Source organism: Saccopteryx leptura, chromosome 2 (genome assembly GCF_036850995.1).
Source record: "Saccopteryx leptura isolate mSacLep1 chromosome 2, mSacLep1_pri_phased_curated, whole genome shotgun sequence".
NCBI lineage: Eukaryota > Metazoa > Chordata > Mammalia > Chiroptera > Emballonuridae > Saccopteryx > Saccopteryx leptura.
In genome coordinates this window covers 289,919,484-289,991,572 of record NC_089504.1, presented here as the reverse complement: position 1 = coordinate 289,991,572, position 72,089 = coordinate 289,919,484, and the positions used below count along the sequence as shown (strand labels likewise).

General features: G+C 41.6%; 2 protein-coding genes and 1 pseudogene across 2 annotated transcripts in view; 1 reads left to right on the top strand and 2 right to left on the bottom strand.

Annotated features, from left to right (window-relative positions):
• The window catches only part of LOC136393495 (late cornified envelope protein 3C-like), a 1,176-nt gene extending 750 nt beyond the window's left edge, over positions 1–426 (bottom strand). The window contains exon 1 of the mRNA XM_066366123.1: positions 262–426. The gene's annotated coding sequence lies outside the window, so the exon portion shown is untranslated. The remainder of the gene's footprint in view (positions 1–261) is intronic.
• A 17,204-nt stretch (positions 427–17,630) lies between these two features.
• LOC136393494 (late cornified envelope protein 3C-like) lies at positions 17,631–18,663 on the top strand. The gene is made up of 2 exons (XM_066366121.1): positions 17,631–17,680; positions 18,100–18,663. The coding sequence occupies exon 2, from the start codon at positions 18,117–18,119 to the stop codon at positions 18,402–18,404; it is 288 nt and encodes a 95-aa protein (XP_066222218.1). The 5' UTR covers positions 17,631–17,680; positions 18,100–18,116; the 3' UTR covers positions 18,405–18,663.
• Positions 18,664–27,997: 9,334 nt separating this feature from the next.
• Positions 27,998–28,296, bottom strand: LOC136393493 (large ribosomal subunit protein eL36-like; annotated as a pseudogene).
• Positions 28,297–72,089: the final 43,793 nt, after the last annotated feature.

Here is a 72,089-nt window from a genome sequence, read left to right as displayed (position 1 = left end):
TTGCATAAAGCATCTTCGAGGATGCCAGATGGAGCCATGAGCATTCCTGACAGCTCACTCAGAACAAGATAGGAAGGAATCCTGAGGACCTGTGGCTTTTGGGAATCACAGCCCCCTGACAGGTGCCTGGTGGCTCCTTCCTCACCATCACCCTCCCCCCACTGCTGCCCACTGTGGGGCTCTTCCTGCTGCTTCCATTCAGATGTGAGCCCATCTTCCCAACACTCTCAGCCAAGGTCCCATCCCTTTCCAGACACTCACCAGGTGCAGAGGAAGCAGGAGAAGGCTGTTCCTGAGGAGACTGTGGATGGGGAGCCCAGGGCAGGGGCCCTTTTATCCTGGGCTGGATTTGTGACGTGTGGCCTGAGCATGCTGTGCTTTCACAAGCAGGGGGAGGGTACAGCCTGGCACACCCCCAGGATTAGGTTTCCAGCCTTTTTCCTGAGCACTTGCATAATGTCCAACTAATGAGGTTCAACGAGGAAGCATGATGACTGTCTACATAACTTCCCTGACTCTTCCCGGGAGCCTGACCCTCCCCTGCCTTCCTTCCTTCTCTCAGCTGCCATGCCTTGGTTCAGCTTGGCTCAAATACTTTCCTGGGAGCTGGATTTGTGACACATGGCCCGAGCATGCTGCTGCTTTCACAAGCAGGGGGAGGTGACAGAGCCACACACTTCTTAGTTGCGTGCCTCCGGTGTCCTCATGGGCAGGATCCTAAAGTTCTAATAAGATGGAATCAGGATGTCCTTGAGACTGCCAAGTACTTCCCACTTAAATCTGCTTTGAACCCACTTCTTCACTTTTATTCATTCATTCATGTCCATGTTTCAACATAGGCTCTTTTACTTCATGGAGTTAACGATATAGAGATACATATGATATGTTTCTTTTCTTGAGTACCTCACAGCCTAAATGGACCATCACTTAGACAAGGAAATGCATTGGATTTGTTGAAATAAGTGCTATCATAGACGTGTGCATAAGGACCTCAAGCCTAGGAGTCCAGTTTTTGGACGTCAGAGCCCTATTGCACTGCAGGTCCCAAAGGGAGTTGGAGCCTCCAGATATTCTATGGAAGTGACAGCTGGACAAGATCACTGTCCTGTGGGAGTGTGATGTGAGCTAAGGGACGAGGATTTGAAGTCAGTTCCTGTCGAAGGCAGAAAATTTCCTAGGAGAACCTCATGGTGCCCATGCGGCAGCATGAGGAGCAGCAGAGGAATTAGAGTGGAGAAAGGACTTCAACTCTAGCCATGAGAAGTTTACAATTAATACTAATAAGAAGCAGGAGAAAGGAGACTATAAGGAGGAAGAGGACGAAGATGGGGAGAAAATAATTGTCTTTTTCATTGTGGCTCCATGTGTCTGTTTCTTCCTGACTGTGGCATATGTCCTATTGATTCTAACACCATAGAAATTGATAAAAGTAAATGGTTCATGTGCTTGGAAGAGTCAAAAGAAACATTGTGCAAATAATGATAACAAACTCTTTTGCAAACATGGTTGATAATTGTGAAGATGACAGTGGAGGATATTTGTTAGCCTCATTTGACTTCATAATGGCTAAACTTTATGTGAATTAAATACTATTTTCTCCATCTTCTTTTATTGTGATATTATACATGTATTTCTCATCACATTTTATCTCAAATAATGGTAATAAAATATATTACACTATATTTACCAAAATAAGATCATCACGACTTTAACATCCATATATTTAAGTTCAATTAAATGATTTTAAATAAAACTTCATTACAGCTAACGTTTCTGATATGCTATAAGCCTAAAGGACTGGTTATCTGTTTTTAAATACTAAATTAATACTAATGGCCACAGTTTCCCTTTTCTTTCCAATCTACAATTTACTTATTTCAAATCAGTGATTCCAAAAGTTCTTTCAAGATATGTGTAGGGCCCTGGCCTGCTAGCTCGGCAGTAGAGCGTTGGCCCAGAGTTGTGGAACTCCCGGGTTCGATTCCTGGCCAGGGCACAAAGAAGAAGCACCCATTTGCTTCTCCACCCTTCCCCCTCTCCTTCCTCTCCATCTCTCTCTTCCCCTCTGGCAGCCAAGGCTCCACTGGAGGAAAGTTGGCCCGGGTGCTGAGGATGGCTCCATGGCCTCTTCCTCAGGCACCAGAATGGTTCAGGTTGCAGCAGAGCAATGCCCCAGATGGACCGAGCATCTTCCCCTGGTGGGCATGCCGAGTGGATCCCGGTAGGGCGCATGTGGGAATCTGTCTCTCTAATCTGTCTCTCTGCCTCCCTGCTTCTCACTTCAGAAAAAATACAAAAAAAGAAAAAGATATGCGTAGAAACACACATGGCAGTCCTGGACACAGAGAACAGAGTGCCTGACAGTTTCCATGTCCTCTCTGCTTAAAAATAAGACCCCAGTCCCCCTCTGGGTATATTTCAGTTTCAGCCTAAGTGCCACACTTAGAGCAGTGACTGGTGACTGTCCCAGAACATGCTGAGCTACTGCTGAAGCTAAAGAGGAACCAGAAGTGGAGGAAGCTGGTGCAATGGGTCAGCCCACATGAAATCTGGGAGCTTGGCCAGTTCTACCCAGACCCTCCTATAGAATCTTTGCTGGAGACATCACTCTATGGCACTCTATGGCTTTTTTTAAAATTTGAGCCTCTCTCTTTCCTTGCTGCCATCACCAGTCCTATTTCCAGGTATATTCTCACTTAAGTCATTCATTCCCACGAATCTTTATCTGAGAAGCACCCTGCTCAGCTTGGATGTCAGCGGTGAAGGAGAGGCACGCTCTCTGCCTTTGGGGATTGTACAACCTAGCAGAGAAGATAAACACTAAACAAATATTTACCTTTGGAATGACTGAGCCCTAAGGTAAAAATGTAGTTGTATCAGGAACTGATGTTGTCTCAGGGTTCAAGCCTAGCTATAGAAGGAAATATTATTCTTTCATGTTATGTGGTTTTCCAGAAATAAGTACAGAGGCCATTTTAATCCCAATGACATGGGGCTACACTTTGGGTGTAACGTAAACCCTGGTCAGTGTGGCTCAAACTATTTCAGAACCCACCGGCATAAATGCTCCCCAAACCCAGCCATGAGTCCCTTGGTTCCTGCCTCCCTTACTTGATGTTCTCATTCTCCTCCTCCTTAATCTCACACTCCTTCAAGGGGAACTCCCTTCCCTGGCCTTCTCAGACCAGAGCCCACAGTGAGCCTGAGATGACAGTAGAAGGTACTTGAACCCATTGCCCAGAGCATGAGGTGACTCCTAATGTGGGGCACTTTGAGAATGTTTTAGTAGTCCTGACATCCTGAGGAATCTGGAATAACACACTGGAGAAGTTCACCTGGCAGGCCTAAAATGAGGATTGTATGACCTACTACGTATGTTGGCTCTGGAACAGGAATGGTTTTATCTGAGGCCCAGCTTCAGGGTGAGCTTTCTGAGCAAGGCATATTAGTAATATATAAGCAAACAAATAAATGAGGACCTGCCCTTCTCCTTTGTGACTTATGACTGATGCCGTGTAAGGGGGAAAAGATGAGCAAGCTGAAAACAGTGTGCTAAAATTTTATTCCTAGAGTTTATCATTTAGTTGTCTTGTTATTGAATATTTGGGTTAACAAATCCTTGTTTTGTAATAATGCTTATCATTGGTCCATGCAAGGCCCTTTTAATTAATTTATCTATTTGTTTATCTACCCATCCATCCATCCATCCATCCAACCATCCATCCATCCAACCATTCATCTATTATTTAAATAACAAACACAGAAATCCAGCACACAAGTGAAAGTCAGAAAATTGATAGTAAGCTATGCATACCTTCTTATTTTTTCCTTTATTCATCCCCTCCCTGACCTTGCTGATGTAACCACCATTCTGAATCTTGTATTTATCATTCTTGGCTTCTTCTTTATATATATATTTTTACCACATATACTATATGTATTCCTAAAAAGTATTATTTTATTCTATTTTTAAGTAAGATTTCTTGAGGTGTATTTTTCAAGCAGAAAAAATCACCCATTTAAAATATACAATTCTGTGAGCTTTGAGTAACATACACCATTGTGTAAATACCACTATAATTAAGATAAAGAACAATCCCATCACTCCAATATATTTTCTCATGACCCTGCGTAGCCAGCCCTTCCCTATACCAGACCTTGGCAACCACAGATACATTTTCAGTCTTTATAATTTTGCTTTTTCCAGAATGTCATATAATTAGAATCATATACTACATCGCATTTAAAGTCTGGCTTTTTTTCACATAGAATGATACACTTGACATGTATTCTGTTGTTTCATATATTAGTAGTTCATTCCTTCTTTATTGCTAAGTAGCATTCCATTGTGTGCATCTATCACATTTTTTATCCATTCACCTGTTCAAGTCTATGCGCTGTTTCCAGTTCAGGGCAATTATGAGTAAAGCCACTGTAAATGCTGACTTACAGGCATTTCTGTGAATATAAATTTTATTTCTCTTGGTAATATACCTAAGAATAGAGTTCCTGGGGCAAATAGTGTGTTTCATTTTTTAAGAAACTAGCAAACTATTTTCCAAAGTGATTGTACAATTTTGCATTCCTGCCAGCAATGACTGTAGCTGCTCCACAATCTTGATTGCATGTGGTATTGTCAGTTATTACTATTGTTATTTACTTTAGCCATTATAACATGTGTAAAGTTTATCTTATTTTGTTCTCAATTTGCATTTCCCTAATCAGTAATGATGTTGAATGTCTTTTCATATGCTGGTTTGCCATCCATATGTCTTTGTTGAAATGTCTGTTCAACTAGTTTGTCCATATTTAACTAATTTTTTTTACTGACTTTTACTATTTTTATATATTATGGACATCAGTAACTCATCAGATAAGTGTTCTGAAATATTTTGTCTGTAAATTTTCTTTGCATTTTTAAGAGTGTCATTTGAAAAGCAGAGATTTTTACTTTTGATCAAGTCCAGTTTATCAAGGTCTTCTTTTTAAAATACTTCTCTTTTTTGTCATATCTAAAATATTTTATATAACTCAAAGTCACAAAAATTTTTCTTATGTTTTACTCTAGAAGTTTTATAGTTTTATATTTTGAACCATTATATATACTTAGTTAATTTTTTTTTTTTACAGAGACAGAGAGAGTCAGAGAGAGAGATAGACAGACAGGAAAGGAGAGATGAGAAGCATCAATCATTAGTTTTTTCTTGCACATTGCGACACCTTAGTTGTTCATTGATTGCTTTCTCATATGTGTCTTGACCACGGACCTTCAGCAGACTGAGTAACCTCCTTGCTCGAGCCAGCGACCTTGGGTCCCAGCTGGTGAGCTTTGCTCAAACCAGATGAGCTTGCACTCAAGCTGGCGACCTTGGGGTCTCGAACCTGGGTCCTCCACATTCCAGTCCGACGCTCTATCCACTGCGCCACCACCTGGTCAGGCAAGTTAATTTTTATATGTAGTATCAGGTGCAAATTATTTTTATACATATGGATGTCCAATTGTTTCAGCATCATTTCTTGAAATGACTGTTCTTTCTCCATTCAATTGCCTTAGAATTTTAGTTAAAATAAAGTCATGCATTCTTAGTCTATTTTGGACTCTATGTTATTTTCCATTGATCTATCCCTGCCTTGCTCAGAGCTTAGGAGGAAGCTAGTCAGTCATTCTATCAAGGTGATATTAACTGTCGAGTTTTTTTGTAAATGCCTGTTATCAGGTTGAGAATATCTCCTTTTCTCCCTTGTTTTCTGAGAGTTTTAATGGTGTATTGATATTGGATTTTTCAAATTTTTTTTCTGATTTTTGATGTCATCATGTTTTATTTTATTTTTTTTCCTTCAGTTAAATTCCGTTTAGTGAATGCAGTGTTGTGTCAACTATTTCTAGATTCTTAGAATTGTTGACTGGACTTATTTTTACATTTACTAAAAAGGTATCATTTCACAGATTAAAAGTATCTCGTGTAATGTGTAACCTAAATATAAGCTGATTTTTTTTCAGCCTGTGCATGCAAGATGAGGTCACAATAAATATATTTGCCTGAATCACAGTAACTAGAATGACCAACTACCTGAATAGTCATAGTCATAAACTGTCTCCACTTAATTTGTTGGAATTTCCAAAGGTAAGTATCACATGGTCTTGGAGGCCAGTCTGACATGCTTGTCACCATACTGTCCACCAGCTCTTCCTGCTTGATCCAGTTTATATCCTCAATGTCCTAGTTTGCAACTAGTGTCTCAGTGTAATTTCTCAGCATTGTCCTGGTGTGGATGTTAATAGAGAGGTAAGATATGGAAGTGGTCCTAACATCACACAGGGGGCCCCTCAGAAGGTCCTACCTGACCTTGGGGTGTGACTGGGAGGAGGGCATCACCCACTGCCATCTCCCTCAGAGTCCTGGTTCTCCTGTTGGCAGGTATTCCTCCTCAGCCATTAATTACCAAATTCCTACATTTAAGAAACTTTAAATGAGCATCAGCTGTGGGCCAGGCACTGTGTGCAGCACTGGGGATAGAGTTGTAAAGGAGAGAGAGCCTGTCCTTACCAGGTTGACAATCTAGCAGAGAAGAAATGCAAATGGTGAATCACAACCATGGAGTATGTTAGGGAGAACTTGGAGGTGCTGTGGAGCATGTACAGATCTAGTCCAGGGGTTCAGATGTCTGCAAAACTGAAACTTTTGGTTTCAGTGACTTGTAGTTCAACAGCAGCAACCACTGTACTTTTTGGTTGAAATCGGTACAAGACTGAGTTGTTAGGCAACAACAGTTGAAGAGTAGCTGTCGAGTAAGTTTCAAAGTTCTGAATAGCTTTCACTGGGGAGATTTTATTGCCTAAAATGCCAAGACTTCTGTCTGGCTTCCTCAGGCTTCATTCCAGGGTCCCTGCTTTAGTCTTGGAGTTGTTGCTGCTGATTTCCTATCAATCTCAGTGGTGAGCGCTCCTCACAACCCCTCGCATTTCTCCCAGAGCCATGTCACTCCTCCCGGACCAGAAGGGAAGCACCCTGAGGGTCACAGTGTTGTGAGCAGCCTGTTCTCAGGAGCCTGGCACACTGTAGTGTGAAGATATTGGAGGACACACAGTTCAGCTCTGATGCTTCTTCTTTAAAATGCACTCAGAGAAGCTATATCTCAACTCATCAATAATAAGAAATGGAGCAAACACAAATCTGTTCTCCTTTGTCTCAGGGAGGGAACTATGAAGGGACCAGACTATGTGAAGCCACCTTCCAGAACAGGAGGCTCAGCTTTGCTCAGGGAAAGTGGAGCGAGGGAGTGTGGCAATACCACTCAATCTCTAATTGAAGGATATTTGTTCCTGGCCTCTCATCCACGAAATGATTTCCCTCTTAGATGGTGTCTAGCATTTATGAAATGTAAATCACCTCCTTACAACCGCTGAAAACATTCCATATGGATTCAGGCTCTAATGTGGCATTGGTTTGTAATTTTTCTTGGTACTGGAATTTTAATTAAAGCCCAAACCTGAAACCATAAAACCTAATTATCCCCAACTTCTAAAGAGAGCCCTAGAGGAGTCCCAGAACTTCTCTATACATATTAGGAATTTGTAGCAGAAACCTCACTATTAATACCATCATATGAAAGTGGGAAGGTAGGAATTTTATACAAAATATCAGAACAAAGAATGATTTTCCTAGAAGGATAGTAGGGAAGGGAGACTCCTTAATTCTTCTGAGCAGGGTAATCGACCCATAGCTGATCCTCATATAAAGTTTATTAAATGTAGAAACCTGGGAATTAATAACTGAGTAAGAAGGAATTCAGGAGAAAAAGCTGGCAATAGGAGGACAAGGTGGGAGAGGACAGTGTGTGGTATGCCCTTCCTGGTCACAGCACAAGGACAGGCTGGACCTTCTGAGGGCCCCACATGTAATGGTAGCCCCACTTCCATTAGGTTGATCTCTTCTCTCTGTGTTACCATCCAAACCAGGACACTACTGGGTAATTGCATTGGGACACCAGTTATAAACTAGAACAGGAGGCAGAGTAGCCCTAATTTTGTAGCATTATCTAAGCTTAACCCATCCAGCAAAGCTGATGAAAATAGGAATGAGTTTCCCACTATTTCCCTCTTCATCCTCATCACATAAAAAATGGTTTCTCTTTTCATCACTCATATGTCCCTTTTCTAATTCAGTGTCTAGTTTGGGGTTCTCATGACACAAGGAAAATGACCACCACAACTGAAAAGAAGAAGAGACTGAAAGGGCAACTTTGGCGGATGAAGAGCCTCTCCCAGAGACAGGAGAATGTCAGTGTTGGTGTACAAGTGGTCTCTTGTCTGTCGCGGGGGATAGGTTTGAGAACTCCCTGCCATAGGCAAAAATCCACAAAGTAGTGACCTTATATATATTTTATTATTAATTTATATTTTAAGACTTTATTTTGATTTAATATTCTTTTAATTTTTTTTTTGTAGTTTTCTGAAGTTAGAAGCGGGGAGACAGTCAGACAGATTCCCACATGCACCTGACTGGGATCCACCGGCACGCCCACCAGGGGGTGATGCTCTGCTCATCTGGGGCGTTGCTCCACAGCGGCAGTAGCCATTTTAACACCTGAGGCGGAGACCATGGAACCATCCTTAGCGCCTGGGCCAACTTTGCTCCAATGGAGCCTTGGCTGCGTGGGTTGGGGGTGGGGGGGGATGGAGGGGAAGAGTGAGATAGAGAGGAAGGAGAAGGGGAAGAGTGAGAGAAGCAGATGGGTATTTCTCTTGTGTGCCCTGACCAGGAATCAAACCCTGCACTTTCACAACCCAGTTGATGCTCTACTGCTGAGCCAACTGGCCAGGGTTCTTTTAATACGTTTTAATTAATATTTTTATATTGTTTTCAATTTTTTAGGCTAGAAAATGCTTATTTTACCACAAAATAATTAAAATAATAAATATATAAAAATACCTATATACCACAAGATCCTGTGATATAGTGAAAAATCCACGGTACAAAATTAGATATATACAATTTAAAAATCCATGATACAGTGAGACCGGGAAAAGTGAACTGTGATAGGATGAGGAACAACTGCAATTCCTTTCCCTACACCACCTCTTTCCTGAGCAAACACTCCGAAGGCCCAATATGAGTCCTTCCCCTATAGGGTCTTGAAATAACTCAAAAGATTACTATGCTTCAGTGTGGTTGAGTTTTAGAGTAAAGTGAGAAAAATAAAACTATCTAAAGCAGCGGTTCTCAAAATGTATTATACAATACATTTTTAAATAAAATATGTATTTCCGATGGCTTTAGGCGACCTCTGTGTTTTGGTCGTTTGACCACCGCCGGGGTCATGACCCACAGGTTGAGAACTGCTGATCTAAAGGAAGCTGGTCCTCTAGGTTTTAATGGTCATAAAGAATAAAACGTATTTCTTATATAAAAGACTTCATTCAAAATCATTTAATTGACTGTGTGTGCTGCTTTTTTTTTTAGGTGCCTAGTGTTATTTATTTATTTATTTATTTATTTATTTATTTTTATGATTTTAATTTGTGTTTACATAGATTCAAGTGTCTCACCGAATATATCCCCCTACCCCCTTATTCCCCTCGGCCCCTCACATGCCTCCTCCCCCCAATGCCTTCCCCCTTCACTCCAAGATTTGCTGTCCTGTTCTTTATAATGCTGTGTTATGTATATATAATTTTATTAATCTCTTTCCCTTCTCTGATACCATTTTCTCTTCTACTTTCACTCTGACTGTTTTCCCTCCAGTTCCTTTGATCCTGCCTCTGCCTCTGTTCCGTTGCTCAGTTCACATTGTTCATTGGATTCCTCAAACGAGTGAGGTCATATGATATTTTTATTTTTCTTTCTCTGACTGGCTTATTTCACTTAGCATGACAGTTTCCAAGTCTATTCATGTTGTCGCAAAAGGTAAGATTTTCTTCTTCCTCATGGCCACGTAGTATTCCATTGTGTATATGTACCACAGCTTTTTAATCCATTCGTCCACTGATAGACACTTGGGCTGTTTCTAGATCTTGGCTATTGTAAACAATGCTGCCATAAACATGGGGGTGCATTTCTTCTTTTGAATCAGTGATTTGATATTCATAGAATATATTCCTAAAAGTGGGATAGTTTGCTCAAAGGGCAGTTCCATTTTTAATTTTTTGAGGAATCTTCATACTGTTTTCCACAGTGGCTGCACCAGTCTGCATTCCCAGCAGCAGTGCAGGAGGGTTCCCTTATTTCCAACCATCTTCAGCACTTACTCTGTGTTGGTTTGTTAATCACCATTCTTACAGGTGTGAGGTGGTATCTTATTGTGGTTTTAATTTGCGTTTCTCTAATGATTAATGATGTTGAACATTTTCTCATAGTTTTACAAGTTCTTTAGAAATTTTGGTTATTAATCCCTTATCAGATATATTGGCAAATATATTCTCCCATTGTATGGGTTGTCTTTTTATTTTGTTAATGGTGTCTTTTGCTATGCAAAAACTTTTTAGTTTCATATAGTCCCATTTGATCATCCTGTCCTTTATTTCACTTTTCTATGGAGATAAATCAGCAAAAATATTGCTACGAAAGATATCGGAGAGTTTACTGCCTATGTTTTCTTCCAGGATGTTTATGGTTTCATGACTTACATTTAAGTCTTTTATTCATTTTGATTTACTTTTGTGAATGATGTAAGTTGGTGATCCAGTTTCATATTTTTGCAAGTACCTGTCCAATTTTCCCAACATTATTTTTTAAAGAGAGTGTCTTTACTCCATTGTATGCTCTTACCTCCTTTGTCAAATATCAATTGTCCATATAGGTGTGGGTTTATTACTGGGTTCTCTGTTCTGTTCCATTGATCTATATGCCTGTTCTTATGCCAGTACTAAGCTGTCTTGAATACAATGGCCTTGTAGTATAACTTGATATCAGGAAGTGTAATACCTCCCACTTTATTCTTCTTTTTCAGGATTGCTGAGGCTATTTGTGTTCTTTTTTGGTTCCATATAAAGTTCTGGACTATGTGTGCTATATCTTTGAAGTATGTCATTGGTATTTTAATAGAAACTGCATTGAATTTATAGATTGCTTTGGGTAATAGAGACATTTTAATGATGTTTATTTTTCCTATCCATGAACATAGTATATGCTTCCACTTGTTTGTATCTTCCTTGATCTCTTTTAGCAATGTTTTATAATTTTCTGAGTACAAGTCTTTAACCTCTTCAGTTAAATTTACTCCTAGGTACTTTATTTTTTTGGTTGCAATAGTGAAGGGAATTGTTTTCTTAATTTCTCTTTCAGACAGTTAATTATTGGTGTATAAAAATGCCACTGATTTCTAAATATTGATTTTATATCCTGCCACCTGGCTGAATTTATTTATCAGGTCCAGTAATTTTTTGACTGAGATTTTAGGGTTTTCTATATCATATAGTATAGTATCATATCATCAGCAAATCATGACAGTTTTACTTCTTCTTTTCCAATTTGGATGCCTTTTATCTCTTCTTGTCTGATTGCTGTGGCTAGGACTTCCAGAACTATATTGAATAAGAGTGGTGAAAGGGAGCACCCCTGCCTTGTTTTTAATCTTAAGGGGATTTCTTTTAATTTTTGCCCATTGATTATAATGTTGGCTGTGGGTTTGTCATAGATGGCTTTTATCATGTTGAGATATGATTCCTGTATCCCCACTTTGCTGAGAGTTTTGATCATAAATGGATGCTGGATTTCATTAAATATTTTTCTGTATCCATTTATATTATCTGTGATTTTTCTCCTTTTTTTGTTTATGTGATGAATCACACTGATTGATTTGCAAATACTGTACTAGCCTTGTCTCCCTAGAATAAATCCCACCTTATCATGATGTATGGTTTTTTTCATATATTGTTGAATCCGGTTTGCTAATATTTTGTTAAGAATTTCAGCATCTAAGTTGATCAGGGATATTGGTCTATAGTTTTCTTTCTTTGTAGTGTCTTTGCCTGGTTTTGGAATCAGTACAGTGGTACCGTGAGATACGAGTTTAATTCATTCTGTAACCAAGCTTGTAAGTCAGTCAACTCATATATCAAACAAATTTCTCCATTTAAAATAATTGAAATAGATTTAATCTGCTCCAGCCCTGTGAAAATCCCCAAATCATCCTAAATTATGAAAAAAGATGTTTTTAATTAAAAAACACACATGTATACTTTAATGCATAACAAAATATATAAAATAAAAGAAAAAAGTATTATTTAGTACTGTATTCTTATCTTGGAGACAGACGTGTGTGGCTAATGGAAGTGAATGGCGGAGGAGGTGGGAGGGAGGAAAGGATGCAGACCCTGTAGACACGTAAACTAAAACTGCACTTTCTTAACACTAAATGTAAACTAAAACTGTATTTTCTTTACTTTAAACAAAACTAAAACTGTACTTTCTTTACTTAAAATGAAATCACAAAAACTTAATTGTAAAAATATGCACTTTCTTAACTTTAAACTTAACCTAAGCTTAACATTACATATTTTTCATTTAATCATCACCTGTTTTTGCCTTTTTGGCTGCACTTTTGGCACTTTCACTTGCAGGACTTTTGAATAAAAATCTATTCAAAGAGGTTTGCTTTTGCCTGCCTTTTAAAATGTTACGGAAATGTGACAAACAAGTGTCATTAAAAAGTGCTGAAGCACGATCATTTGAAACTTTTTCTGGGTGTTTCTTTTCAATGAAACTTGAAAGCTTCTCCCACATTGCCTGCATGTCTTTAATTTCACTTGTAGAAATCACTTCCTTCGACTCTACCTCCTCCTCACTACTAATCTCTTGCAGAAGCTCCATATGTGGCTTCATCTGTAGTTCCTTCAACTTCTCAGTTGGGAGTTTCTCCTCATGTTCCTCGATGAGCTTATTTACATCACTCTCATCTACCTCCAGATCCATCAACTTTCCGAGGGACACAATCTCCTCCCAATGCTTCTACCTCAGTCTTGGTTTCTGGTTCAAATCCTTTGAAGTCCCTGTCTGCAACAACATCAGGCCATAACTTTTTCCATGCCAAGTTCAAGATTCTTCTTGTAACCTCTTGCTATGCCAAGTCAATAATGCATAAACATATTACAATGTTGTAGTGATCTTCCCAAAACTCTCAAAGTGTTAGATTTGTATTCCAGTCACCTCAAAGCAGCAGCAGAACAAGTGCTTTGTGTAAAGCTTTTAAAAGCTGGTAATGACCTGCTGATTTATAGGTTGCAAGATTGAAGTCGTGTTGGGTGGGAGGTAGAGGACTTTCATGAATTTGAACTCATCGAGAATGTCATCTTCAAGACCAGGTGGGTGGGCTGGAGCATTATCAAGGATTAGTAATGCTTTCATGGGGAATTTATTTTCTTGAAGATATTTCTTCCTGCAGGACCAAAGATAAGATTTACCCATTCAATAAAAAACTGCCACATAACCCATGCCCTAGCATTGGCGTGCCACATAACCTGCAGTTTTTCTTTAAGAATCTTGTAAGTCTTAAAGGCTCGAGGATTTTCAGAATGATACACTAGCAACAGCTTTACTTTACAGTCACTGCTAGCATTTGCACACAATGCAAATGTCAGATGGTCCTTCATGGCTTTATGGCCTGGCAGCTTCTTCTCCTCTGTGGTGATGAAAGTCCTCTGGGGCATTTTTTTTCCCCAAAACAATCCTGATTCATCACAGTTGAACACTTGTTGGGGGATGTAGCCTTCCTTTGGATTAAGTGCAGCAAAACGTGCAATGTACTACTCAGCTACCTTAACGTCAGCACTATCAGCTTCACCATGCCTCACCACCGAGTGGATGCCAGATCTTTTCTTGAAATTTTCAAACCACCCATGACTTGCCTTAAGCGTATCTTCTGCTGCCTCTTTTGAGGTTGATGGTTCTAGTTTCATGCCACTGTAATCTGAGAAAATGCTTGATATGATTTCAATCTTCTTAAATTTGTTGAGACTCGTTTTGTATCCTAACATGTGGTCTGTTCTAGAAAATGTACCATGAGCACTTGAAAAGAATGTATATTCTGCTGCTTTAGGGTGAAAGTTTCTGAAGATATCTATTAAATCGAGTTGTGTGTCCTTTAAGTTTGCTGTTTCTTTGTTAATTTTCTTTCTTGAGGATCTATCCAGTGATGTTAGTGGGGTATTTATTAAAATCCCTTACTATTATAGTATTGCTGTTGATCTCGCACTTCATGCTTATCAAAATCTGCTTTATATATTTAGATGCTCCTATATTAGGTGCATAGATATTTATGATTATATCTTCCTATTGGATTGCTCCCTTTATTATTATGTAGTGACCTTCTTTATCTCTTATTATAGCCTTTGTTTTAAAGTCTATTTTGTTTGATATAAGTATTGCTTCCCAAGCTTTTTTTCATTTCTATTTGCATGAAATATTTTTTCTACTTTTTTACCTTTAGTCTATGTGTATCTTTTGTTTTTAGGTGTGTCTCTTGTAGACAGCATATGTATGGGTCCTGTTTTCTTATCCATGCAGCTACCCTAGGTCTTTTGATTGAAACATTTAATCCATTTAGAGTTAAGGTTATTATTGATATGTAGTTGTTTATTGCCATTTTATTCTTTAAATCTACATTTCTCTTTTACTAGATTGTTTTCCCCCTTTGTTCTGTTTACAGCAGGCCACTTAACATTTCTTGTAGCATTGGTTTGGTTGTAATAAATTCATTCAGGTTTGTGTGTGTGTGTGTGTGTGTGTGTGTGTGTGTCTGGGAAGCTTTTTATTTCTTCTCCAACTTTAAATGATAGCCTTGCTGGATAGAGAAGTCTTGGTTGTAGGCTCTTGTTTTGCATTACTTTGAATATTTCTTGCCATTACCTTCTGGCCTCTAATGTTTCTGTTGAGAAGTCAGATGTCATCTTTATGGGGGCTCCTCTGTCAGTAATTAACTGCTTTTCTCTTACAGCTTTTAGTATTTTTTCTTTATCTCTTAATTTTTGTATTTTAATCATTAAGTGTCTTGGTGTTGGCCTCTTTGGGTTCATCCTTAATGGAACTCTCTGTGCTTCTTGAACTTGTGTGAATTTTTTCTTCATTAATTTAGGGAAGTTTTCAGCTATGTTGTCTTCAATCAGATTCTCTATCACTTGTTCTTTCTCTTCTTCTTCAGGAACCCCTATGATGCGGATGTTATTTCTCTTCATGTTGTCACAGAGCTCTTAGAGTTTCCTCTGACTTTTTGAGCCTATTTTCTTTTTGCTGCTTTGCTTCCATGCTTTTGTTTATCTTGTCCTCTAACTCACTGATTTGATCCTCAGCTTCATCCATCCTGCTTTTAATTCCTTCCATTGTAGTCTTCATTTCTGATATTGTATTTGTCATTTCTGACTGATTATTTTTTATTATTTCAATGTCCTGTTTTATACTTGCTATCTCTTTATTTTGGTGCTTGTTATGTCCATTCATTGTTACTCTATGATATTTGAGCATCCTAACAATCATTATTTTAAACTCTGCATCTGGCAATTTGGTTATTTCCATTTCATTCAAATCTTTTTCTGGGGATTTCTCTTGTTGATTCTTTTGGGTTGCATGTGACTGCCTTCCCATTTTGTCTGTGTATAAGAAGGGTGTGGCCACAGGAGTCCAATGGGTGTGGCCTCTGTGTTCCCTATGTGTGGTCTGTCTGCAGGCCTGCCACCCCCTCTGCCACTGCCTCAGGCGTTTGAGCATGGGCAATGTCAGATCTGGCCTGCTTTGCTGGTCGCTGTGGCTTCTGCTTTGCCTTTGCAGGCAGGACTGGGTTTGCATGCCCAAGCTGCAAGTCTTTGCCAGCTTGGCCTCTGCACTGCCCCTGAGGGCAGGACTAAACTTGTGTGCCTGGGCTGCAAGCCCTGGCCGGCCCCCAGACTTTGCCCTGCCCCTGCAGGCGGGACTGTGCACACACGCCTGGGCCGCAGCCATGGCCAGCCCCCAGCTTCCCACCCCTTCATAGCCAGTGGGACTGCACCCCTGCTTTCCACCACCACCCACCCTCCGGCGAGCACTCAGCAGTGTAGGGGGTGGCGATGCAGGTCAGACCTTAGCACTCAACACTGTATCCCTGATGGCTGCCTGCTTCTAAGTGATTCTTTGCTCCAATTGCAGCAGGAGAACTTCTGTTTGGCTGGTGACCTGCTTCCCTTTGCTGGTATTGCTGATTCCAGGAAAAAGTCACTTTAGATTTGAGAAGTGACTCAACCCAGGGGTTAGGGTGGCTTTTCCTCAAAGCATTTCTCCGTGTGTCTAGATTACATTCTCTTCCTGCTACTCCAGTCTACTCAGCTCTCCTCATCCCCTGGAGCCCCAGGTGAGTGGTTGTGAAAGAGGTTTTCTTACCCTTTAAGATGAATCCTGGGTCTGAGAAATCTGTTTCTTTCTCTCAAACAGTATCCTGTCTTGTTTTGCAGCTAAATACTGTCTCTACACCTCTTCTAGGCTCTGGGGCTGCAGGCTGGGGCTTCATTCCTGGGGCCTAGGATCCTCCCCTCTCTGCTAAACTCACCTCCAGCCATGCAAGTCCCTCTGGGATGCTGCTCACTCCCTGGAGCTGGGCAACCCTCTCCATGTTTCCACTTTTCTACCAGTCTCAGTGTGACTTTTTCAGTGTTCCTGGGTTAAAGAGTCCTCTAAGTTTAGTCCAATGTTGGTTTTTCCAGATAATTGTTCTTAAAATTAAGTTGTAATTCACTTTGGTTCAGGGAGGTAGAAGTTGGTACGTCCGCCTACTCCATTGCCATCTTGCTTCCTTGTGTGTGCTGCTTTATCACCTGCTTTTTACTAGTGAACAAAGAAAGGCCATGAACCTTTCTCTTTATAAAACAATACAAATCCACAATATATCATTATTATAACAAAATTTACTTAAGTGATATATGGATTAGTGAAGTTTGTAGTCCTAATTATATATATATATATTTACTATAATTAGATATTATAATAGATTCAAATGTGTAAATAGATTCAATTCAACTCAGTAATAAAGCCCATATATATTTTCAACTCTGGTCAATATTCTTATTTGTCCACCATCAAACCTAGCTGGGCCTGCTCCCTTCACACCTGAAACTCCATGCTGTTCTCTGGGTACCATGGGGTCATCTGAGGGCTCACTCCACAAGAAGAGGTCTGCACCAGGTCCCATCCCTTGCCCACAGCTCATTGCAAGGAGCTCAGGAGGCAGCAGTGGATTGCATCTGAACTTCATGTTGACATTGTGCACATTAAATTACTCTTACCACTTGTAATTGTTTTGTGATTTATTCATTTGCCCCTGTGTCTCTGTCTTGGTAGAACACAAGAACAAAATCCTTTCATAACCATTCCTGCTCCCAGGAAAGTATTTGAGCCAAGATGAATCAAGCCATGGCAGCTGAGAGAAGGAAGGAAGGAAGGGGAGGGTCAGGCTCCCAGGAAGAGTCAGTGAAGTTATGTAGACAGTCATCATGCTTCCTGGTTGAACCTCATTAGTTGGACATTATGCAAGTGCTCAGGAAAAAGGCTGGAAACCTAATCCTGGGGGTGTGTCAGGCTGTACCTTCCCCCTGCTTGTGAAAGCACAGCATGCTCAGGCCACACATCACAAATCCAACACAGGATAAAAGGGCCCCTGCCCTGGGAAACCCATCCATAGACTCCTCAAGAACAGCCTTCTCCTGCTTCCTCTGCACCCGGTGAGTGTCTGGAAAGGGACGGGACCTTGGCTGAGAGTGTTGGGAGGACGGGCTCACATCTGAATGGAAGCAGCAGGAAGAGCCCCACAGTGGGCAGCAGTGGGGGGAAGGTGATGGTGAGGAAGGAGCCACCAGGCACCTGTCAGGGGGCTATGATTCCCAAAAGCCAGAGGTCCTCAGGATTCCTTCCTATCTTGTTCTGAGTGTGCTGTCAGGGATGCTCATGGCTCCACCTGGCATCCTCGAAGATGCTTTATGCAAACACATGTGTCCCCTCCATGTTCCCATTTCTTTCCCACAGAGCTTGTCTTAGAGGGCAGCTTGGTCATGGAGGACGAGTGTTTGACTCAACCTGTAGGGAGGGGATATTGAAACTTCTGAAGCATCTGTGCTCTAAGTGTGTCGTTTATTTGTTGAAGGTCAAATTCCTGCCAAGATGTCCTGCCAGCAGAACCAGCAGCAGTGCCAGCCCCCTCCCAAGTGCCCCGTCCCCAAGTGCCCCCCAAAGAGCCCAGCACAGTGCTCACCGCCAGCCCCGTCTGGCTGTGCTCTGAGCTCGGGGGGCCACTGTGGCTCCAGCTCCGAGGGCGGCTGCTGCCTGAGCCACCACAGGCACCGCAGGTCCCACCGCTGTGGGCGCCGGAGCTCGGACTCCTGTGACAGTGGCAGTGGTCAGCATTCTGGGGGCTCCGGCTGTGGCCACAGCTCTGGGGGCTGCTGCTGACCTGGACTCTGGTGCTTCGACAGCGATTTTAGAAGAAAGAAGAAACCAAAGGGCCAGGGGAAAGTCCCAGTTGGACGCAGCCTTTTCCAGACATCTAATTCTAATATTTTCAAGCTGGTTTGCTAAAATGTTCTTGGGGAAGTGGTGCACACTCCTCAGAAGATGCTACACATTTATGTTCCAAGCTCATAGGTGCCCCCTCCTCTCTGCCTCTCAGTGTTATTACCTGTGTCTGGCCAGGTAGAAAAATAAAGCCTGTTCTCTCCACCTGCCTCTCACTTATCTTTTGACTTCTCCACCGATCGCTGCTCAGGGCCCTCCCTCCTTCAGCTCCTGAAGATCCAGCATCTCAGCACCTGTACATATTCCTGGCATAGGGCTGGAACATGAACAGGTTTAATTTTTCTCACAGGGAGAGGCCCTGGGTAGATTTGAGTGTGTGAGAGGAGCAGTTTGCAGTGGCTGCTGAGAACACTTAGCAAAGGGGTGGCTTTTTTGCATCATATGGTAGAAAGAAAGGGACACTCTGACATTGGATCCCCTGTTTATGTTGAGGGTGGTAGAGAGGACCAGAAATTGAGGAGACTGAGACCAAAGAGGATGGCAGGTTTGGGGGCAGAAGGAAGACCTAAGAGAAGAAGGTGAGCTGCAAAGTTAGTAAACTCTGAAGAACCTGGAACTGAGGATCTTCCTGGAGAGAATGGATGTAAGTGTTCAGCCAAGCGAGACTGTGAGAAAATAGAAAAAATAAAACTTGGGAAATGTCTCATGGGGGTACAGACTGCGTATACATTTCTCTCAAGAGATTTGAGACAAATGGAACTCATTTTGACTTTTTATTGGCTGTTGAATAATATTTTTTAAACTCAACAATATTGAGACACAGCCATGTTAATTACATTGGGTCCCAATTGAGAGAACTCCTGCCCCAACAATCACCAACTCAACTCTCCAAACTGAAATGGTCCTTCTTGGCGGGAACTCAGTGCTGTTTCACCTGGATCACTAGATTTTTAAAAACTGTGCAGAAGCTCAAAGGTCTGTAACAGCTATGTTATCACAGTTCTTGAAATAACTTTAGGAAGATGGAAAGATATATCACTGCAGCTACAGTAAAAGTTGAAATTTTTGAGAAACACCAGAGTTTGAGCATGGAAACTCTAGACAGAGGATAGAACCTGTATGATACTTTAGGACTTTATCCAAAAGAAAATAGGGTTTTTTTGTCACTTTTTTTAAAGTGGTAAACTGGACATTAGTTTTGCTCCAATATTCTTGGACACACAATATTTAAAGAAATTGGAATAAGAAGCGTCAAAATAAATTCTGATTGGAGGTCAAAGCCCAATCTTCTCTGGCAGTGAAATCATCTGCCATCCTGAGATGAGGTTCCCTGTTCCCTGAGGAAGCGACAGATGTGGGGTTTACAGTCGGGCAGGCTTTGGAGTCAATGTGATAGTATGCACTACTTAAATGTTAGCTTTTATAATTTGCCCTTTAATATGAAAGGCTTGGGGTTCAGAAGCTTATAGGTAAAATTTAAACCCCTAATCACAAAGTATCATCAGGATTCATGCTATTGGTAAAGCCTGAGATACCAGGACAGTCACAAAAGTTCAGAAGTAGTTAGGTATGGTTCTGACACTAAACATGGTTCCCAGCAGGTGAGGTCCTAGTGGGTGAAGGAAATATTGATTCTCTAGTTTTGATTAGTAGCCACCATAGGATCATCAGTTCTTTTTTCAGTTATTCATAACACTCATATTTGTTGAGTACATGTTGTGTGCCAAGTGCCATTCTAAGTGGCAGAGGTACAATGGGAACTGGACCAAGTTCTTACTCACTTGGAACAGACATACAAGCAGGCACTTTCCAGGCAGAAGCTAACATTTTCTTGCTCTGCATTTGGTTGTGCTATGGTCTGAATATTTATGTCTCCCATCCCAAATCTGTATGTTGAAATCCTAACCCCCCACGGGGATGATATTAGAAAGTGGGGCTTTTGGGAGTTGATCAAGTCATGACATAGAGCCCGTGGGAATAGGATTAATCCCCTCATAAAAGCGACCCCAGAAAGATCTCTTCTATCGTGTGATGTTCCAAAAAAATGACTGCCATGTAGGAAGCAGGCCCTCACCAGACTCTGGATCAGCTGGCACCTGATGTTGGGCTTCTCAGCCCCCAGAACTATGAGAGATAAACTTCTTTTATTTTAAGTGGCCTGAATGGACAAGTTGAATTCTCATCATGTAGTGTGTGGTGGGCACAAGTATAGGTAAGATAAACCCAGCTTGGATAAATTTTTTTTTTATAAATAAATTTTTATTTTAGTGGGGTGACATCAATAAATCAGGGTACATATATTCAAAGAAAACATTTCCAGGTTATCTTGTCATTTAGTTCTGTTGCATACCCATCACTCAAAGAGAGATCGTCCTCCGTCACCCTCTATCCAGTTTTCTTTGTATCCCTCCCCCTCCCCCTCTCCCTCCTTCCCTCCCCCCACCCCCCGTAACCACCACACTCCTGTCTATGTCTCTTAGTCTTGCTTTTATGTCCCACCAATGTATGAAATCCTGCAGTTCTTGTTTTTTTCTGATTCACTTATTTCACTCCACATAATGTTATCAAGATTCCACCATTCTGCTGTAAGTGATCCGATGTCATCATTTCTTCTAGCTGAATAGTATACCATGGCGTATATGTGCCCTTTATCCAGTCTTCTATTTTTTTTTACAGTGATTAAAAGCCTTTAAGCAAACTCCTGGCCAATACAGCAAGAATCCATAAAAGAGTATTGTCCTTAACATGTTCACCAAGTCCAAGTTGGCCTCATCACTATGCCAAATCCCTAAAAAAATGCAACCCAACCACAGTTCAGTCTGTTAGGAGCTGTCACAGGGAGCAGGAGTCCAGGAAAAGTCCACCTCCAGGAAAAGTCCGCATGGCACTAGAGTTGTCACCATTCTATACTTTGCAGCTCATGTCCAAGTCCCATTGACTGCTGCTTCTAGCTGGTAATGATTCAGGTAGACTGGAAAAGCCATTTGCAGCATGCGTGGATATGGAGCTTCTGTTCTCCTCTGCTTGGAGAGATGAGACCAGGTAGCTTTTCCCTGGAGCTCTGCGAATGTGGCATGGTAAAGAGAACCTTGGGATACACTAAGCTGGGTGGCAAAGGTAGATTCATAATAGAAGTTGGCAAAAGGGGGAAAGAGAGCTCTAAATTAGGAGTAGGTCCCAGCCTGAAATATGAGTGGGGCATTGAGGTAGGAGGGATAAAAAAAAACACTATATATTAAGCAAAGCATCAGAAAATAGGACTATCAACACCCACAACAGAGATCTTCGAGGGAAAAATAAAAAACCTGACTATTCAGGCAAAACATAGTTAAGTGGCCCTTGTGCAAATGAGATCAGTTTACCTGCTTCTTGGAATAAATACCCTAAGCTCGTCCACAGTGTTGTAGATGGGGCTGACGGCCTTGGGCACCTTTAGCCTTCAGTGGCAAACCCCAGCTTTCTGGGCAAGGTTAGGTCATAGGTGGCTGGAGCAGGGCTGGAAGAGACTGAACCCTCCTTTAGAGGAGTGAGGGGGAAGCCTACCTTCCAGTGTCCCTGTTTCCTCACAGCAGAGGCATGTAAGCCTGGCAGGCTTTAGCTCAATGACCTTCCTTTCCACTATTGAAGCAGGATCCAGATGGCATCCTATGAGACCCCTTTGGGGCATTGGAGCCTTTAAGGGTGTATCCTAAAAGTTGGTAGTTCCCCTGATCTCTATTGGGCTTTTTCTGCCTCTAGGTATCTTAAAAGCCGTGCTCAGAAGATCTTGCTGAGGGGTTTGAGGATCCCCGTCCGCCTATATAAATCTTTTCCATATATCTGGAGCTATTTGGAAAAAGACAAAACAGTGTTATTAGCTGGATCTAATAAAGAAGGTAGTAGTTTGCAGGCGAAAAAGATTTGGTGTCTCCTGTTCATCAGCATTCAAAAGAAATGTAAATTTTTTTTAAGTAAAAAGTATGAAATGGTAGACCCGTAGGAGTTCCAGGATATGACTACTCCCTTTAAAAAAAAATTTTTTTTAATTGACCTTAAAATGTTTGCTGAGTACACTTTAATAGTACCTTAACTTTAAAGATTGTAAGCATGACAAAATACAGTGAATGCTTTTGCTCCATATGCAGGAGCATTTTCAGTTTAGCCAGTTTAGGAAATCCAATAATAGAACAATGCATACAGACAATGAGTTATAACATGCTTAGCAGCCTCTCCTGTTCTGACAGAGGTTACTATAGATCCGGAATATGTATCCACTGTTGGATAAAATTTAAAACACAAAAATGGTTGACTTTGTTGGGATTAGCAAGGGAATCTAATGACTATTGGCTCTTTAGCAAAACCAGCAACTTTAGAGGAAAGAAGGCAAGCTGCTAATGAGAGAAAATCAGTGGATGTCCTGGTTACTATTGTTACAAGGCAAATCACCTTGTAATTTAGTGGTGTAAGTAACTATTTTAGTTTTCTCACAATTTTGTGACTCAAAAATTCAGGAAGGGCTCAGGTGGGAAATACTTGTTTGGGTCTTTCATGCATTTGCAATCAGATGTCAACTGGAGCTGCAAGCACCTGAATGTTTGGCTGGCCTGGACATCCGAGAAGACTCACTGAGTTGGTGATAGCTGATGCTGGCTATCAGCCAAAGACTCTACAGCTGCACCTACACCTGGTCTTGCTAGAATGCTGGTCTCAGGGTGACCCTGAGACTTTTTACAAGGTGCTGGATTCCCCTAGAGACCTCCTAAGAGGATCAGGTGGGATCTCTCTGGCCTTTTGTGACCTAGCCTCAGAAATCACATAACATCATTCCTACCATATTCTATGGGTCAAGCAGTCATAGGCCTGCAGATTCAAGAAGAGGAAACAGCCCACCATTTCTCAGTGAGAGGCACGTCAAAGAATTTTGAGGCATGTTCTGTAACCATCATGATGGCAATACTGACCACTATCGTCATCCTCTTTCCAGTTCACACTACTTGTTCCTGAAGCCCTGGTATAAATTCATGTTCTCACAGTGTTTTGAAAAGACTCAGATTTTGGCCACGATTATCACATATTCAAGGTTTGAAGAGAATGGCTGCTTCTATTGCTGTCATGTAACTAGACAGTTCAAAATTATTATTTAATAATAGTATCTTGTCAAAGATATCAATTATTTCCGTGTCATATTAAATTTTTATATTATTCTAAAAAGTGAAATAAAATGTAAGGGTTTGAAAATAGTATACAGCTTATACATGTCTACTAGAAACACTGGCAAAATTAAGCCTGTCACCATTATTATATTATTATTACTCCAATCCTCAGAGAACAGGCCTGTGTTGTATGTGACAGGGGTCATGGACAAGAAGAGGGGGAAAGTCGGGTTTTTTTCCACTCAAAGAGTCTCTGGAAACTGAGTTGGGTGAGAAGTCATGAATTGTCAGGGGAAGGCTTGGTGTGTTCTGACCCTGATGTGAGCAGGTTCTGTAGTCACTGGGCATCTTTGCTGCCCTGCGTCCCCCTCCTCCAGCCATGAGCACTGCTCCCGTGGCACCGACCCGAGCTCTCCATCCTGCACCTTCACCCCCAGCCCATATCTCAGAACCTTATTCGGCAAGCTTTCTCAACCTGTCTCTCCTCGGTGCCCCGATTTCAGATTCTTCACTTTTATGCTCTACAGCCTCTTCCCTCTTTCAGTCTTCCTTTGATGGCTGGCTGAATATTCTCTTCCGTCCTCCCTGGTCTTGTGTTTCTTTGTTCACTTCTGATTCTCTGTTCCTCTCACCCCTGTCATTCAGTTGGGGAGCTCAGAGCAATGTTTCTACAGGAACTTCAGGAGCAGGCCCGGGGGATTTCAACATCAGATCATATTCCTCCTCATTTCACACAGGAAAACTCAAGACACACCAATTTGTCCCACAGATATCTTTCCTCACTCCAACTTCATTTAACATACAATGCGGCATAAGGCTCCTTGTGAGTTGAGTATGAGCTACTACATTCTGTTTCTTAGACAGGGTTCTACACCCAGTGCTGGGAAGCCTAGGGTGGGGCAAAGCCATGGACATGCTAGACGAATGTTGCAATAAGAAATAAAAGCTTTTTCTTTTTTTTTTTTACAGGGATATATAGAAAGAGAGGGAAAATATTGCGCTCCTGGAGAGCAGCAAGATAAACCCTCTGGGGAGCACTTGGAAATCTCCACAGATTATCTCAACAGGCAAGGGAAGGGATGGACACAAGATTTCAAATGCCTTTACTTAATGTCATGACCCAGATCAACAACAGTCTCCAGAGCTGTGGCAACAGCTGGAGTTCCTGGGTTGTTGATCACTGCCCTGTCACAGGAGTCAGAGCTCTGAGGCCAACATCAGTGGGACCTGCGGTGCCCCTGGTGGCTCAGGCAACAGCTGTCCTCAGAGCAGGGCCACAGCCATCCCCGGAGCTCGGAGCACAGCCAGAGGGGAATGAGAGTGAGCACTGTGCTGGGCTCTTTGGGGGGCACTTCAGGGAGGGGTTCTTGGGAAGGAGCTGGCGCTGCTGCTGGTTCCGCTGTCAGGGCATCTCATTTGTGAGCCTGCACAAAATAAAAGCAGAACAAAGTTGATGTCAATGCAGAGTTTTCAGGCCAATGAATCCTCATTTAATTGTAGATCCTTTCCCCCTCAGATCAGTTGCTCCTCAAGTCAAGATAAGAAGAGAAAGGAAAATGAATTTGGAGTTCAGTTAGCTGGGTAAGCTGTCCTTTCTTCTGCTCTCTCTCCTGCCAGGAAAGAGAGCTGACAGACTCGTAGGCCAGTCCCCAGGGCCCTGCACACAGCTCCACAGTGGGCCTCCCACACAGATGCAGCATGAAGGGCACCCCAGTGGATATTCAGTACATACAACCCACAACTGTCCCACCACTTTCCAGGGCTTCTTATCTCTGTGGATACATGAGAGGAAGATAAAAATCACTGAGGATACAGGTACACATCTGGGAAGACCAGAAAGGAAGAGATCTTGAGGTCTGCTGCATCGCAGAACCCCTGGTATGGCTGAGGACTGCTCTTCCTCAGAATCCTGCCCTTCCCCTACCCCTGCTGCCCACTGTGGGCGTCTTTCTGCCATCTCCTTCCTATTTTTTCACTCGCCTCTCCTTGGTGAAACACAGGCATGTCTGCTCAACCCCTTCAATTTAGGATCTCTACCCAGCTGGACACTCACTTGATACTGTGGAGGCCAGAGATTGTGGACCTGGGCAATTATGGATTGAGGATCCCAGGACCTGAGCCCTTTTATGCTGAGCATTGTGATGCACAGCCCAAGTATGTGTACTGATTCTCAACACAAAGTGACAGTACCACACACTCTCAGGACCAGGCTTTCAATGTTTTGCTAGGCACAGAATTTGAGGAATGACAAAAGGAAGCAGGAAATCTCCATGACAATCTACAACCCATGGTGCAGGCTCACTGGGCAACATTCCACTTTGTGGGCACTGGTAATGGGAGGACAAGTAGAACCACCCTTGACTAGCATCTCAAAAAGACAGATGGACACTGAATAATTTAAGTAGATTCTATATGCTAAGTGATGTAATACAAGTGTGTACAAAGGCATTGGGCCTGGGGCCCTTCTGGGTGTCAGCCCCCTGCTTTGTAGATTCTCCCATGGGGATGAAATAGCCTGTTTTAGGAGTGTTGATTAAGCTGAGCTAACTGGAACTTGGAAATGAGAGAGTAAAGAATGAAAGAATAGAGCTGTGTTCATGGCTTGATTGGCAACATCCGTAAGAGAACTTCATGGCATCTGGAATGCAGCATGGGTTATGGGTGGGAGGGGGGTAGGGTCAAAGTATGTCTTGGTGGAGGCGGAGCAGATGATGTCAAAATGTTACTGGAGGAACTAGACTCTTTCACAGTATTGCAGGAAATAAATTTCAGGGAAACAAACATAGGAGGATTTGGGTTATAGTGTCAAGCTTTATTGGAGTAAAAGCAAAGAAAGGGCTTAGGTAATGTCTCACTCACAACCAGGTGGTTCAGCTCTGTCTCATTGCAGAAGAACCCTACCTTCCAAGGCTACAGGTTGCACCTGCACCAATCAGGCCCAGGAGGGCCAGGACCTAGAGGTGCAGAACTCCTCTGTGTCTCATTTCCCCATTGGCTGCTAGAGAGAGAGAGAGAGAGAGAGAGAGAGATAGAGAGAGAGATGCTACAGCCTGTGTTATGCTTCTCTATATTTTATTGGGTTTGGGAGAGAGAGGCTTTCTTTCAATCTATTCAATCTTTTTCCTAGATCTTCTGATGTTTAGTGTCCTATCTGATCCTTTTCCCAGGCTAGACTCTTCCTTTTTATGGTCCCTACTGTGCATGCTTCATGGTTCTGCTTCTTGTCTGTTCTCATCTGACTTCTATTGCACATGTGCCCAGTTAAGAAATTTTCCCCTCACTGTTTATTCAATCTCCCAACCTCTTACTCTTGGGGAAGGGGGCAGCTGGTTGTTCCCTGGGGAGATTGGAAAACCCATCTTTCCTGCCTACTCACTAATCTTTTTGGTGGAGTGATGTGGCTAATCCCTGTAGTGTCTGTGAAGCTGTCACTTTTTAGGTAATCTAGCTTAATTAGATGTCTGGCTCTGTTCTCTTTCATTAATATCAAACTAGCTGCTTACTGTAACAAAAATATGATCTCTATCCATGGGGCTAACAGAAATCACAACCAATGGAAAACAAAGGTATCTGTTTGTGGCTGTGGGATGTATGAAGCTGAATCTAATTCTATATATTAATAATCAATAAAGATTTTGTTAATATTGTTGATAAGACAAAGTTGATGGGGTTGTATGCATTTCACTAACTGAATAACTATGATAATGCTTGTGGCTTGTATGTGGTGAATTTGAATAATTTTAATATTATTTCCCATTTGGTTTTAATTATAATATTAATGATAAATTCATCATTGAATTCTTCTGTAGTAATATAATACAATATGTTATAATCTCCAAAGAAAAACCACTGTCACAAATTAAAAAAAATCTTTACCATACTATATGTTTTTTTCATTTTTTTCTATTTTTTGACAGAGACAGAGAGAGAATCAGAGAGAGGGACAGATAGGGACAGACAGAGAGGAAGGGAGAAAGATGAGAAGCATCAATTCTTTATTGCAGCACCTTAGTTGTTCACTGACTGCTTTCTTATATGTGCCTTGACCTGGGGGGGCGGGCTCTAGCAGAGCAAGTGACTCCTTGCTCAAGCCAGCAACCTTGAGCTCAAGCCAGCGACCTTGGGCTTCAAGCCAGCAACCTTTGATTTTAAGCCAGGGATCCTGCACTCAAGACAGTAAGCCCATGCTCAAGCCGCTGACCTTAGGGTTTCAAACCTGGGTTCCCTGCATCCCAGTCCAATGCTCTATCCACTGTACCACTGTGCCACTGCCTGGTCAGACCATACTCTATGTTTCTAAAGAAAATGGTCATAATTAAGATGCTATTACAAATTTAAGTTAGATTATAGTCCTTTTTTTTTTTTTTAACAGGCTTTATTACACAGAAAGAATGGGGCTCAGTCTTTTCTGGCTGCTGCCTTCCTCATGGATACAAGGGCATTGCTTTGTTCCTCTCTTCCTTTTGTTATGGATATGAATTCCCATTTTTCTTGATGAATTTCAGGGCCTCTTTATCCTTGGAGATCTTGAGAAGCTCCAGTGATGGGCAGCCTGCTCACAGAACAAAGCCACACACCTCTTGGGTCATGATCCTTATGAACGTGGTGCACTTGGCGAGGCGCCCTCTGCTGGAGCTGTGCCTCAGCTTGCTCATGTTCTTGGTCACCTTGTTTCCTTTGTTGAGGCCCATGGCCATGGGGCATGGCCCTGGCTGCTGTTCTTCAGTGATTGCTGTGGTGGAAGGGAATCCGATAATTTTTTTAAAATGAAAACATTATTTTGATCAGAGTATACAAAAGTCTGTAGGATCAGATATATGTTCTTTGGCACAAGATATATTGTGGGAAGATGTTAGTTCCTACTTCCCTTCTTTCTGTCACTCCACATGATATCCACATTTATGATATCATGAGTTCTTTGAAGGAACTCTGTAGATTTGTGAAGGGAGAAATTCTGGGTGGTGAGCTGGTGAAGGGCTGAGTCAAGCATGCATGTTCTCATGAACATACTCCTTCCTGTCTGCAGATTGGGCTCCCAAGGTGTTGTGTTCTCAGTTAGCTTCAGAGCTACTCTGGAAGCACACTGCCCTGACCAAGTACCCACACCCACCCCTCTGCCCTCCCACGGGGGAGATTGTAATAAAAACAGACTATTACAAAGGATGGAAACAGGCAGTTGTGAAGTGCCAGATTGGATGGTGTGGCTGAGGAGAGAAGAGAGTAGAAGGAAACATAGTTCTGTTCACGCTGCCCTCTGACTTTGCTGGTGGAGCTGGGCATGAAAGAATGGCAGAGGGGCGAGCTGGCCTTCGGGAAACAGTGCTGTCCGGGAACCCTAGGCCTTCTGCCAGGCCTGTCCTTGTCTGTGTCCCTGTCTTACATTACATAGATCTGAGATTTGGCCTGAGCCATCACCTGCTTTCTGTTCTAGAATTCATTTTTACTCATTTATTCCTTATTTCTTTTTTGTAAAACTATTTGTTGAGCATCCTTTATAGGCCAGACACCATACTTAGCATCAAGGATCTGACAGTGTTGGGGAGAGACACAGGCTCTGTCCTTAGAGAGCCTAGAACCTAGCAAACAGAACAAGCATCGAACACAACAGTGAGGAACACTCCTGAGGGAAAATGCAGATCCTTTGTGGGGACAGGGTGGCTAACCTAGCCTGGAGCTCAGCTAGCTGTACAGGTAGGCACTTTATTTTTATCATTTGTGGTTTTTCAGAAATAAACACAGGCTACTTTTCAGTCCAAACTGAGGCAGTCTTTGGGTCTTTGACAGGAAAGAAACAGGGCATAATACAAACCACATAAACTGGTCAAGAACCACAGGATTGAAACATCTCAGAGACACTCAGAGGAGTTGCTCCTTTGAAAAGCAAGTGGATTTTTGGGTCAACCCTTAATTTTGTCTTTGGTTCCCTGTGTCCATGTTTTTATGCTGGTTGTCTCTTATCTTTTCATCAGGAGAAGATGAATCATATCCCCACTTTAGAGCCCATCCTTTTGGTCATCAGTGTCAGAGACTGACAGGCAGGCAGATGTCCTGTGTGGACAGAGAGTGACATCAATCAGTTGCTTCTAGAGCATGAGGACAACTCAACCTGGGAAACACACGAGGACTCATCCTCAATGGTCCTGACAGCCTGGTGCTCCTGGGGTCCTGTGGCAGCATAGTGAATACTGAACCTTATATAGCTGATTGAACCTTTGGAAAAGTTAGTCATCTGGTTATGCTGACTTGTATAACAGAAAATGCAATGCACAGTTATAGATTTTTTCTTTTTTCTCTCTTTCTTTCACTCTCCATTTCTTTCTTTCTTTCTTTCTTTCTTTCTTTCTTTCTTTCTTTCTTTCTTTCTTTCTTTCTTTCTTTCTTTCTTTCTTTCCTTTTTTCTTTTGCTCCTTCCAGCCACCATGTCATCTTTATTGAATGGAATATTAAATTAGAGGCAAAGAGCAAGCATTGCAGATTTAATTCCAGGAAGTGCATTTTGACCATGATGTGTCAGTGACAAACTAAATAACTGATCAAAGACCGTACATACAAACCCATGAGAAACTCTGTTTTCTTAACCAACCAATCCCTTCCTAGTTCAGGTCTTCACCACCAAGACCATATGTATCTCATGAAATGCAGTTAAAACATTTATAAACATGGTGGAATGAGGGAACCTGGAGATCTGCCCTGACTTCCAATGTAAGGATGCTTTTCCCTGGGTTTTTTTCTGGGTCCTAATTACCTTATATAAGTATAGGCCTATTTCTACTGAGAACTTTGCTGATTGAATCAAGCTCAAGTGGAGTGTTTGAAAGCATATATACTATTTTATAAAGGTTTTGGCTAGATCCCAAAGCTGAACATAATAGGAGCCAAAGTGCCTCTCTTTCCAGAAACATTATATACAGGTAGCCTCCAAGAGACTCACCTTCATGTCTCCATCCTCCACCTGCATTCTCGCTTATGTAAAGGGGAGAATAGGAATAGGGAAACATTGTAGTGTAGTGGGTCATCATCTTAGAAGAAAATCCTTTGGCATTTTTCTTCTCTCCCCGACGGGACAAAGGAGCAGGGTCTTTTCCCTATACAGCCAAGTGAAGAGATTCTAAGAGGACCTCTCATCGAAGTTAAAGGAGTCTGCAAGAAAGAGAGATTAACATTTCTTTGCTTAGGCTCTGGGATTGTATGTGTTCTCTGTACCTAGTGTGATGGATAGGAAGGATGGGAAGTGCAGAGAAAACCAGCAACACGAGGCCAGGTTGCATGTTTCCGGTTCGATGGAACAGCTGGAAACCAAGGGATGTAACCAGTCTTGAGCTGTGTGCCCACGCTCTGCTATGAGGGCTTATGGCAGAGGGATGCCTGTAGCAAGTGGCTGATACTGATAAAGATCCCCATATGTCACATGCCTCCTGAGAGAGTCAAAAATAGCAGGGGGAGTTCAATAGCAAGGTGAGTTAACGGGATGTTTTGCTCTATCTCCAATCCTTTGACTACTTGTCTGCCTCTAAGTTCACATGGGAAGAGAAAAACCTACCCAGAAGGTGTGTATGTGGGGTTGTGGGAGGGGAGGAATCCCACCAGCAAGGTCTGACAAGCCTTGGGGGGAGAGTTGCATTTGATACCAAAGTTTAAGTTGAATTAAGTTAGACTGGGTTGGGCATTCCCCCCCCCTTTTTTTTTTCAGAGACAGAGAGAGGGATAGATAGGGACAGACAGACAGGAACAAAGAGAGATGAAAAGTATCAATCATTAGTTTTTTGTTGCAACACCTTAGTTGTTCATTGATTGCTTTCTCATATGTGCCTTGACTGTGGGCCTTCAGCAGACCAAGTAACCCCTTGCTCGAGCCAGCGACCTTGGGTCCAAGCTGGTGAGCTTTGTTCAAACCAGGTGAGCCTGTGCTCAAGCTGGCGACCTCGGTGTCTTGAACCTGGGTCCTCTGCATCCCAGTCTGACACTCTATGCACTGTGCCACTGCCTGGTCTGGCCATCCCCTTTTTAAAAATATACTTAGACATGAATGGAAGGCATGGCACTCTGAGGTGGATCTATACCCAGGATGATTGGAAATATGAGCCTGGAACCTGGTGATCTTCTGGTCAAGAGAAATTTGGAGCAACACTTTTGAAATGCACTCTGATTATTATTTTCCTCCATTTCTTCCTTCCTCCCTTTCTCCTCTCTTACATCTCTCCTTTTCTCCCTTGAGCCCTTCCTTCCTACCTTCCTTCCATTGCCTTACTCACGAAAAACTTATTTGTTCCTTTGTATAACAGACAATGGATAACACCCATGATGTTTCTATTGTCACAGTGTCTCCAGTGAGTTGGAGGTGGTGGATAGGCACAAAAATATCTAAAAATTTAAACCAGAGTCAAAATCCATGGCAGATGTGGCCACTCTATTAGTAGCACAATGTTTCTGGTCGTTCCCAGTTTAGGGTACAACTAGGAATGTCTCTGGAAGATATGGAATGCATGTACTAGAAACTTTTTATCACAGTCATGCTGTGATCTCAAGCTCAAAAGTCTCTGAGCACACTATATCCATACACATTCTCCACAGGTGGAAGTGATCACATTCAAATGGACCCACAACATTTACAGCGGTCTCTTCTCAGTCCCTGAGCAGGGGAATGAGGGTCTTCTCAACCCCAAGGCACAAGTGTCTGTAGGTTTAACAGTAACACAGGTCCAAACTGTCCATTTATCTCATCAAGTAAAAAGAGAGGATGAAAGGTACAGAAAAGTGTGTGGTCTCATGTATACAACGGTGACTATACCTTTTTTGGAGTGCTGCTGCTGCTGCTGTGTGTGTGTATGTGTGTGTGTGTATGTATGTATAAGTGTGTGAGTGTACATGAGTGTACAGAAACTGAGAAAGGACAAGAAATATTTGGGGCTCTCCTGTCAGGTAAGGAATGAGTGCAACCATCAGGCATGGGGTGGGGGACGGGCAGAACTTGTTCTGAGCAGGATCAGGGCGGAAGGACTAGCTCTCTTTGGGGCTGCCTCACCTGCTGCAGCCCATGTGCTGTCCGGGTGGGACAGGAATCATCGCCCTGGTCCTAGTCTGTCTCTCTACTGGGAGGGCATCTCTGTCTGTCTGGATATCTGCCTTCCTTGCCAGGCAGCCAGTGCCTGTGGTTGGGATGACATCTTAGTTCATCGTTGCCTCCTCAGAGTCTATCACTTGTCACTAGAGGGCGTCAAGGGGGATCCTTGCCTTGGTCATGGGCTGTGTCATCTTTGGGAGGGTGTTCTGTCCAGAGGACTCATGATGAATAAACCCCTTTAAATTTGTGACAGAGCAATCAGCATATTCTTTCTACTCCTGAGAGATAGTCTCAGCTCTGGCTAAAGCATGTGTCCTGTGTGACATGGGTGTTGAGTCATCATTGGGGCTTCCAATTTTGTGACAATTTTGTTTCCACTTAGATCTCACTCTCATGTGTGTCATGGTTATCTTCCCTGGTGCCTTTCCCTTTGAACCATCCAGCAATGGCACCTGGAATCCAAGTCCCCTCCGACCTTTCTCAGGCTTCCTTCCTTTCCCCCACACTGCTGGGGTATGTCCACACTGCCAGGGCCAGGCCCGTCTCAGTCTTAAACTTGGGCATAATGGGGCAGCAGCCTCACTGTTCCAGGGCTTAATTTCCTTTCCTCCTGGTCAGATTAGGGTTTCTGTCCTCTCTGCCCAGCATTACACAGGTGTGGCGGGTGGGGCTGAGGGTGTGTAGGCGAGGTCAGACCCAGGCCTCAGGAGTTTCTTTGTGGGTTTTTCCCCCTTTGTATGCCATTGTTTTATTACAATGTAATTGACATATCATTCATATACTCTACAGTTCACCCACTGAAGTATACACTGATTTTCAATATATTAACATTTTCAACATACATTGATCTATATTCACTATATAGAAAGTATTTTCTCAATGATAGATATTTAGTTTTAATATATTCAACTTTAGAACATTTTCTGGACCTGTGTAGTTGGCTTAGTGGTAGATCATCACCCAGCATGTGGATGTCCTGGGTTCAATTCCCAGTCAGGGCACACAGGAGAAGTGACCATCTGCTTCTCCACTCCTGCCTCTTTTCTCTCTCTCTTTCTCTCTCTCTCTCTCTTCCACTCCTGCAGCCATGGCTCAATTGGCTTGAGTGAGTTGGCCTTAGGCGCTGAGGATGGCTTCATGGCCTCTGCCCCAGGCACTAAAAAATGGCACCGGTTGGAAAAGAACAACACCCTAGATGGGCAGAGCATTCCCCCTAGTGGGCTTACCAGGTGGAACCTGGTCAGGGCTCTGCTTCCTCTCTGCTCACTAAAATGAAATAAATAAATAAGAACATTTTCATCATTGCCAAGAAAGCTCCATACCCATTGGCACTCACTCCCCATTTCCTCCAGAACCCCTAGCCCTAGACCACCACGTGTTTATGTCCAGTCTCTATCAATTCACCTATTTTGGACACTTCATAAAAATGGAATAATACAATAAGTGGTTTTTTGTATCTCTATTCTTTCATTTTCTTTGAAATCAAATTTCATGGGGTGATATTGATCCATAAGAGTGCATAATTTTCAGGTGAACATTTCTATAACATTTGAACTGTTGATTGCATTGTGAGCCCATCACCCATAATCAGATCATTTTCCATCATCATACATTTGTCACAGGAGCTTCTTTGATTCACTCCCAGGGACATCCGGGAGGAGCCCTAGCCTGACACGGCCTGGGCCATCAGCTCCCCAGGCTGTGCTAACCCATCACAGCTGTCTGCTTGGATGCTTACCTGCTACCTCCTCCATCACTGACTCAGCAATTATTCCATGGCCCCTGCTGTAGAAGCCACAGGGCTGACTGGCTCAGGTCTCTCATGGTTTCCCAACTCTCGCAGGTGTGCAGGGGTCAGCCCAGAGCTCCCACATCAGGCTGGGTCCTGGGGGTTCTGGGAGGCTCAGCATATGGCTCTGGTCCCCACCTGGGCAGGGGGGGCAGCAGGGCTGCCTGCATCCCTTTCTGATCCTCACACCTTGTCTGAGGCTCTGTCATACTCTCTCCGTGGCTCCCTCACTGTGAGGATGTGAGAGGCAGGCACAGGGCCTCTACTCATGGCCTGCCCATATCTTGGGGCATGTGCAAGGGTGACATTATATGGGGCAAGTGAGGAGAGGAGGGGAGCGGAGGACAGGGATAGCTGGAGGAATAATGGATAGTGGCTCTGGGCCCTGGGAGGGGCTGGAATGGAGCACGGAATGAGTGTGGGAGGTGGCACTCAGCAAGATGAAACACACACAGTGTTGGGTGGTCATGAAGTATGAGCTGCTGGTGGCTTGATGGGGTTCAGGAATTCTTAGTCATATGCTTGGGGACAATGCAGCCTCGAGAAGAGAAGACATGAGGGTGGCTGGATTTGCAGGGCAAGTCCACTGAGACTGCCTGACCCCAGGATCCTGAGCCCTGAGTGTCAACCACATGGACATACTAGGAAAAATCACTAGTCACGTGTGGGAGGCTGTGGATCTGCTCCTCTCCCTGTCAGGTTTTGTGAGTCTGGTGTCCAGTGTTGGCCCATTACAATCCCTGTCCTGGGAAGTCCCTTCTAGCTCCTTCCTGACACCCAGAGATCAGGGGCTGTTACTGTGTAAGTGGTGAGTGATTGCACAGAAGGGTTTCCTTCCTGACTGACGTCAGTGGTCCTTCTCCTGAACCTGGGGCAGCCTTGGGGCCTATGCCTGGTTCCCTGTGTCTTTGCTCACAGCTTTAGGAGGACTCAAGTCTCCAGGTTCTTGCTTTTATTTATTTTCCTTTTCCAAGTGAAAGGAGGTGAGATAGATTCCCTCATGTTCCCTGACCAGAGTCTGCTGGGCAACCTTCATCTGGAGCCGATGCACTGCCCATCTGGGGCCATGCTCGCAATCAAGGCGGAGGCTCCACAGAACCATTCTCAACAGCTAGGGCTGATGCACTCGACCAATTGAGTCATAGCTAGAGGAGAGAAAGAAAGAGAGAGCAAGAGAGAGAAAAAAGAAAGAGCGAGAGAGAGGAGTGATGGGGTACAGTGGAGAAGCAGATGGTTGCTCCTGTGTGCCCTGACTGGGCATCGAACCTGGGACATTCACACGCCAGGCTGATGTTCTACCACTGATCCCATGCTCAAGCCTGAGACCCTGCACTCAAGCTGGTGAGCCCACGCTCGAGCCAGTGACCTTGGAGTTTTGAACCTGGGTCCTCAGCATCCCAGACTGACGCTCTATTCACTGCGCCACCACCTGGTCAGGCCTTTCAGGAAAATTAAATTGTCCTCTTAACATGAACTCATCATTTCTCACATAGAATTTCCAGAAGGAGAGCTATCTTTCCTATCAGTCAGACACTTAAAAGGTGTGCTGCTAAAGAAATCTGAAATGGTAAAAATGTTGGGACAAATGATGAAAAGGAGGTGAGTGAACCCACATAGCTGTAAACTAAATTGTTGTGGCATTTCAGAGCCAGTCTGCAGAGCTGAAGTTTCCCCGCCTTTACCAAGTTCTGGAGGACACAGAGCAAACCACTTCCAGTTGCTAGAGGGAGGGCCACCCCTGGTAAGTGAGGGGAAAGCACCACTCCCTGCACTTAGCCTGCTTGCCCTGTCCCATGTGTCTCCAGACTCCCTACTCCCACCCTCACATCCTTGGACTTGCCTTGAGAAACAGGCATGAGTGAAGAGAAGGGGGGGGGACAGAGGATGACATGGGCTGCTAGAAAAACAAAGGACTGCCTAGAAATCTTATATATAAACACACATAGAATATGTTCATTTGGGGAACTTTCTAAAACACAGTCACTTCAGCTGAATTACAGCTAAACCCCACTATCCCTGCTGGGAGGATCACACCAACCACTGCTCATCATCCCACCCTCAGCCTTGGTAGCTACAGCCCAGACCCCTCTGTCTCTGACTTTGGGAAAAATTGCAAAGCTAGCAGTATGTAGGGAGCTGAGCAATTTTGCCAATTTCAAACCTGTAGTTGGAGATTTTTCAGTGCACTGCTGCATTTAACTCACCTGGAGTCAGGTGCAGATGGCAGCCTCAGCCCAGAGATATGGGAGCCTTTCACCAGGAAGCTCAGCAACATCTGCCTAAATAAGGAGAACAGCATAGTGAGCAGGGCCCCATCCTGCCATCCTGCTGCTCTGGAGCATCCTCCCTCTTCTCTCCTCTTCCTGCTCCTGCCTCCACTGCATGTCCTCCTACAGGCTGTGGTGCAGAGAGCAGAGAGCAGGCTCCTCCCCCTCCCTCCTCCAGGTAGGAGAGCTGTCTGCATGTCTGATGGGGCTCCTGGCTGCTCTGGGGCAGGCTATGTGCACAAGTCCCCGCTGGGACGCTGGAGTCCCAGGAGAAGACCTGATGATATGCTTTGTGCAGCCACCTGAGAAATGGACTGGAGGAGGGGACCAGCTGGACCCCCAGCATCTAACACTCTCTTTTAGATTTAAGGGATACATACCCTGACTTCCCCCTAAACATCTCCAGAAATTCACAAGTGCCAAAAGGTAAATGAGGGGTCAGAGGGCATACCTGTATCAGCGGTATTCTCTGCACAGAGAGAGTAACTCGCTGGGCAATGGGAGTGAAAAGCCCAGGAAGTGATTGGGATTTCTTTTGGTTACTTTGCCACATTTGGGGTGATCTTTGAGGCTTTTAACAAAACAGCAATCTCTTAGGACAACACAAATTCCTAAGAGAAGAATACTGACACTTATTAATGTCAGGCTCTTCATTTAATAGCCTCCTTTCCCCCATCTCTCAGTTAATCTTTATCACAGTTCTGTGAGGTCATATCAGAAACTCTATTTCATATTTTAGAAATTAGAGACTGAGTAACTTGCTCAACGTCCCAGAGATTCTACATTTCTGAGATTAAATAACAACTACAATCCGTATGTCCTGCAGTACATATCCTGTGTACAGTGTCGTGCAGCATCTTAGATGGCACTGTGCAGTTGAATCAATAAAGATAATAAACCGATCAACAGACTCACACCAGGAGGCTGATGAACACCCAGAGTCACAGACTTGTGAGTAGTCAGCGCTCCAAGTGACAACAGTTCAGATGCATACTAACCAAGGTGGCCACTTATAAAAGAACAAACACCATCAGAAGTAGGAAAGGAAAATGATGTTTAAATTATTTAGAATCACTTTTGCAGCCACATGTGAGTTAAATTTATCACTCTAAAAAAAGAAGTCCGACGTTGGTGCTCCTGAGAAGCCTACAGTGGGCATGGTCTCTCTGCAATGGAAGCAGGCCTAGAAAACCAACAGCATGCTTTTTCCCATTCAGAATATATAATTAGGCCCATTTTGTACTTTTTTCATGTTTATTGGTTATTGGTAGTTTTACTTCAATTGCTTTTTTATCTTTTTTGCTCATTTTATTAGTGAGTTATTAGTATTTTTCTTACTGATTTTTAAAAGCACTTTGTATATTTATATATACACACTATAATTCAAATACACATATTATAGGGGCAATTTTTCTGTACATGAAATTTTTGTATACAAGTTTGAATCCTATCATGTTACCTTCTTTTTTCACCATTTAGTACACTGTGGCCTCTTCATTATTATTTATGGACCTCTTTGATTCTTGTTAAAGACTTCATGGTGCTTGTGTGTACCATTTTTTAATTTATTTGACTTTTTCTCTATGCTAAATAATACTGCAGGAAAAATTCTCATAGGTATATCATTGTTTCTTTATTTTTCATGATATATTTCTACAAGTCTAGATGAAAGGTTGTATATATTAAAAATGTGACATGTTTCTAGATTTATTTCTAGAAAAGTTAGACCAGTTTACACCCAAAAAAAGGTGCCAGAAATGGGTTTTCACACTTGGGATGTGGACTAGCTGAACTCTGGGGTCCCTTCCAGCTCTCGAGACCCTGGAACTGTCGGTGTGCAGTGTGTTGGTACAAAGTCATATTCTACAACAGTTTGTTTATGCAAGAGCAGATTTTGGGATACACTACTTATCTCTCAAAAACTGTATTTTATATATTGGATAATATAGCAAAGGAAGGCTAACTCATACGCACAATCCATAAATACATAGTGCTATGAATCTGATGTAAAAGTACTATATCAATTGGAGAAATAATTATTTTTTGAATAGTTACATATCAGAGGCTCTAAAACAAGAATTCCTCACTGTTCACATTCTAAAGCCATTTGGCACATGGCATGAGTGTGTTGGTCCTTTGGCTGTGTGCTGACTGTCGCCTCTGTGGCTTGCAGCATGAAGGACGAGGAAGAGCAGATGTGCCCATCTTCCTGCTGGGCATGCTGGACGAGGAGAGCCTCGCTGTGTGTGAGGACAGCTGCCACAACAAGCTGCACCACCACTGCATGTCCATCTGTATGTAGATCCCTTCCTGCCCCTCCTGCCAGACCCGGCACTATAAGCAGGGAATACTATAAATGTATCTTGTCTTTCTCAAGGACCAGTGAGTGTTCTTGGTCCAGCCTTTCACCTCTTACTATTTCCAGGACAAACCTTAATATATACTTGACTGCTCAACATACTGCCTGCCTGTCTGGTTATTTGTTCTCAAGTTCAAATGGTTTCCCCAAAGCTGTGTGAGTTCCTGGAGCACTGGGCTCTGTGAGTGGTACCAGTCTATTCCTCCATAGTTACTTAGTTTCCAGCACCTTGGTTCTTGGCCTTGGAACTCTCCCTCCCTTCTGTCCTGTCACCTCCCTTTCCATATGTAATTTTTGGCTGAACCATTTGAGAGCTCTGGCAGGCATGTGATACCTCTCCCTCAAATAGTTTACAGTGTATATCTTAAAAATAAATACTCTCTTTCATGTAACCACAATGCAGTCAGCAGACTCAAGAGCCTTAATGTCCGCTACAACACTGTATGTAGTGCTACAGAGTCCGTACGCAGTCTCCAGCTGTCCTGACGGTGCCCTTACTCTCGGCTGTCAGGTCACTCCAGCACTGGCCACTAGGAGCTCTGCAGGCTGGCTCCTGTTCTCATTTCATTTTAGAAATAATTTTAACATTTTACTTTGAAAGTAATTTCAGATTTCAAAATTGCAGAAATAATTAAGAGTTCCTTTCTATACAATTTATTTATTGGTTCAATCTTTTATTTGTATCAGGGGTTCTTATTTATAGGTTATAATCTATTCCCGTTATTATTTATTATCTCAGGTGAACTCATTGTCTGCTGATTTTTAAATGTAGTTAAACTGACTTCAGTTTTATTCCCCATAGAAAAAGCTGAGACCCATGCTAGTCTACTCTCCTTGTCACAGTTTGGCAAAAAGAACCAAACTGCAGAGACTTCTCCAGCCAGTCATGGACACTATTCTAGTCAACTGAGAAGATGCCAATAGGTAAGGCCTGACCTGCTTCCAACCTTCTCTTGTTAGAAGGCTAGATCTAGTGAACATTTGGTACCTGTTGAGTCAGTGAGGTTCTTCAGAACTAGGAAGAAGTCATGGAACTGCCCAGAGTGGCACCATGATGGGTCCCTGTTATGTACCCTCACCCATAGGCCAGCTGATAAGAACAGTTGCTACTCTCCACTTCTCTGAAGTATCATTTCATCTCACAGAGATGTAGATCAATAACATCATTATACCTGCTTCGACTTGTTACCTGCCAGAAAAAACAACAACACATTTCATGATTTTCTGTGTAATAGAATTTCACTCTGACAGTTTAATCAAATGACAACAAAATCCTCTTCAAAAAAAAAAAAAATAATCCACATATCTCTGCATTATCCCTAAACATCAATCAGGATCAAGAATAAGCCTGACTGGAAGGGAGTGGATGAGGTGCGATGTGCGGGTGGGCTGGTAACAGGAGCCTGGGCTGTGCTTCATCAGATGCTGCTCTTTGTCTCTCTTCACATGGAGGGGAGGACAGAGGCCTTTGCCGTGAGTGAGCAGAGCTCCGTGCACAGGGTCTGGTTGTTCCTCATGTCCCAGATGATCTCGGTGGTCCTAGCGTTGAATGTGCCTGTGTCTCCTCTGCCATTACATCCACTCAGAGCTCTCAGTACTGCTTGTCTCCCAACCATGTGATGTGGTTTGTAGAGGGTCTCAGCCCCTTCTTTCATCCCCGCCAGTCACAGGAGACAGTCCATAAAAGGTCTCAGCCCCATTTTCACCCCCAGTCAGATCACGTAGTTTGTAGAAGGTCTCAGCCCAGCCTTCCCAGCAGTCATGATCCATAGTCTGTAGAGGGGCTCAGCCCTGCCTGTCTCCCAGTCACGTCATGCTGTCTGTAGAGGGGCTCAGCCTGCCTTCCCCCTCTTCTCCCATTTCACGTGATACAGTCTGTAGAGGGTCTCAGAACTTAGGTGCTTAGCTTTGACTTGATTTTCAGTTCATGAAATCTGCCTTTTGCCTCCATTGTTGCTGAACACAAGCCTGCAAAGGCAAAGTATTTTTCTTGCTTTGAGAGAATACTATAATACCTGAAAACATTAGGCAAGTTAACAACTGGTAAAATGCAAGTTATTTTTCAATGTTAGAATAGGTAATTCTCTGAGAACTTCTATGATTTTGTCACATTTATTATGTTGTTTGCTTTCTAAAATTTTAAAATTAAAATATTTACCTGGTTGCTTGAATGAGCAGCATAAGAAATACTGTGAAGAAATTTTGACATTTGGAACTCACTTTGGCTATATAAGACAATCTAAATTTTTGGAATGGTAAGGTTTTGATTTTAATTCAAGGAATTCTCAGTGAAAATTCAGAAGTGAAAATGTCTGATTTGTTTTTATTTTAGGGAAATATGATAATGAAAATAAGCTTTTTTATCATATCTGGTTTTACATTTAAATCAGTACTTGTTGTCTAAGAGCCAGTAGTGAAGATTCTGTGCATCACATAGAAGATAAGGTAAAATTTATGAAATCAGACCTAATAATGAATATTATTATTGATAGTGGTATTATTAGTACAATTCAGGGGTAAAAAAGCAAACACTTCTAGAGAGGTTTTTTTTTTCCCTTTTTCATAAAACATCACCTCACTAACCTCCCTTTAATGTACATTTCACCCATGATCTGAGTCTGACCCTGCTTCCTCTGTTCCCAGTCACACGGGGCAGCTGTCTGCGTCCACACTGTAGAAGCTCTATCCCCTCCCACAGCCAGTGGCTCCATTTATAAAATGGGTGTCACATTTAACAGTTTCAAGCTGTCTGCGTCCACACTGTAGAAGCTCTGCAGAGGCCTGGCTGCAGAGCTGGCAGTTGGCAGAGAAATAAATACTTAAAGCTGGTAACAGCTTTTACTTAAAATTGACAGGGCATGTTTTATCATTTTTCTTCGACACTGTCTCCTCTTGTAATCTCTGAGACGGCAGTTATGGGATTTCAAAGTAATTTTGTAAATTAAATCAGTCAGCTAACATTAGACATAGAATATGAATGGAAGAGAGAAATTCTTTTTTTTAATTATTTTTTTTAAGAGAGAAATTCTTAAACTAACAAAGCTCAGTATTTTGTTAGCCTTATGCCATTTGGTCATGTATTGTTTCAGATTTTAGTATTGTTTGCTATCTTTTATTTTCTTTCTGTAGGATCCATTGGCATTGGTGGTGTTGATTATGTCTGAAATTGCATTCTAGAAAACCAAACTGAATTAAACAACTGGCAAGAACTCCTGGGCTGCCTTTGTTTATAGATAGACTGCTGTTGGAGTTTCCTGCTGAATTCTACCCCACAGTTCTCCAAAATATTTTTGTTCCATATAGGAGATTTAGCTTATCAATAATAAAGTAAATGAGACATCAGGTAGTCCTCAGAATTGTTTGTACCTTTGTTCTCCTCTGAAGTAAAAAAAAACCCAAAAAACTAGAATCCATAACTACAGAGTGGCTTTCAGTTTTATTTGTTTGTTTGTTTTGTGACAGAGACAGAGAGAGTCAGAGAGGGGGACAAATAAAGACAGACAGGAAGGGAGAGAAATGAGAAGCATCAATTCTTTATTGCAGCACCTTAGTTGTTCATTGATTGCTTTCTCACATGTGCTTTGACCGGGGACTACAGCAGACCAAGTGACCCCTTGCTCAAGTCAGCGACCTCAGGTTCTAGCTGGTGAGCTTTGCTCAAGCTGGTGACCTCAGAGTTTTGAACCTGGGTCCTTTGCATCCCAGTCCAATGTTTTATCCACTGTGCCACTGCCTGGTCAGACAGCTTTCAGTTTTTTTTAAGTCGTATTTCCAACTTAACTGTATGCTTTTTTCCAGGTACTGAGAGGTCAGCAGAAGGGGAGGAGCTATGATGTGTGAAGTGTTGGCTGTGCTATTATAGAAATGGCTTGTGCTAACCCTCCTTGGAATGCAGAAAAACACTCCAATCATCTTGCTTTGATATTTAAGGTAATTATGAGATAAAAGTCATTTTTTTCTGTAATTATGAGATAAAAGTTATTTCTTTCTGCTAAATTTGGCAAGAAGCAGATACTCATGGGTTCTCCTTAACTATCAATCTAAGATGAAGGCCTGTGTTTCTTGAAATAATTATGTCCATATACATCTCCAGGCTTTCTGTGGTGGGAGTGTTGGCAGCTGTACAATCAGGTCTCTACCCAGCAATCTGTTCTATAAAGTTACTGTGAACTCTCAATTAGCAAATACCAAATAATTGCTCCTGGTTGAAGGTTTGTACATAAATCTATATATCAAATCTTCACATTTAACAATTTGAGGTTCTTTATGTATTGTACACAGCCCATACATTTTTTTTAAATGTGAGATGAGTGGAGATAGTGAGGCAGACTCCTACATATGCCCCAACCGGGATATACCCAGAAATTCCATCTGGGACTGATCTTCCAAGTACCGAGATATTTTTAGCACCTGAGGCTGATGTGCTCCAACAGAGGACATGATGGCCAGCTCTAATCAATCAATTCAGCCACTGGCTGTGGGAGGGGAAAAGGGGAAGAAGAGGGAGAGGAAGGGGTGGAGAAGCAGATGGTTGCTTTTACAATGTGCTCTGACCAAGGGATCAAACCCAGGATGTCTATAGGCCAGGTCTACACTCTATCCACTGAGTCACTGGCCAGAGCCACACATATTCTTTTTTTTTTTTTTTGTATTTTCTGAAGCTGGAAACGGGGATAGACAGTCAGACAGACTCCCGCATGTGCCCGACCGGGATCCACCCGGCACGCCCACCAGGGGGCGACGCTCTGCCCACCAGGGGGCAATGCTCTGCCCCTCCGGGGCCTCGCTCTGTAGAGACCAGAGCCACTCTAGCGCCTGGGGCAGAGGCCAAGGAGCCATCCCCAGCGCCCGGGCCATCTTTGCTCCAATGGAGCCTCGCTGCGGGAGGGGAAGAGAGAGACAGAGAGGAAGGAGAGTGAGAGGGGTGGAGAAGCAGATGGGCGCTTCTCCTGTGTACTCTGGCTGGGAATCGAACCCGGGACTTCTGCACGCCAGGCCGATGCTCTACCACTGAGCCAGCCGGCCAGGGCCCACCACACATATTCTTTTTTTTTTTTTTTTTTTTTTCATTTTTCTGAAGCTGGAAACAGGGAGAGACAGTCAGACAGACTCCCGCATGCGCCCGACCGGGATCCACCCGGCCCGCCCACCAGGGGCGACGCTCTGCCCACCAGGGGGCGATGCTCTGCCCATCCTGGGCGTCGCCATGTTGCAACCAGAGCCACTCTAGCGCCTGGGGCAGAGGCCACAGAGCCATCCCCAGCGCCCGGGCCATCTCTGCTCCAATGGAGCCTCGGCTGCAGGAGGGGAAGAGAGAGAGAGGGAAAGCGCGGCGGAGGGGTGGAGAAGCAAATGGGCGCTTCTCCTGTGTGCCTTGGCCGGGAATCGAACCCGGGTCCTCCGCACGCTAGGCCGACGCTCTACCGCTGAGCCAACCGGCCAGGGCCCCACACATATTCTTTAAACTCCAATTTACTATTTTCTATATTTTAAAAATTCATATACAAGTCAGTTGCCAGATCCTGTCTATCCTGCTTCTCTGAGAAGTTAAATCCGTTTTTGTCCTTTCCACCAGAGAATTCTCAGATCTAGCCACACATGTGCTGGGTAAATACTGGGGCTTTGGATTCATATACACCTGCTTTCAAAGCCTGGCTCCATCCTGGAATAACCATGTGACCAGGAAATTACCTATTCCGTCCACCCATTGTTTTTTGTTTGTGTGTGTGTTTATAAAATGGATGTCACACAGCACCTACTTGGTGCAGTTGTTGTGAGGACAGACAGAATGAGTTCTGGCCTGAATAAAGCCCTCAGTGCACACACTGATCTGTCACTTGCCATGGCCTCTTCCAGTCCTCCCAACACTTAGAACTTCCTCAGCCCCTCAAAGACTCAGTGGAGTTGGGTTTCCAGTGTACTCAGGTGACTGTCACAGTTTAGTCTTTTCCACTCTAAAGAGCTCCCTGTCATGAAAAAAATGGAAAACATGTAGGGAAGCAGTGGGAACAGACCACCCCAGAGAGTGACTGTGAGACATGCCAGACTCATCTGCCTAATTCACATCTAAGGGCGGCTATGGCTGCCATCTTGAAATAAAGAAAAAAAGCACAGGGCTTCCAAAGCCTCTAAATTTTCAAAAGCTGGTAATATATATATTTATGTGTTAGTTCCTGATGTTTAAACATTGGAAACTAATTTAAAATATTTATTTGGAACCATAGCACTGAACAAAACTAATACACTGGATTTGGCCACTTTTTGACCTCCAGCCTAGGTCAAAGGCTATATAACAAAAGAAAATTAGAGGGGAATCTCAGCTTTAGGAACATGGATCCTAGACTTCTTTCTCCTAAGGCAATATGAGATGAGGGGAAAGTGGAGATGCTGATTATAGATATCAGAGAGCTAACCTCTGGAGAGAAAATTAATGTCCATGTGCACTAAGGTAAAATGCTCACGACTAAAGTCTAATTATCATGTAGCAAATTATGCATCTGTAGCATTCAAATAGCCACCACAGTGGTATGTTAACTCTGTGAGTGTCATTTTACAATAGGTACTCTGCCTGCATGGCCTGTGACTGAGGGGCATCCACAGCTAAAGCCACACTCATCACTAGTTAACCTGCTATCACCATGGCCTATGCCTTGTGCCCCCCAGTTTGTAGCATTGCCAGACCTGTAGAGGTAAACCAGGCTAAGCTGGTGAGACAAAGCACTCCTGACCTAAATGTCCTTTCACACAATACAAATTTATTTCAGAGATAAGTGTTATTTTCCTTTAAAGTCAATTTGCTTAATGAGAATTCTCAACGTCTATGTAGACATACTGAGAGCATGAGGGCGGTAACTAGGCTGACACAAATCAGGGGAGGAATAATGAGGTATGGTGATGCACTGAAAATCCTTTCACAAGGAGTGACATAATCATATTTGTAGTTCAGAAAAATCACCCTGGCAAGCACCTTGAAGTAGAAATCAAATGGGTTGTACAAGAGGCGGAGCAAAGACTAAGAAATTTCCAGCCCAGCTGACAGAGCAGGGAACCTGTGCTCGCCTCCTCACATGGCCACCTCAAAATCACAACCATTATGGAATACCATCATGGAAAACTACCTGGAGTCTAGCTGAACATAAGTCCCACAGATGACACTCAAGTGGCTGGAGGAAGAAGTGGCTTTTGCTAATTCAGAGGAAGACTAGCAGAACCCATTTTTTCCCTTCTTCTGATGCAATATTTCAGGTCCTGCAGCAGCACAAAATAACTTGAAAATACTTTGTGTCTAATTTCATTAGTATGCAATATGCTATAATTCATAGAATTTACATTAATTTCAATGTCTGATTAAATGCTCTGTCACATACTTTCCTTCTCAAAATTCCACATCACAATATGTGGTTCTAACACTGAATTTTCAAACAGTTTTGTCTTCAGACCCCTTGACACTTCTAAAAATCTTCAAGAGATATCTAGGATCAACTGCTATTTACTGTACCCTGTTAAAATGATAAATTTAAATACTTACTAACTCATTAAAATAACAATTTAAAAATATTTTACATGTTAATATGGATAACATACCTGTATAAAAACTAGCTAAATCTCCCCAATAATGAGAAAAATGGCATTTTCAACATTTTTGTAGATTTATTTCATTTCCAGCTTAATAAAAGACAGCTGGATTCTCATCTCTGCTTCTACACACACACACACACACACACACACTCTCTCTCTCTCTCTCTCTCTCTCTCTCTCTCTCTACTCCAGGAACCAGGAAGAGAGATTAAAAATCTATCATTTGATTCATGCAAAGTAAAGCTGACCTGTAGCTTATACATAGTTTCAAAAACACTTCTTTGTTGACATGAACAAAGTCAAAGCTCTAAGTTATTTACTGATTTGTCCCATAAAAGAAAATTAAGTACATAAATAATGCAGGATGTCATTAAATATCTGAGTATCAGCTAGTCTGTGCACATAAACTCAGTGTTTCCGCCATTTCCCTCTGGGGGTGGAGGAGGAACGGGACTCTTAGCTAACTCAGGCCCTGGTCATCACTGAGGGTCACCCTTCAGGTCAGCAACACTGTGGGCTCTTCCCCACAACAAGGCTTTCCCCCTCAGGGCTGTGTTACATCTTCCTTTCTCTTCTGCCCCCCAATAGGCCCTGAAACTCTGCTCAGTAGATGGTCACTGAAGACCATATTTCTGGGGCCAGAGGCACTCTCACATCCGTGGGGCTACAGCTGAACTGTCCTGGCCATCACAGGACCTCATTCCACCTGTGTTCCCAACAGGGTGCCAGCACCCCAAGGCTGTATTTCATAATGATCCACAAGTGGGCATCAATCAACCTCTGTTGAGGACCCTTCTTATCAACACCCTTCACCTCAGGCTGCATCTCTGCTTCCTTTCAGCACCACTGCTCCAAAGGGCTGTGCGCACTGGTCTCTCCTGCTCACCTCGCCGTCTCCCCTCTAGCACACTCAAAACTGTCACAGAAAGTGCCTCGACCAAGGTACTGTGGGCCCACGGCTGCGCACCCAGGCGGCTGCAGCGGCAGCTCTGTGCTCCTGCCTCCTTGTCTGCCTTGGGAGTCTCCTGTCCTCTGGCGAAGACTCTGGTCTCATCCTAGGAGGGGTCTTCACAGAGCTCTTCTGTGACAATCAACCACAGGCTGGCACCATCATAGGCCCTACTCAACGTTACTGCACTTGAAACCCAACCTTTCCATCCCGTCAGGTCCTCCAAAGCACGCCCCTAATCCCCCACCCCGACCCCGGCGCCTAGGCCATCACTGCTGAGTCTGAGCTGTGCTGACCTGCACCTGAGCCTCTGCACAGGTCCCAACCCCCCTCCGTGACGGGGCTGCCCTTGCCCTCTACCAGCGCGCAGTCGTCTCTCAACACTGGGTCGCATCCCATTGCCCTGTCTGGACCCAGAAATGGCCTCCCCTCACTAAGACCCTTGGGTACCGCACCTGCCAGACCCCCTGCCCTCACACCTCACTCCAGCCCCACCCACGACAGTTGGTAACACCAGGTCGTCTACGTGAAAGCTGCTAAAGAAGGCAGATCTTTCATGTTCTGGTCACAAGGAAATAACCTGTAGCAGATGTGGTGATGGAGGTAGCAAGAGGTGCTGTGGGATTTCACAGCAGACATGAGTCCCAAAGGGTCACACTGCATGTCCGCAGCTCCAGTGTGCCAGGTCAATGACACTCAGTAAATATAAATAAACACGGTCTAGGCAGGATGGCCCTTTATCCCAGATTATACCACATGATAAAAATTAATATTATTTTTTAGAATAAGTGAGTAGTTATGGTAAGGCTTCCAATAGGTTCCCTTTGGTTCCTCCTGCATGCAGAGACCCTAAATCAGGGGTCCCCAAACTACGGCTGCATGCGGCCCCCTGAGGCCATTTATCCAGCCCCAGTGCACTTCCGAAAGGGGCACCTCTTTCATTGGTGGTCAGTGAGAGGAGCATAGTTCCCATTGAAATACTGGTCAGTTTGTTGATTTTAAATTTACTTGTTCTTTATTTTAAATATTGTATTTGTTCCCATTTTGTTTTTTTACTTTAAAATAAGATATGTGCAGTGTGCATAGGGATTTGTTCATAGTTTTTTTTATAGTCTGGCCCTCCAAGGGTCTGAGGGACAGTGAACTGGCCCCATGTGTATAAAGTTTGGGGACCTCTGCCCTAAAGTCATGCTCTCACTGGCACCGACAGATCCCTCCAGCTGCTCAGGTAAATATGCACGGCGGTCCCCAGACAGCACCTGCCACGGCCCCTGCTGTGACGGCACCCCCTTGGATCGCACAATGAAATGGAGACCGAGGCCAAAGCCTCCTGCTCTGCCTGCTGTGTACTGTACTGAGGCGGGTTGAGGACTGTCCCATGTGGGCTTAGGAACCATCTGACTCTGTGCATCTGAGAGCAGCAGGTCCCTGGTCCCAGGGAGCTGAGCGCCTGCACAGCTGTGCTGGGGTGGTGAGGAGTGGTGACACTGGTGTAAGTACTGCTTTGTACCTTGAGTTGCATTGAACCAAAGCCACAACCCCAGGTTAGGGGAACAGGAAGTTTATTGTCAAAGGCAGAACTCAAGTGTTTGGTAACTTTTATCAGTGTATTTATGCTGAGATCCTGAAAGCACAAGCCAGAAACCAGCACACATGGCAGAAGATGGGCAGGGATGGTCACACTCAGCCAGTGGTCATGGCAGCTGGCAGGTCATATCAGCTCATCCCAGGTGCTGAGCCTGGCTTCCCCTTCTTCCTCTGCTTCTTTTCCAGAGGATTTGGTTTTCTATAGACTTGTCATTCACTTATTTATTCACAAAAACTTATGTAATGCCTTATTACTTTATCAACAGATAATCAAAACACAACAAAACATATCCTTCAAATCCTGTCAATTGTCAATAGGATTTTTTCCTTCTTTTTCCTCTCCTCAGTCACTGAGAATAATAAAAGTTCATAATTATAGAGCACATGTAAGAACTAAATGAAGTATTGCTAGTTGGCCTTGAACAAGACTGTTACATAGAGGTCATTGTGTATTTGTCATTACTTTAATGATGAGAAACACAGGATTAATGGATAAACCATAAGTACTATGACTCAAACAACACTTTTATGAATATTACCAACTAATAATAAGTAGTTTTACATAATTGTACCTCAGTGGGCGCAGTCCTGCTGCAGCAGGGCTCCCACATCTCTCTCTAGAACTCTGCTCCCGAGGTCACAGAACCGAGCCTGAGGGAACGGAAGCACACAGCTCAGGTTCCAGAATCCCACTGTTGGGTCGGACTCTCACCCTGCACATTGACAGTTATGAAGAAAAACCGAAACTCAAGTTTTTCTGCAGGTTTTCTTGAGTTTCCAGAGTCTGTCTCTCTGCCTCCCTGCTTCTCACTTAAGAAATAAATAAATAAATAAAATGGAGACAATCAAAAGAGGTAAACACTTCAAATTAGCCAGAGGATAAAGATCTTCAAAGAAGCAAGAAATCAGACTGACTGCTGATTTCTCAACAGAAATATTGGAAGTCGGAAAAAATTAATTACATTTTCAAAGTGTGTAGACAAAATAACTGCCAGTTTACAATCATGTATTGATTATTTATCCTTTGTAAAATTAATGTTGTATAAAGAACATACTATAAACCTCAGTTGCTACACATCTGGATTGACTGGGCAGCTCTGCTGCTCTTGGCTAAACTTGCTCAGATGTTTGAGGGTCAGCTATTGGCAGGCCTAGGATGGACTACGGGGATGGCTGGGAGAACCTGACTTTTCTTTGTGAGTCTCTTATGATATAGAAGATTAAATAAGGCATATTCTCATGAGATAGTAACTAAGAAAAGTCCAAGTGTCTGATTATCATGTTTGCTAACATCTCTTAGGCTAAAGCAAGTTACAAGACTGCACAGAAAATCAAGGATCCTAGAAATATTGTCTACCCTTTGATAGGATGAGCTGTAAAGTTATATAGCAAAGACATGGGTCTAATGAGGGGTCCAGAATTGAGATAATTAATTTAATCAATTTAACATTTATTTTCACTGAAAATATCATTAAAAATAAAAGTATTTTCATAACAAAGAAAAAAGAGATAATTATTAGAAGATTAGGCAGAACGAAATAGTAAAAAGAAGTCTCTAAGAGGAAGGAAAATAAACCCAGATATTAGCTTATGTATGTAAGAAGGAATATTAAGCAAGATAAACACATGGTAAATCTAAATTAATATTGAGTATATATAGTAATAATAAATATTTAAAGAACCAAGAGGAAAAATAGACAAAATTACTAATATATTAGTAGACACAAACACATTCTATTTCATTTAATCATGAAAAAATCATGTAAAAAGATAGGAAATAGGCCCTGGCCGGTTGGCTCAGCAGTAAAGCGTCAGCCTGGCGTGCGGGGGACCTGGGTTCGATTCCCGGCCAGGGCACATGGGGGAAGCGCCCATTTGCTTCTCCACCCCCACCCCCTCCTTCCTCTCTGTCTCTCTCTTCCCCTCCCACAGCCAAGGCTCCATTGGAGCAAGGATGGCCCGGGCGCTGGAGATGGCTCCTTGGCCTCTGCCCCAGGCGCTAGAGTGGCTCTGGTCGGGACAGAGCGATGCCCCAGAGGGGCAGAGCATCGTCCCCTGGTGGGCGGAGCGTCGCCCCTGGTGGGCGTGCCGGATGGATCCTGGTCGGGCGCAGTCTGTCTGACTGTCTCTCCCCATTTCCAGCTTCAGAAAAATACAAAAAAAAAAAAAAAGATAGGAAATACATGATGAACAAATGATAGTTTCAGCATATATTGACAGAACTACCAATGATGACAGAACTCATTCTTTTTCAAATATACTTGGGCACTTATCAAAATTGATCATGTTTTGAATCACAAAAGACCTAAAATTACAAAATATTCAAATCTTTCAGGATATATGTATATATCCTGAAATACACACAGACATATATAAATATAAATCACAGTGGAATCAATCAACAACAAAGAATGATAAATGGAAAATTCTCAAGTGTTTTGAAATTAAGCAATTACCCTTGAATAACTGATAAGTTACTAAGAAAACACAATGCATATTAGGTATTTTTGATTAAATGATAATTAAAATAAGACAGAAAACTTTGGGAAAGTAACCAAATCTTTGCTTAAGAAATAATTTAAAAACATAAATGTAGATATTAACAGAGAAGAAGACAATATTCTAAGTAAAAAAAAAAAAATCAAAAAAGAAAAGCAATGCATAAGAAGGAAATCTATTTAAATACCTATTTTGAAAAATTGAAAAAAAGGAGAAAATTTAACTAAAAAATAGAATGAAGGAAAATGAAAGCAATAAAGTTACAGCAAACAAATGTAAGAAAAATAAAAATTAATAAACCAATGGTGAATATAAAAAGATTAATAAAATCAATAGATTTTTAGTAAGACTTATCAAAAGAAAGAGTGGAAAAGCAAAATTTTCAACATAAAAAATGAAAATAAAACATCACATAATAGATATTACAAACTTCACAGACACCATGAAAACTTTTATTTCAATACATTTGAAAATTTTGATAAAATAGGCAAATTTCTAGGAAAACAAAACTTTCTCAAATAAATTTAATAATAAATTAAAAATACAACTAGTCATATATTTGCAGATATTAAAGAAATAAAAAATATGTAATATTAAAGTTCTTTTCACAGAGATATCTCCAGATGTAGATGACTCCTTAGGTGAATTTTATCAAGTATTTAAGGAAGAAATAATATCACTTTTATACATATTTCTCTGAATAGGAAACTTTAAACACACTTTTAACCTGAGATAATTATAATAGCAAAATCTGGCAAAACATCTAAGAAAGGAGTTGCCCTGGCTAGTTAGCTCTGTTGGTTAGAGCATTGGCCTGAAGCTCAGAGGTTGCTGGTTCAATCCCTGGTCAGGGCACATACAGAAACGGGTTGATGTTCCTGCCTCTCTCTCTCTTTCACACCCTTCCTCTCTGGACAAAAATTAATCAATAAGTCAATAAAGTAGGAAAAAAACATCTAAGAAAAGAAAATTTCAGACCAATGTTTTCATAAATATAATACAAAATATTAAAAATCTTAATATATGTCATAATGACCAAGTTAGTTTTATTTTTGTAATGAAAGATTGGTTTCACATTTGAAATCAATCAGTATAATTCATCATATTTACAAAATAAAGAAAAATCCCATTCATAAAAAGAACTTCACTAATTAAAAATAGAAATAAAGTTTATTAATCTAAAAAAGGTTATCAATAAATGTTGAAGTTTTTCTTTTGAGACCAGGAACTCATTTTGACATTGTGTTGGAGATTACAGCCATAAGCCAGTGAAACAAGGCAAAAATATTAATAACAAGTATTATATATGTCAAGGAAAAATTGCACTAGAAAGAGTTAAATAGGGAAGAAGATTTTATTTAAGATTAAATTGGGGAGTGAGGTTGAACTCAATTCTGCCCAAACAAAAGGAAGGAGGATTTTTAGGCACTGGGGTGAGTTAGCAGAAAAGCACTGGAGGACATTAGCAGGAATGATAGTCAAGGTGATTAGGACATCTGTGCTGGCCAGTTGATGCTTATTGAAGGTAGGCTGCTACCCTCTAGCAGAGACTGGGAAATAGAGATTCTAACTTTCTTTTAAATTTTTAAAAAAATATTTAAGTATAGTTGGTACAAGATGTTATATATATTAGTTTCAGGTATACAATATAGTAATTTGACATTTATAGACTTTACAATGTGAACACCACACTAAGTCAGTAACCATCTGTCTCTGGTGCAAAGTTATCACAACATTGACTACATTGCCCTTTATGACTACATTTCAAAGGGGTGGCTCCCAAGTCCTTGAGAAAGATATTCTTGGGTTGTAAAACTAGCAGGAAGCTAGGAGAAGATTGGCATCTCAAAGGGGTGGAGAAAGAATTTACCATTGCAAGTTAACTAAAAAAAAAAAAAAAAAAAAAAAAGTGCTTTAAGAAAAGAGTGAAAGGGTCCTAGAGTCAGGAAGGAACTTGTCTAAAGTATAACTAAGCTGAGAGGAACTTGAAGGTTGTCTCCATCATTGTTCACAGACATGATAGTGTACATAGAAAATGATAACTAATCCACAGATTAGAATTAAAGTGTACATTTAGCATGATTTCTAATACAGGATTTAGTCTCGTGAGGGTTTGTGTATTTCTGGTTGACCCCTACTTCTCGTATTAGTCACCGAAGCCTGGTATTTCCCAGTGGTGCCCCTTTCTTTCTTCTTGGCAAGTTCTGAACTTCTGCAGATGGATTCAGCTTCTCAGCTTCTTAGCTACCACCTTCACTTTCAGAATCCACAAGTGCCTGGAGGAGAAATACCTGGCTAGCACAGTTCGACTTTCTTGTATTTCCAGATGGCACTGCCCATTCTCACTGTCTTGGCGTAGGCTTACCAGATAAAATTCTGGATGCCTACATTAAGTTTAGATTTCAGATAAACAGAAAGTGTCTTCACCTATGATGGCCTTTAGTCAACAATTGACTGCTGTGGGACTATATCCCTGCAGTTGAGAAAATCTGAGACCTGACTCATAGCTGAGGCCCTTCCTAGGGACTTTGCCAAGGATTTCACCTTCCATGGCTTCTTCCCTCTCCCCTCTCACTTTCTCCTCTCCGACCAGTTTCTTCTGGAATTCCTACCTTAAACTATCACTTGCACAGAAATTCTTGTCTTTGAGTCTGTTCTGGGGAATCCTATCCAACACTTCGATCTATTGGCAAAATCTATTATGCTACAAAACAAATGAAGGTTAATGAAACTCTGGAGATTTGTTGGAAACAAAATACATATTGTGATGTTCTTTTTGATTTTTTGAGATGTATAAAACCTTTATCCATACACACATTTTCTGCATGTAAAATTGTCCTTGTGTCCTAAGGCGTATCAATTCTTTTTGTTTTTCTTCTGAGATAGAGACAGACAGGAAGGGAAAGAGGGAGAGAGAAGAGAAGCATCAACTTGCAGTTGCTTCATTTTAGTTGTTCATTGATTGCTTCTCATATGTGCCTTGAACAGGGCAGGGGTGGGGTGAGGCTCAAGCCAAGCCAGTGACCCCAGCAACCTTGGGATCATGTTCATAATCCCATGGTCAAGTGGGTGACCTCACATTCAAGATGTCAAGTCCACACTGAAGTCAGCGACCTCAGGGTTTTGAACCGGGAATCTCAGCATCCTGGGTTGACACTCTCTCCACATGAATTCTATTAGCATAGTACCATGCTTTTTAGTGGGTTCCATCATGTTAGCTAGCCTCAGAATTACTCTGATGATTCGGGTACCAATGGAGGGAATGGTGAAGAGAGGTTATTCAAGGCCCAGGGAAAGTACACATTTGTGTGGAGGCAGTTAAACACCAGATGCTCTCTGGGACCAATGAAGAGGGATGTCAGTGGTACCAGCTGGGTCATGGACTATGTGGAGATAATTAATCTAGTTTCTGTTTTCCTATTATTTACAGCTATTTTACTTTGGTCAAAAATTATTTTACAAATTTAAAGTTGATTGAAAAAGAAACCTAAATGATTACTCTTGTAGCATGGATGATTTATTTGTTGGGTTAAAGCCACAGCCAGGGGCCACCTAACCAGCTGTTCTATTTCAGCAGGTAAACAAGGGCTGTGGCTGGTGGTTTTGGGGATGGAGTGAAATAGCTGCTTTATAGGCACAGCCACTGTCATCAGAATCTCTATCCATTTGAGTATAGAATTTGCCCCAAACATAGTCTTCTTTGGCTCTCACTGAGGAGAACTACTTTTTCTTCCTTTTAGTACCTAACCCTGCTTTCTCCACAATCTCCTGAGTGTTTGAAGGATTGAGGTAGAGAAGGAAATGAATGAAAGAAGAAACTCTAGTTGGATCATGAGGCTTAATTATGGCCGTTGGCACCCAGAGCAGTTCTGGTTGGTTGACAGATTGGATGGGGAAAGCCTCAGTTCTACTGATTGAAATAGGACTCCAGGAGCTCCTTTATAAGGTCTGTCTCAGATGATGGCAGAGCCCCAGTACAGGCAGGAGTTCAGTGTAAACATATTCCTGAAGTGCAGTTTGCATGAGAGGCTCCTGTGTAGAAATGACTGCTAGGTTCTGTTTTTTGTTGTTGTTGTTTTCTTTTTTGTTGTTGTTGTTTTAAGTTGAGCTCAGTTAGTCACCAGGAACCCTTCTTAGTAGGTATATTCTTTCTCAGGGTGCATATGTGTAATTGTTTATTCAGCACAGATTTAGAATAAAGAATGAGTTTTGTGTTAGGGAAAGGTTTGCAAAAAAGGGTGTATCACAATTTAGAAAAGTGCAGTTCTGCAGCTATCCAGGTTTACTCTATGTGGCAGGCAGTTTATGGGCATGTATTGTGATCAAACAGCACATTTTCCCTTTATTTGTTTTCCCATATCTTTCAACAGCATAAGTTCTCTCCTCTTTGGTGAGTACATTTTTCTCAGATTCATTACACTTATGTGGATGTTCCTCATATCTTATAAAACAAAGCCCTGGGAAGTGGGTTGACACCCTAGAGAGTTGCCTTGGGACTCTTGAGGAACCAGTGCCCCAATGAAGATGCTGTTCTCTAGGAAGCCTAAGATAAAAGCCACAGTCTGTTTTATTTACTTATTTTATTTTTTTGTCATTGAGGAACTATTCCAGTTTTTTATTTCAGGGTGTCAGATTAATGATGCCATAAGAGATACAGTACTCCTCACCTCTCTCCTTGAAATGTCAACAAACTGAATAACGATAATGCAGCAAAGGAACTCCAACTGGGCTGGCAGGCATGCCTGAAAGATCTGTGCACAGAATGGACTAAAGGTGGGAAGGGTTGAAATGTGGGGCAGAAGATAAAATGCACTCAGGGTCAGCTCCGGAGAGGAAACAAATCTGGGGTGACTGGGTTTTTTTTTTCTCTGCCCAACTATAGGGAGGAGGGAAGCTCAAGCTGTCTGGGTTTTGTCTGCTGGGATATGAAGAGAAAAGCCCTGAGTGCCTGGGCCTCCTTCTACTGGGAGGAGCTGTGAGATAGAGGGGCAGAAGGAGACATATTAAACCAAAGCAGCAGTGGAAAGTGAGGTCATGGCCAGTGTTCTCATGGTCTGCCAGCAGCCCACACACAGCACAGAGACAGAGAAAGCCAAAGTGCGGTCCCCACCCTCCCAGGTCCTGCCTCCCTCACTTTGCAGTACTGAGAGTGGCAGAGACAGATCCTACAGCTAGCTCTCCAGAGCCATGCTCTCCCCTGAAGAACAGAGGTGCTCCATGTCTGGTCTCCAGGTTTGTTGAGATGTGAAGAAAAGTGCCCAGAGGCTTGAGATGACCATTGTTAAAGCTGTAAATCCATAAAGCCCTCACAACACACCCCACCCATCAACACAACTGCAGCCCTGCCTACATCATTTTGACAGCAAGATTTCAGTGGAGGACAGCCCAGGAATTTCACAGAGTTAAAACTTGTAATACAGCAACACCTATTAGAAGAAAAAAGTAACCTCTCAAAATTAAAATCTATTCTTCCTTTTTTTCTCTTTTGAATTTTATTTTCTTTCATTTTTATATTTTTATTCTTATTTTTTGTGGGTGGTTTGTTTTTTGTTTTTTGATATTTTTTCTGTGGTTTTTCTTTTTTACTTATTTTTAAATTTTTTTGTATTTTTTTATTTTTATTTTTCATTCTTAAGTTATTTTTTTTGTTAGAATTCTTAACAATACCACTCTCAAATGCCATCAAGAAAGAAGAAGTCAAATGCATGAGACAGAGACAAACTTCAGAAAGAAAATGGGAACTATTGTGTTCTTATACCCTACCACACTCCAGGTTTGTCCTTTAGGTTTGCTTTAGCTGCCTGCCATCACAGGCTGATTGCTTAGGGGCTTGGAATTGGAAGAATATTCTCCATCTCCCTATTCTTCCTGGGTCTGCCTTTCACTGCAGCTTCTGTCAGGAATTTGGGACTTAGAGGTGAATCAGGTACAGCCTTTGCTCTGAGAAACTCACAGTCCACTGGGCTTTTTCAGGTTCTTCTTCTTTGCATAAGAAAAGTCCACAGTATCTAAAGATGATGGTGTGGAATTTCATCTCCGGAATCACCATTTTGCAATGAGATATTTGAGACACTTTGATTAGTTTACTGTGTCCTTGCTGTTGTCATTCTGAGTTTTCTCGTTCTCTGAGATGGTTGTAATCACAATGAAGTGAGAGAGAGGATAGGAGTGTATGTGTGGTTACATGCAGCATGTGTGCACACACATACAAACCCAAAAGTGTACAAACACACACACAATCACTTATATACATAGATTAAAGGTTGAATGAAAACCAAAAAAAGCCAATTCTACTGTTTTCCAGTGGCCAGGGGATAGAGAAGCACTTCACTATGTCCTCTGGTGTCCAGATTTCTTTTAGTGTGTCTCATTCAGTGCCATGACATAAAATGAGTGTGAAACACCATGCTATTTCATGAATTATCCCTGTGCCACGAGCTTAAACATCAGTATTCAAAAATGTTCTCTGTATATGTGTTTATCTCCATACTTTAGATCCCATAAAAATGTGAAACCCATAGAGTAAAAACCCTGTCCTTTTCTTCCTGGGGTCCAGGAGAAAACCTGACACACTTAGTTTTTCAAATAAAGAAAGATATTGGATGTACACAGAATAATGAATGCAGGCTGAAAACTGCCTCTAAGTCTCTTTTGCCTAGGAATGATTAACCTCCAACTGGTATATAAGTGTTTTTTGAACCTTTTCATCTGAATATCTTGCTAGGATACCCCCAGCCCCAAATATTTGTACTCACTCCATCACACAATTACTTCCCTGGTCACGGGACTTGACATCTTGACAAATCTTTATCTATTCATTTTCTCCTTTGTATACATACAAAGAAACATCAATTCTTGTGTAGTCGGCCTGAAAATTTTTCTTAATCCTCTCTATTCTCTCATTCCTACTTTTTGCATCCTATCCCTTGCCTCACAGAGCCTGGAGTAAAGTGTGGCTACCCATCTCATAAGAAGGGCCAAGGCCCTGGAGCTTCTCTCAGACCAGTGACTAGCTTCTTGGGAACCTTGGGTCATCAGAGGCTCATCACAAGGAAAACATGTGACTTGTTAAAGGGTTGTCCAATGGTTGGGCACAAGTGAGAGCCCTGGTTGCTCCTTCGGCTTTCTGGGAAGGAGAAGACTTCAGAAGGGAGATAGGAGTAATGACCCACTCATTCCTTGTTGTGTAAAGCTGCTTCTGCTCCCCCTACCTCTGAGCTTATGCTGGGGACTCCCCATAAAAGGTCTCCTGGGCCCTCTTCCTCAACCTCTCTGACACCTTCGGAACCTGAGCTCACTCTGAGTCTGGTTCTGGTAAGTGAGCCTATGCAAGTCCATGGGAGGGCTCTGGGTTGATGAAGAAAGAGGACATGGATAAAATTCTATATGTGATGGATGAAAGAACAAAAGAGTGAAGAGGATGGGTCGGGGTGGAAATATAGAGGGAGTTCTGGGGAGAGCAGGGATCAACCTTGGAGTTGATTGGAGGACCATGGTGCTGGGGGAGAGGGAACAACTTCCTCAAGGCCCTGTGAATTGTCCCCCAGGCGGATTCCGCACATATACTTGATGCACTTAAAGAGGATGGGCCTTGGTTTAATCATGAACTCATCCCATAGATAGAGGCATATGGATAAAATGGTGACAAACTAATCTTGTCTCTAGCATACATTCTATGCACAGAACTTATATGTCCACTGCACACATTTATGAGACTTCTGTTCTGTAATGAGAATATGCTTTACAAACATATAACTAGCACAGTGATAATGAGTTGAGAATAGAAAATATTTTTACTCCATGCTTGATGCATTTTTATTGAACTTATTGAGGTGATCTTGATTAATAAAATTATATAGGTTTTAGGTGTACAGTTCAATAATACATCATCTGTATATTGTATTGTATTTAATACCCCAAGTCTAGTCTCCTTCCATCACATTATCCCCTTCTACCCTCTTCTACCTCCACTTACCCCCTTTTCCTCTTATAACTACCATGCTGTTGTTTGTGTCGATGAGCTTTTTTCTTTGCTTAATTCAGAGGTCAGGAACCTTTTTGGCTGAGAGAGCCACGAATGCCACATTTTTTAAAATGTAATTCCGTGAGAGCCATACAATATGTTTAACATTAAATACAAGTAAATGTGTGCATTTTATGTAAGACCAACACTTTTAAAGTACAATAAGTCTCTGAATTCTTTTTAATAACGTTGTTATGCTGTTACTAACCAATGATGAATAAAATACTTCTTACCATTAATGTGACTTCTGGTGCTGCATGGTTTTGCTGATGGCTTTGTAGTCTGGATGATACGTGGTGAGGTTAAGCTTCATGCAGGCGTTGAGACTTCCATCTGTTAAATGTGATCATAGGTTGGTCTTAACGTTCTTTAGATGTGAGAAAGACTGCTCACATGCATACCTAGAGCCAAACATTGTCAGGACAGCAGTACTCACATGCTGCAGTGTGTGGTATGTGATGGGAAGCGCATTCCAAGTTTTGACAATCAGCTGGTCCGCAGGTGGAAGTTTTTTCATTTCTCCCCACTTGTGTTTGCTCGCCAACTCTCCTTGCTGGCATGCAAGTTTTTCCAAATCTTCATTCAGTGACTTAAACTTATTCACCTACATGTCTGAGGCCTTCAGGTCAGCAACTTGTAGCTCAAAATCTCTGATGGAGACACCAGGGATGTAACTCAGGTCAGCACTGTCCACTGCGCACTTGTGTGGATGAGTGATGAACTTAAAAAGACATGTGTACTTATGAAATTCTCCAAAGCGCACTTTGAATGACTGCAGGAGATTAGATGTGAAGCCGCTAGCTGCTGGAGATCAAGATGTTAAGCTGGGTCACTTGCTGTGCATGAATCTTTAAACTCTCTCAGTTTTTCAAAGTGTAGTAAATGACCTGTTTCAATGTTGGTGATGAAGAGTTCCAGCTTGTTTTCAAATGCAAACACTGCTTGTTGAAGGGATAAGACTGTATTTCCAACGCCTTGCATTTTCACATTGAGCTGGTTCAGCTGTTCAATCATGTCCACGAGACAGTAGAACTTCAGGAGCCACTCAGTGTTAGCTAACTCAGGATGCTCAACATTTTTCATTTTAAGAAAAGCCTGGATTTTGCTCAGATGAGCCGCAAAACAGCTGAGCACCTTCCCTCTTGATAACCAATGTACATTTCTGTGCAGAAGCAGACCAGGATAATTATTCCCAACTTCATCCAGAAGTGTTTTAAACTGGCGATCATTTAAAGCTCCGGCAACAGTAAAGTTGACCACCCGAATGACCGGCGACATCACCTCACCAAGCTGCTCACCACACTTCTGAGCACAAAGCGCCTCCTGATGTAGGATGCAGTGAAAACTTAGGATGAGTCTCTTTTCATATTCATGAATAAGTGCTATGAATCCTCTGTTTTTCCCCACCATGCACGGAGCACCATCAGTACACACTGAAATAAGTTTATTCATCTGTAGATTTTTTTCTTTAGCAAACTCAGTGAAAGACTTGAATAAATCCTCCCCTCTTGTTGTCTCTTTCATAGGCAAAACAGCAAGACTTTCCTCATGTAGTGTGTCACCGACAGCATATCTTGCAATCATGCTGAACTGGGATAAATGGCTTATGTCTGTTGACTCATCCAAAGCGAGAGAAAAGAATGGTGCTGCATTTATGTCCTTCACTTGTGTTGCCTCAATTTGATTTGCCATCATGATGGTATGATCATAAACAGTTCTTGCCAACAGAGGCATGTATTTTATTTGTTTGATAACTTTGTCTTTATCCAAAAAGTCATCAAAAACTTCATTGGCTACATCAAGCATGAATGTTTTGGCATACTTCCCATCTGTGAATGGCTTTTTGTTTCTCACAATTGCTAAAGCACCAGCAAAGCTAGCCGAATTCCAGTCACCTTATTGGGTCCAAACACGGGGTTGCTGCTGACTAGCTTGCACTTTGCACAGTAGCTCTTGACATGCTTTCTTCCTGCTGTCCCCCACTGGATATTTTGATGCAAATATAGTATGGTGTGTTTTGAAGTGCTGCTTTATATTTGACTGTTTCATCGATGCAATTTTATCATTGCATATTAGACACACTGCAGAACCTACTCTCTCCACAAAGGTGAGTTCCTCTTTCCATTTCCGCTGAAAAGTACAATACTCCTCATCTTTTTTTCTTTTAGCCATCTTCTTTGTCAAAAGGGTTTCTGCAATTAGCTAGCTGACTACTTGATTAAAAGGAGGGAAGTTTACTTCCTGACCTCACAATGACCCATGTACATTATGCATTATCCAATAAAAATTTGGTGTTGTCCAGGAGGACAGTTGTGATTGGCTCCAGCCACCCACAGCCATGAGCATGAGCAGTAGAAAATAATGGATTGTAATACATAAGAACGTTTTATATTTTTAACGTTATTATTTTTTTATTAAAGATTTGTCTGTGAGCCAGATGCAGCTATCAAAAGAGTCACATCTGGCTCACGAGGCATAGGTTCCCAACCCTTGGCTTAATCCCTTCAGCTTTTTCACCCAGATCCCCAACCCCTATCTCCTCTGACAGCAGTCAGCCTGTTCTCCATATCCATACCTCTGTTTCTATTTTGTTTGTTAGTTTATTTTGTTCACAGATTCCATATATAAGTGAAATCATATGGTACTTGTCTTTCTCTGACTGGCTTATTACACTTAGCATAATTCTCTTGAGGTCCATCCATGCTGTCACAAAAGGTAAAATTTTCTTTTTTGTGGCTGAGCCAGCAATTTTCTCACATTGTGCATTGGTCTTTATTATGCCTTCTTCACTCAGGGTCACTTACCAGTGACCTACTCTTCCCACATGATACTCAGCACAGTTTTTACTCTGCCTCCCATCTTTCTCACTGACTCTAAGGTCCTCTAAAATCTCAGCACATCCTGGGTTTCCCTGAGAGGCACTAGCTTGTACCTCCTGCTTCCACCATCTTCTCCCCATGACCCTGAGACCCAAGGGCTTGGAGCTAGACTCCAAAGAAAGGGACTCCTCCCAGGACCTGTGTACAAGTGATCTTATTCTGATGTCACCTTATTCTCGGAACTCTGAAACCTTCTCAACAAAAGGTTTCCCTTGTTTATGGGCCTGTGAAGGGGTTCTTTAGTCCCTTTTTCCCCTGCTCTGTGAATCCACAGTCATTTGGCAAATGTATGTTAAAAGAAATAGGATCCCAATGGCTCTGGCTGTTTGAATCAGTGGTAGCGTGTTGGCCAGACGTGTGGATGTCCCAGGTTTGATTCCTGATCAGGGCACAAAAGAGAAGCACCCATGTGCTTCTCCATCCTTCCCCCTCTCACTTCTCTCTGTCTCTTCTCTTCCCCTCCTACAGCCAAGGCTCTATTAGAGTGAGTTGGCCTCGGGTGTTGAGGATGGCTCCATGGCCTTTGCCTCAGGCTCTACAACAGAGCACAAAGCAAGGGTGCCAGATGGGCAGAGCATCACCCCCTATTGGGCTTGCCAGGTGTATTCTGGTTGGGCCATTTGGGATGCATGTGGGTGTTTGTCTCTGCCTCCCCTCCTCTCACTAAATGAAAAAAAAAAGACCCCAAAGGACGTTATGTTTCTTGGCATTACAGATATTATAGCCAGTGAGGAAAGTGCCTTCTATTCTCTATATTCAAATGTTGCTACAGTGTTATCAGGATATGATCTTGATTTCTTTCTTTATTATTTATTAGAACTTTAGTGCACACAATGGATTTGATGTTAATCCTTGGTCCATGGTACACTCTCATCTTTAAATCCATATATCCCTCTTTATATATTCATCGAAGTCTATCTAGCTTTTTGCCACAGTTTATTTAATAATTAAAATAATTATTGTTCTTTCCTTTCTTGTTTAATTGTTTCAATTGACAAAGAGAAACTTCTGAGGTGTTCTATTTATTTATTTTTTTATTCATTTTAGAGAGGAGAGGGAGAGACACACAGAGAGAGAGAGAGAGAGAGAGAGAGAGAGAGAGAGAAGAGGGACAGAGAGGGAGAAGGGGGGGAGGAGCTGGAAGCATCAACTCCCATATGTGCCTTGACCAGGCAAGCCCAGGGTTTCAAACCGGCGACCTCAGCATTTCCAGGTCGACGCTTTATCCACTGCGCCATCACAGGTCAGGTCTGAGGTGTTCTAAAATAAATTACAGAGGCCATAGAGTGAGAGAAAATACAGAACAGTTAGCCTGTTTAAAGCTGTGGACCAGCTCTGACAAAAGACTGCTCACATTCCTTCCATTGCCTGGTGGAGCTTCAGATTCATTTCCAGGTGGCTATTTCTCAGATTACAGCCAGGCAACATCTAACTCCAGGAAACTTGTTCACATGTGTGCTTTCCAGACTGCTGCCCACAACCAGTCCACAGGAGGAGACATTTCTTTCTAAGGACTCTGTGCCTATCCCAGTGCTTCCTCTAGCCTCCCATCTGCTGCCCCATTTCACCTTCTTTCATCCCTTTGCCTGCAGCTAAAGTAAATTCTTTCATATGTTTACATCTTTAATCCCCTTACTTGGTGTATAAAAATGCTTGCAAACTCCTGGAAGAGGAACACGTTGTCTTTCCTACCAAGCTGGTGGTTTAGACTCCATGCCTTAAGTCCAGACTTTTATTCACAAGTATTTTGGCTCAAAAAAACTTTACTTTCATAAAGAGACATCAACTGTGGATATTACATTTTTGTTGTTGTTTAACATAACACTTTTACCTAATTCATTAAAATATATTGTTTTAAATTTTATAATAGATATGCTGTATATAATTTTTATACTTAATGTTATATTTCTAAAATTTGTTCAAATTGTGTTTTATTGTAGTTCATTTTGACAGCTGAATCATATTGCATGCATACACTACAGTTTATATGTCTTATTCCTATAAATCAGCAGTTATTGTGTTTTTTTAGGGGGGGTTACTATGCTCCCAGCATTCTTGCATATATCTTCTAGAAGGAGAATTGCTGGAACTTGGTGTATTTAATATTTAAGGACTTAAATTTATAAAAGAATGCTAATTTCTCTTAAAAAATGTTTCTACAAATTCTTACGACCACTATCCTTGAATAAATTTGAAATAATCTAGTAAAGTTTTGTATTACTTGGAAGTAAAATGTTTTGTGCTGTAGCTTTTTTTGTGGGAATGTTTTTAAATAGTACTTTTGTTTCTTTATTACTTCTAAGGGTATTCATACATTTATTTCTTTCTGAGTTTATTTTGGTAGATTATATTTCAATGTATACTTGCCATTTATTTAAACTTTCAACATTGTTAGGATGTAATTATTGATAGTACTGTTTTTTTTTTCCTTTTAGACTCTGATCAATTATAACATTTCAATTTGTAATATTATTTAACTATACTTTCTCTCTTTTTATCTAGATAAATCTTACAGGAAGTTTTAGTTTATTATAGAGTTAATATTTTCTCTTATTTTAAGGATGAGAAAACTTGCCACATTTTAAATTTCAACCTTTTTAGATCCCAGAACATGGTGGCCAGGAAACTAACTACCAAGGAGACTTAAGTTTCCTCAACGGTAAAGTCAGGGCAACACAGAGAACCCTGCACCCATGAAGAGCTCAGGAGAAAAAGTGGGGATTAACTCACTGAGTTTTCACATTCTCACCCCTCCTTTTTCAGCTCCCTAAGGGGTGGTTGATTATAATATAAAAAATAAGGAATATTTTCTTTCTGGGACAGGAGTGGGGTGTAGGACTAATGAGTTAATTTTTCTGGTGCTTAAACATTTTAAAGTAGGGCTCATTTTCCACCATGGAGTCCTTGACCTATTTCAGGCCTTGATATAGACTTGGGTTTGGAGCATTTCCCTCATAATTATCTCCATTCAGAATCTTCAGTACTTACCAGGGGAATATAAATTCAGAGGCCTAAGTGACAAAATACATAAATATTAAATTCATTTCAAAAGATTCCATTAAGATCAGAGGTATTAGAAATGACTAACTGTGCTGGCTGTTAGTGCATTTGGTTAGAGTGTTATGCCAGTATGCCATAGTTGTAGGTTTGATCTCTGATTAGGGCACATAAAAGTGTCTAGGATACAAACCAAAACTACTTAGCATAAGAACTATGAAAATTTATTTTACTTGGAAAGCCAGTGAATGGAAATCAATACCTGGAAGACACAGCTATTGGAATTATCTGTCGTAATTTTTTAAAATTAATTTTACTAGGGTGACATCAATAAATCAGGGTACATATGTTCAAAGAAAACATGTCCAGGTTATCTTGTCAATCAATTATGTTGCATAACCATCATGCAAAGTCAGATTGTCCTCTGTCACCTTCTATCTAGTTTTCTTTGTGCCCCTCCCCCTTTTCCTCGTCCTCCCCCCCCCCACCCGTAACCACCACACTCTTATCAATGTCTCTTAATCTCGTTTTTATGTCCCACCTATGTATGGAATAATACAGTCCTTGTTTTTTTTCGGATTTACTTATTTCACTTCGTATAATGTTATCAAGATCCCACCATTTTGTTTTAAATGATCCGATGTCATCATTTCTTATGGCTGAATAGTATTCCATAGTGTATATGTGCCACATCTTCTTTATCCAGTCTTCTATTGTAGGGCTTTTTGGTTGTTTCCATGTCTTGGCCACAGTGAACAATGCTGCAATGAACATGGGGCTGTATGTGTCTTTACATATCAATGTTTCTGAGTTTTTGGGGTATATATCCAGTAGAGGGATTGCTGGGTCATAAGGTAGTTCTATTTTCAGTTTTTTGAGGAACGAACATACTTTCTTCCATAATGGTTGTACTACTTTACATTCCGACCAACAGTGAATGAGGGTTCCTTTTTCTCCACAGCCTCTCCAACATTTGCTATTACCTGTCTTGTTAATAATAGCTAATCTAACAGGTGTGAGGTGGTATCTCATTGCAGTTTTGATTTGCATTTCTCTAATAACTAATGATGATGAACATCTTTTCATATATCTGTTGGCCATTTGTATTTCTTCCTGAGAGAAGTGTCTGTTCATGTCCTCTTCCCATTTTTTTATCGGATTGTTTTTTGTTTGTTGTTGAGTTTTATGAGTTCTTTGTATATTTTGGATATTAGGCCCTTATCTGAGCTGTTGTTTGAAAATATCATTTCCCATTTAGTTGGCTGTCTTTTTATTTTGTTGTCAGTTTATCTTGCTGAGCAAAAACATCTTAGTCTGATGTAGTCCCATTCATTTATTTTTACCTTCTCTTCCCTTGCCTTTTGAATCAAATTCATAAAATGCTCTTTAAAACCAAGGTTCATGAGTTTAGAACTTATGTCTTATTCTATATACTTTATTGTTTCAGGTCTTACATTTAGGCCTTTTTTTTTTTTTTTTTGTATTTTTCCAAAGCTGGAAATGGGGAGAGACAGTCAGACTCCCGCATGCGCCCAACCAGGATCCACCCAGCATGCCCACCAGGGGGCGATGCTCTGCCCACCAAGGGGCGATGCTCTGCCCCTCTGGGGCGTTGCTCTATTGTGACCAGAGCCACTCTAGCGCCTAGGGCAGAGGCCAAGGAGCCATCCCCAGCGCCCGGGCCATCTTTGCTCCAATGGAGCCTCGCTGCGGGAGGGGAAAAGAGAGACAGAGAGGAAGGAGAGGGGGAGGGGTGAAGAAGCAGATGGGCGCTTCTCCTGTGTGCCCTGGCCCGGGATCCCTTGCACGCCAGGCCGACGCTCTAGCACTGAGCCAACTGGCCAGGGCCACATTTAGGTCTTTGATCCATTTTGAATTAATTTTAGTACAAGGGGACAAACTGTAGTCTAGTTTCATTCTTTTGCATGTAGCTTTCCTGTTTTCTCAGCACCATTTGTTGAAGAGGCTTTCTTTTCTCCATTGTGTGTTCTTGGCACCTTTATCAAAAATTATTTGACCATATATATGTGGTTTTATTTCTGGACTTTCTATTCTGTTCCATTGGTCTGAGTGTCTATTTTTCTGCCAATACCATGCTGTTTTTATTGTCATGGCTCTATAATATAGTTTGAAGTCAGGTAATAGAATGCCCTCATCTTCATTCTTTTATCTTAGGATTGCTTTGGCTTTGAGTTTTTTTATAGTTCCATATAAATCTGATATTTTTGTTCCATTTCTTTAAAAATGTCATTGGAATTTTGATGGGAATTGCATTAAATTTGTATATTGCTTTGGGTAATATGGCCATCTTGATTATATTTATTCTTTCTATTCAAGAACAAGAAATATTCTGCCATCTCATTGTATCTTTTTTGACTTCCCTTAACAATGGTTTGTAGTTTTCATTATATACGTCCTTTACATTCTTTGTTATGTTTATTCCTAGGTATTTTGTTGTTGTTGTTGCAATTATGAAGGGAATTATTTTTTTGAGTTCATTCTCAAATGTTTCATTGTTGGCATATAGAGAGGCTATTGACTTCTGTATGTTAATTTTGTATCCTGCGACCTTACTGTATTGGCTTATTGTTTCTAGTAGTCTTTTTGTAGATTCTTTGGGGTTTTCGATGTATAGGATCATATCATCTGCAAAAAGTGATACCTTTACTTCTTCTTTTCCGATATGGATGGCTTTTATTTCTTTGTCTTGTCTGATTGCTCTGGCTAGAACCTCTAGCACCACATTAAATAAGAATGGAGAGAGTGGACAACCCTATCTTGTTCCTGATTTAAGGGGGAAAGCCTTCAGTTTTGTGCCATTTAATATGATGTTAGCTGATGGGTTATCATATATGGCCTTTATTATGTAGTGATATTTTCCTTCTATACCCATTTTGTTGAGAGTCTTAAACATAAACTTGTGTTGTATTTTATCGAATGCCTTTTCTGCATCTATTGATAAGATCATGTGGTTTTTGTTCTTTGTTTTGTTGATATGGTGTATTACGTTAACCGTTTTACATATGTTGAACCATCCTTGAGATTCTGGGATGAATCCCACTTGATCGTGATGTATTATTTTTTTTTAATATGTTGTTGTATTCTATTTGCTAGTATTTTGTTTAGTATTTTAGCATCTATATTCATTAGAGATATTGGTCTGTAGTTTTCTTTTTTTGTGCTGTCCTTACCCGATTTCGGTATGAGGGTTATGTTGGCCTCATAAAATGTGTTTGGAAGTATTGCTTCTTCTTTAATTTCTTGGAAGACTTGGAGTAGAATAGAAACCAAGTCTTCTTTGAATGTTTGATAGAATTCGCTAGTATAACCGTCTGGGCCTGAACTTTTTTTTTTGGGAGTTTTTTAATAGTTTTTTCTATTTCTTCCCTACTAATTGGTCTGTTTAAGCTTTGTGCTTCTTCTTGACTCAGTCTAGGAAGGTTGTATTGTTCTAGGAATTTATCCATTTCTTTTAGATTATTGAATTTAGTAGCATAAAGTTTTTCATAATATTCTACTATAATACTTTGTATATCTATGATGTCCATGGTGAGTTCTCCTCTTTCATTTTGGATTTTGTTTATATGAGTTCTTTCTCTTTTTTCCTTGGTAAGTCTTGTCAAGGGTTTGTCAATTTTGTTGACCTTTTCAAAGAACCAGCTCCATGTTTTATTAATTTTTTCTATAGTTTTTTTTTTTTTATTCCATTTATTTCTGCTCTGATTTTTATTATCTCCTTTCTTTGGCTGGTTTTGGGTTGTCTTTGTTCTTCTTTTTCCAGTTCCTTAAGGTGTTAAGTTAAGTGGTTCACTTGTGCTCTCTCTTGTTTGTTCATATAGGCCTGAAGTAATATGAACTTCCCTCTTATCACTGCTTTTGCTGCATCCCATAGATTCTGATATTTCATATTGTCATTTTTATTTGTCTGTATATAACTTTTGATCTCTGCGCTTATTTCTTCTTTGACCCATTCACTTTTTAAAAGTATGTTGTTTAGTTTCCACATTTTTGTGGGGTTTTTTTCCTCTTTTTTGCAGTTGAATTCTAGTTTCAAGGCTTTATAATCAGAAAATATGCTTGGTACAACTTCAATTTTTCTATCTGTTGCAATTTTAAAGCAGCTATTTTGAAAATGCTCATTAGCATTCAGTAGCAATGTGAAAACAAAAATCTCAGCAAGAAAAGAATATATGAAGAAGAACCAAATGAAAATTTTAGAACTAAGAAAATATGATAATTTAATTGTAAAAAAATCACTGAATGAATTCAATAGCAGAATGAAGACGATAAAGGAAGGAATCTGCAAACTTGAAGATGGACCAAGGGTAGTGGTCCAATTTGAACAGAGAGAAGCCTTTTCCCCAATTAACAGCACTTTGGGGACTTGTGGGACAATAACAAAAGGTTATTTCATTTGGAATTCCACAAAGAGAGAAAAATGAATGTGGGACTGAAAAAAAAGTCGTTGAAGAAATACTAGTTAAAGCTTCAAGTTTAGTGAAAGGCATGAACATACAGATTCAGGAATAAGAGTGAACTCAAAACAGGATAGGTCCAAAGAAACACAATTACCTCAGCTGAAAGTTAAAGACAAGGAAATACTCTTGAAAGCAGCTAGAGAAAAATGATGCATTATTTAAAGGGTAACAAAGATTTTTATTATTGCTGATTTCTCATCAGCCACTCCAGAGGTGAAAGGAAATAGCACATCTTTCATAAGAATGGAAAGAAACAAAACAAAAACAAAACTATCAACCAGATACATATGTAGCCAATCATTCTAGATCTTTCAGGAATGAAAAATGAAGTAAAAACATTCTCACATGAGTAAAAATTAAGGGAATTTGTAGCTAGTACATGTGGCTCATACCCTGGCACCTTCAGCTCTCTGCTGTGTGAGTTTTGTGGCTCCAATAACCCAAGGATGCAGCCCACACTCCTGATAAAGAGCTGCAGGTGCCGGTTGTTGGAGATTGAAAAGCACAGAAAGGTGGGGAAGGGTGGGCATTGTGCACCAGAGCAGTAGAAAGAGATAAAATCAGATCTGGGCAGTACACTATGCTGAGTACCAAAATTTATCTTGCAGTATGCCCTGTATATTTTAAGACTCTTAATTGAGTACTTATATTACTCATTTCTAGTCTCCATTTAGACTAAATTTACTCACAAAATTTTATTTTTTTACCATTAATTTTAACTCACGTATATTTTTGCTGTATTTGTGGTAATTTTTTTCATATTTTGCAAAATACCATATTTCCCCATGTACAAGACACTCTCATGTATAAGCCACACCTTAATTTTAGGATCCAAAATTTGATAAAAAGTGTATTACATAAGGTTATTGAACTCAAGTTTTATTCATCATAAAATTCATACAATTTCTCATCTGCATGAAAAAGTGGGAAATGCAAGTAAAAAAAATCTACAACCACTCTATAAGACGCATCCAGTTTTAGGAACCCAAATTTTTTGCAAAAGGTTCATCTTATACATGGAGAAATATGGTACCATTAGTCCCTTGGCTAGCTGGCTCAGTGGAAAGAGCTTCAGCCCAGCATGTGGATGTTCCAGGTTCATTTTCCAGTGAGGGAACACATGAGAAGCAATCATCTGCTTCTTTTCCCCTCCTTCTCCCCCTTCTCTCCCTTTTCTCCTCTCACATCCAGTGGCTTGATTGGTTTGAGCATCAGCCCCAGGAGTTGAGGATGACTCAGTTGGTCTGAGTATCAGCTCCACATATGTGGATTCTGGTTGGAGCATATGCTGGAGTCTGTCTCACTATCTCCCCTCCTTTCAGTTAAAGAAAAAAGAAAGAAAGAAAGAGAAAAATACCATTAATTATTATTATTTTCTTGGTACACATATTTCTGTTTTCATTTGTTTTAAATTTTCAAATTGTGTTCTTATTTAGATAACATAGAACATATACATGATTTTATTTTTTTAATACAGATGTCTGTTTTTTCCCCCATCAAGTCTTTGATATATCTAGTATTTATTTGAAGTATTCAATGATGTTTCCTGCCTTTGGTTCACTGTGGTAGATTGCATTATTGCTCATCCTTTTTTACTTGTCCCCTGTATTCATACCTCTTGGCCTTAGGTTTAGCCTTGTGTCTTGCTTTGCTCATGGAAGAAGGCAGCAATAGTGGTGTCCCAGTTCATAGCCTAGTTTTTAAGGAATTTTGTGTGATTCTACTTGCTCACTTATGTCTTTTCCACTGCCATGAGAAAAGCACTACAGGCCCCAAAGGATGAAAGAGACAGGAGAAGTAAAATTGAGCCACCCAACTAATCCAGCTTTGGTTAAACTGCCCCCACTGCCATGAAGACCTGCTGTCTCATGAGCTAAATAACTAATCACTGTGTGCATTTTGTTTATTATGTTGTTCTTTGTTATATACTGTAATTGAGGGCATAGTTAATGGATGTATTTTTGAACTCTATGTCTCATAAACCATCAAAAGCTTTGCAGTTTTTTCTAGAGCCTTCCACTTAT

What these genes read in the sequence shown, in the direction of transcription:
- LOC136393494 (XM_066366121.1), top strand. Translation starts at nt 18,117, where the DNA reads ATGTCCTGCCAGCAGAACCAGCAGCAGTGCCAGCCCCCTCCCAAGTGC.